This window comes from Colius striatus, chromosome 3 (genome assembly GCF_028858725.1).
Source record: "Colius striatus isolate bColStr4 chromosome 3, bColStr4.1.hap1, whole genome shotgun sequence".
NCBI lineage: Eukaryota > Metazoa > Chordata > Aves > Coliiformes > Coliidae > Colius > Colius striatus.
The window spans coordinates 72,912,163-72,981,312 of NC_084761.1; the positions used below are offsets into that span (position 1 = coordinate 72,912,163).

General features: G+C 38.0%; 2 protein-coding genes across 7 annotated transcripts; one reads left to right on the plus strand and one right to left on the minus strand.

The window, feature by feature from the left end:
* Window positions 1-16,783: 16,783 nt before the first annotated feature.
* On the plus strand, window positions 16,784-27,401 carry GNPDA2 (glucosamine-6-phosphate deaminase 2). 2 transcript variants are annotated; one of them, XM_061992325.1, is made up of 7 exons: window positions 16,784-16,882; window positions 18,422-18,589; window positions 18,883-18,980; window positions 19,437-19,619; window positions 19,936-20,120; window positions 20,216-20,390; window positions 23,744-27,400. In XM_061992325.1, the coding sequence occupies exons 2-7, from the start codon at window positions 18,462-18,464 to the stop codon at window positions 23,800-23,802; spliced, it is 828 nt and encodes a 275-aa protein (XP_061848309.1). In that variant the 5' UTR covers window positions 16,784-16,882; window positions 18,422-18,461; the 3' UTR covers window positions 23,803-27,400. The 2 variants fall into 2 exon arrangements, with proteins under 2 accessions (XP_061848309.1, XP_010206769.2); XM_010208467.2 differs by lacking the exons at window positions 16,784-16,882; window positions 18,422-18,589 and having other exon boundaries at window positions 18,718-18,980; window positions 23,744-27,401.
* Window positions 27,402-27,529: 128 nt separating this feature from the next.
* On the minus strand, window positions 27,530-49,390 carry GUF1 (GTP binding elongation factor GUF1). Of its 5 annotated transcripts, XM_061993034.1 has the most exons (17): window positions 49,059-49,390; window positions 47,968-48,079; window positions 45,425-45,573; window positions 45,149-45,229; window positions 43,158-43,235; window positions 40,318-40,401; window positions 39,760-39,824; window positions 38,613-38,816; window positions 36,964-37,103; window positions 35,760-35,883; window positions 35,266-35,398; window positions 33,637-33,780; window positions 32,541-32,674; window positions 31,781-31,882; window positions 29,756-29,875; window positions 28,832-28,868; window positions 27,530-27,874 (listed from the first exon to the last, which is right to left on the minus strand). In XM_061993034.1, the coding sequence occupies exons 1-17, from the start codon at window positions 49,215-49,217 to the stop codon at window positions 27,737-27,739; spliced, it is 2,004 nt and encodes a 667-aa protein (XP_061849018.1). In that variant the 5' UTR covers window positions 49,218-49,390; the 3' UTR covers window positions 27,530-27,736. The 5 variants fall into 5 exon arrangements, with proteins under 5 accessions (XP_061849018.1, XP_061849019.1, XP_061849021.1 ...); XM_061993035.1 differs by lacking the exon at window positions 31,781-31,882; XM_061993036.1 differs by lacking the exons at window positions 27,530-27,874; window positions 28,832-28,868 and having other exon boundaries at window positions 29,785-29,875; window positions 31,781-31,896.
* Between the last annotated feature and the right edge of the window lie 19,760 nt (window positions 49,391-69,150).

Sequence of the window (69,150 nt, forward strand, 5' to 3'; positions counted from 1 at the left end):
TCGGATTTACGCTGAGAAGAATGATGATAACATAAAAATGTTTCAGTTAATGTTGAGCAGTACTTATGTAGCATCAAGGCCTCTTCTGCTTCTTACACTGCCCTGCCAGTAAGTAAGCTGGGTGTGCAAAAGAAAGTGGGAGGGAACATGGCCAGGACAGCTGAAGAAGGAAGAAAACTAACTAGGAAGAAAATCAACTCTATCCCAGATGAAATCGACACACTTGATCACTTCATTATTTCTCTGAAGTTTTCCACGTTTTAACTTGCTACTACCTTTCAATCCTTCTAAAATGCTTCTTTTATGTAGGTTCTGCACTGCGCCCAGACTTTCAAAACTGTTTCCTGTACCACACTTCCAGTTGTTTTTTTGATCTATTCCCTGCTTTTGTCAAACCACCTTCAACATTATGTATTATTCCATTCTTTAGTTTTGCTGTCTCTCTAATGGGATATCTTCATGCTGCATATTTCAAATAATTAATACTTTGCTACACGCAGCACTTTGTAAGATATTTTTCATTCTTGCACCATTCCAGGAACTTCATTAGCATAATGGTAGATAGATGCACATTGAACTAGAAGTTGGTTTAGTGTAGTACTCTCAATTCCTATTGTAAAGTCACAACTGGATTTCATTAGAGACAAAGAGTAAAACTACTGGCATACACTATAGTTGTTTGGTTCTTATTAAAGCTTTTGAAAACAAAAATTACAAAGCCCCTGAGCATCAGTGATATCCACCTAGCAGGACTCAAGTTAGGTCACTCCTCAGCTATACTAGTTTACCCTGGATTACCTTGGTATCCACCTTAGTGATAGACCATGCAGTGGGATTCTTTCCAAACACAACTTTGTTGACACCAGCAGTCAACTGGTGTGCACTTTTGCACAACAATGATGCACTCAGATTGGATTCCCTCCAGCCGAAACCAAGGCTGGCACTGACTTACTACCACCAAGCGGCAGAATAATCCTAAAGCCATTCTTAAAGAAATCTCTGTTCAACACATCAATGTGACCCTCTATGTAGAGGTGATGCCACACCAGTTCTGAATCTTCCCCTGTCCTCAGCAGCTTTGGAATTGTTTGTTTCCTTTAGGGCACAGTTTTTGTCTGGTAGAAAAAGAGTGAGCAAACAAAGATTTCTCGTTGCTACTTCAGATTAGGCTTTAATGTTGTTCTATTACTTATTCCGTGGCTTTGACTTATGGCAAAGTGACTGACAAAATGTCTCAAAAGAGTCTAAGAGGATGGTGATGCTAGGTCATGATCAGGTAGTAAGTAGCTCATTGACCTTTTAAACCAAAAGAGGTATACAATTAATTTAAAGAAGTCCTCAACATGTTAGTGAGTCTGGCTTTAGTTTTAGAACAACCCTGTAGCAGTGGAAAGGTGGTACAAGAGTGAAGTTTTTCTCCTTCTGAGAAACATGTGTATCATGTCACATACTGCTGGACATAGCAACTGACTGCACGTACAGCCTTTGCAGAGGATGGCAATGCCCCACACTAGCTAAAACCTTTCACTGGCTTCTTTGAGGAGGACACAAGAGGCTCAAAATCCACTTTCAACAATGAAAGCTGAAAGGTTGACATGTGCATGCTCCACCTTGCAGCATCATGATGAAATGACACTGTCGAACTGTAGTCAACAGTCTGCCACTGTCTAGGTATAGCCTCGTTATCCACAATGGCAGTGGATATGCAGGTTCTACCATGATGCAGACTGTCATTGTGACAACATATACTATGTTCTCATTCTGTGTTCAGGAGCTGGTGCTCCCCACCACCTGGCCTAAATACCGCACAGACTGGCAGGTCTGGCACAGATTTTGCTGTTCAAATGAGATAAAGCAAGCTGTACAGCCATATATTTAAACCACGTGGAACCCTTGCTCTGAGATATGTTTGCATAATGCCATACGCTTATTCACAACATTTGATTGAAAACTCTTGCCAGTTTTCCCAAAACAGAATACTGAGTCTCAAGGATTAGGATCAATTACATCATTGATCTCTGTAACAACAGCAATGTCCTGAGCACGTGGTGGCAATTAAAGGTATGCATAGTTAGATCAAAGAGAAGTCAGCAAAGGTGAGTTTTCTGAGTTCTCTGGAGGCTGAACAGACTGCAGAACAGACACAAAGAAAAGAAAGCTTTGGCTAGAGAGACATGAGTCAGAGGCTGTCTGCCTCTGAGTGAGGCACACAGATGACTGCTTTGCACTGCCTGTTAGGTGGAAACACATGGTGTGCACCCAGAGCCAGTTGCTGCTATGCACTACACTGCTGAAAAACACATAGGGAGGATGTACAGTCCTCAGATCAAAACATTTTTCATGAAATTGAGCACAGGTCACCACCTTCACTGCCTGACAAACAGGCATCCTCTGAGACACACTGTCAATTGTTCAATCAGTATACTGCTATTACTTATTACTGCTTTTTGATTATTTTTTAAATAGAACAGACTACACTAGATGTACCGGATGAAGTACATACAGCAGAGGGAACTCAAGTTTCATCTGGTGCAGCCTGCCTGCATTCATCATCTCTAGGGCACAGAAAAGTTTATTCTTCAGTTTCTTTTTTCTTTAGATAAGCAAGCCAAGTGTAAACGGTTCGTAGATTTCTCGTAGGCTAAACTGGTATATCTTATGTACTTTTAGGCAGTTATCAGTGGTCTGCTAACTATAGAACATATCCCCAACTAGTTGTCCAGTACCTGTGGGTAATTCACCTTTTCAGGTTTTGATGATGATTTATTTCTATTGCTATACTAGAAATAATTTTCTTGTTTCTAAATAGGTCTTAAACTCATTTTGATGCAGTTTCTGTTAGTAAACGATTTAACTAAACAGCAAAGGCCTCCATCAGAAACCTCAGCTGTCTCCCCTTTAGTGCAGCAGTTGATGAAAAAGCATTCTTTCGTGTATTCCATGTAGAAATAAAACATTCATAACATTCATCCCATCTTTTCAGTACTCAATCATGAGTACTGCTGGTGAGGTGGAAAGACCTGAAAATGCATTCTCCTTCCTTTCTGATGGTGCAGAAGAGTGATTTCATCTTATCTGAGCATCACACATTACTTTCCCTAGCTTTGTAGCTATCCTGAATTATTTCCTTCTATTACGTACTTTCACCAAAATTAGAGAAATTAAAATGCTTTGAAAGCTCAAACATAGACACATGCACTGATGGTTAGAAAGGTTAGAAAACCAACTGTGCCATCTATTTGGCACTTGTGAAAAATTCTTTTTGACAAGAAACACTAAGGTTTCTTTCTCTTCATTCCCTTCTGTTCTGGCTTTGTTGTCTTTCTTACATATTTATTAATTCTTTTAAGAGTTTGAGAGGACGAAAAACCATTGTGGATTTTCATCACAAGGTCAAGGGCAGTATTTTTCTCTTATTCTTTATACAAGATTTGCAAGTAACTTCTTGTGGCTGTAACTTTCTGTACTTTAACCATAACTCTCTTGCAGAAATGTTGCAAGAACCACAATTGTTCTTAAAAACCCCCACAGAATATAGGAGAGTGATGGGAGGGAGAACCATTATAGCGCAGAGGCAGAAGTTACCTCCCTCTGAGATACCCCAAGCACTTCTTTTCACTTCACACAGAACTCCTTCATAGGCTATAAACTAAACCCTACATTCAAAGCTTGTACGTCCTATTTTACTATGATTTTGGAGCAGTTTCAGCCTTCTATCGTGTCTTTGTTAGATGAGTCTCGGGTACACTCATAAAATTATACCAAATGGTTATTGAACAGAAAAAGTGAAACATGATTAATATTCTCAACATGCAAACAGCCAGAGAAACAGGAAAAGAAAGCTGTTTTCTTCTCTTACATAGAAGCAAGGAGAAAAAAAAAATCTTATTGAGACTGAAAGACTGAGGGCTGTTTTGTCTAGGGATGGGAGAACTGAGAGGAACCATCACAGTGGTCTTCAAAAGGAAGAAAGGCTTCTGCAATGACAAAAAGAATTCTTGATGCCACGACCCTTGCATAAAGAGCAAATCCACTTGTATCAAATTACACAAAGTGGAAATTCGGGTTAGACATCAGAACAGACATTACAATAGCAAGGATAATTGAGCACTGAAGGAGACTATGAAATAACCATCAGAGGTTTTAACAAACAGGGTAGACAAGACAGAGTCTGGAAAGATATGGATGAGTAATGGACTAAATGGTCTCTTAAGATTCTCCTCAGTTCAATACTTTTTAATGACTTTGTGATTCTGCACAGACTTATAGCTTATTCGTGCCCTAGTTTGGATTGGGTTTTTTTTATCCTGAAAGTCAAACTAAACTTAATAATATGTATTCTGTAATAAAACAACACATACTGCAGTTTTTCCTGCTGATCAAAAACAAAAGTGGGAAACCATGATCCGTGCTTTGTACCTGGAGGTACCAGCAAGTATCCTTTCTCTTGTTGCTCACATGCAGTGTGCTACATAGTCCACTGCGTATTTTGGCATCAAGACCTACAGTCACGTCTTCCAGAATGTCTTATTCAGCCCTAAGTGGCCCAAATTTGTTCCTGGTATGGAACATGAGGTAAGTGAGAGAGAAAGCAGCAGAACGGTCATTATTTTAGACTTTATTAATAGAGTACATTAATGTTTTATCTCATATATTATGCAACTGTACTTTTGACTGCATAGTTTCAATGACACCAGAAGAGAAAGGACAGTACAATGAAATGGCAAAAGAAGAAAAACAAGTGCTTCCTTGAAACATACTCAAAAGATCTTGATTTCATGGTTGGATTGCTGTTGTCTGAAGGGATCCTTATCATACTGCAAGTTACATAAGCCAGCACTGGCAGTAGAAAAATAGTGGACTAAAAAAGCACTCTCAACAAGAGATGCATAGCTGTGATATGCTGAGTTTGCACATAAAAGTTCACCTAAAAGTCTGTAGGTAGAAAAAGTGTTTTAGGAGAACACAGATCACCATGTTCACAGGAACACCTCAGAAAATCTCTGACGTTCTTGTCTCATTCTTCAGAACTTCAGAGCACATGTTTCTAATGTCCTGGTGTTCATTTTCTGGTCGGAGTTGTTTGCAAGCCAGAAAATCAGCATTCAGAAACTAAATCTCCTTAGTTTCCAGTTTGCTGGGCACGCATCTGTCAGCACGCCTTGCACTGCATGTGGACTCGTGATTGGCATTAACACATAAAGTCCAACTGACCACTTTTGAGACCCACTGCACAGTGACTACCTGTGAAAAATGTGCAATAGTTTTACCCTGCTGTAGAAAGAAGCAGTGTACTACTAAGAGAGCATCCCAGACCATGTGTGTTACCGGGAGACAGAGGGCACAGGAGGTTATATTATGGCAAAAGCCCTGACCTGTCTTCTTAAACAGACCATTTACCACTTAAAAAGGAACTGCCCACAGCAGCCTCTAATTTACTTTACAGCAATTTTCCTAGACAAAAAAAATGACTCTATCAATTAAAGATCAGAGCTTATCTTGGAATTTCTCCTGCATCTCCAACACATGGCCAAAAAACAGCAACATCAATTTGCCTGTAACTTCAACAAGTCTCTGTAAGAAATAACCCTCTAGCAACATAGTATCTGGAATGCTTTTGCCCTCCTACCAGCAAAGCAGCAGATTCAGCTGGAGATTATGTGACTGTTTTCTCTGGACTGTGGTTTTCGCAGCTAAGAGCACATGTAAACACAGATAAAAGGCCAAATCTTTTGTCAAGATGCTGACAGTCTTGCATGATTGTCAGGTATCATGTGCATGGTATATAACTGAAGATGCTGACAGTCTTGCATGATTGTCAGGTATCATGTGCATGGTATATAACTGTCAAAAAGTGTTTTAGTTCTTCGTTGTCCAGTATGTGTTTTCCACAGAAGTGTTCAGGTTATGGCCATTTTTCTCTCCTACAATTGTGAATGCACAAAACCAAAAAACCCCACTCTTTTTTTTTTGACCTTTTTAAAAAAACTTTTTTCTTTTTTACTACAGAAATATCCTCTGAGGATGATGTGTGCATCCCACGTTTAGCCAATGTCTGTGCCATAATAATATCTCCATGACATAGCATTTATTGAAAATGACAGCCTGACAGATGGCAGGCCAAACCCTTTAATCCTAGTTCTTGACAGCATAGTACATTGCACATCTGATGCCAAAGAATGTTTTCCTCGTGTACGCAAAGCCATGCACTCCCTGAAGCCTTTTATCTCCTAAAGGTATGACAGAGGTGTCTCAGTTATTGTAAAAAATACCACGGACCCTCAGATGGTTAATAAAAACCTCTTTGGTATGATATATATTGCACAATATAGCACCTTGCTAGCTGAAAAGCTAGCCAGAAAGGAAGAGGGAATGGGTGTAAATGGAAGAGAAAGAAAATGACAGATTTTGAGGAGAAATAGTTAAGAAGTTCCTTCCATGAAACTGCCAGGAAACAGCAGCTGACCCCTGTAAGACACCACAGGAGACAAAATGGCCTGTCATGAAACATCTTTCGGGTCACCAACTGTCAGAATTAGGAAATTAGAAAAATGAGATACACCAGCAATTTCTATACATTATTCAGTACAAAGAGAAATGCATGTTTGTTCCAGATAAAAATAATTAGGCCCAAGGGGGAATAAAATAAAGCAAAACCCAGCAACAATTTCTCATGTTTTTTCTGTATATTTCCATATGGACAACATGGATAAATGTGAAATGCAGGCTATGAAAAGCATACTACAAGTGATTTGACAAGCCTTTCTCTGACTCTGAATTTTACTTTACAATTTCCCATCCAAATTAAACTTTCAGACTTAAATAGCACAGCATAAGATTCCTTTGTGAATCCTCTGCACTGGAGGATCATCCAAACAATAGGTTTGTGGTCTCTCACCTTAGGAGATACACAGGAAAGATGTACACTTCAAGCAAGTCTGTCTCGGAGAAGTTCACGAAATGAGGTGGAATAGTACAAGAAGCACAATGAAACTTGTACAGGTAAAAAAGCTTTGAAAAATAAATGCATGTGCATGACTGAAAACCTACAAGAGGCCATCATGCAACTGAAGTACTGACACAAACTCATTTTTGAACCATTGTGCACAGAGATGATACCCAACACATATATGATGGGTACTCCATTCTGGAGGCAGTAGGACCAGTCTTCTTCGTATAGCCTCCTCTTGCCAGTGGTTCTCTCCCACAAGCCTATCTTCACTTTTCCTTTCTATTTCCAGCTTGCACTGTTTTTCCACAGCATTGACCACCAACACATCCTTCTCACCTGGCTTCTGCTGCATCAGGAATGCCCCCTATCTGTAGATAAGTTTGCAAGTCAGAAAAATTTAATTTCTTTTTTATGAACACAAGAGCAGCTGTCCTGGGTCAAAGCACACATCCATCTAGCCCAGCAGAAGGTTTTATGATAGAAAAAGAAATTTAGAATTGTGGGTGCCATTTGGTTTTGTATTGGAAGCAGCTGAAAGGATGGAGGCAACTGTCATCTCTTAGAGCATTTGACATATGCCCAAGAATGAACAGAGAAGGTCTTCATTAAGCAAGTGGTCATCTGTATGCAAAAAAAGTCTGTGTGTGATTTGTTCTCAGTACACTCCTACCATACATCAGTGAATCAGTTAAGAACTGACTCCTTCCAACCATTTGTGGCTTCTTGTTTGTGGATTCATGCCTTGCCTAAATTGAAATCAGCAGGAGCATCTACTCCTAGACATAATCTGGCTGCGTCAGCTGCCAAGAGCAATTACAGAAACTCATGGGGAACATTGGCTGCAGGTTACTGAAACAGATGTCAGTTGTAGCAACATAGGCATGAGACTGAATTTCAGAGTGCACAAAGCCCAATGTGCCGTGTGTAAGTTCCAACAGCTCTGTCCACAAATCACACCAACTAAAAATCACAATTTGCAACCATCACTCACATTCAGAACACTCTCTATTTTCATCGGCCTTGTGGAATCACAAGCAGTATTAAAATGCTTTTTTATATCCCAGTAAGTTTTTATAACCTTACCAGAGGTATGAAAAGCAGAGAGAGAAATGTGTGATAATAAGCAATTAGAAAGGCAGGCTCATTTCTATTAGAGGAGGACGGTCATTCTAGGAATAAGGTGAATACAATTTAGAGACAAATTGTACTGGCAGATATATATTTTTTTTAGTCTACTGAATATTAAAGGAAATGGCAAGAAATATTTCTGCAAGTTGTTCTGTCTTCACTCACAACTATGCACCCTTTTTAACTCACATCTCTGCTTCTGCATGGGCGAAAAGAGGAAAACATTTTGAACATGCTAACTATGCTAATGCAATCAATCAGTAAGGGCAGGTCTACTCCATGTTAAGATCTGGCCTACCCTGCCCCACCTTGTTTTCTATTTACAAGCTTATTGCCACAAGCACAGTCTCCTGTCCCTCCAAGGTAAAATCCCTAAGGTGAGAGCAGAATCAGCACAGATCAGAATACAGCTTTGCATGCAGCACAAGATCTGCACATTCTTCAAACACTTTACAAACCAGCAGGTCATTGCAGCTCCCAGTGTATGTCCTGTCTTCTCTTAAAGTACCCCGTGCCCCTCAGAGAAAGCTACAGGAGATAATATGCAGCCTGTTTTCTGCATTATCTAGGCATCCTGAGGGAGTGCTAGAGCAGCCTGAAGAAAACAACTCCCCATGTAGTAGCTGCTGTCCCAGTAAACACAGGCAGTGACCAACCTGAAACTTCTGGAAAGAGTTCCACACAAAGCACAAGTTTTCCACCAATAAGCAAAAGATAACATAGAAATTAAATTAAATGGAGCACTGTCACAAACATTGCCTAACACGATGAAAATAATCTGATGCCAACAATCAGCGTGACAATTCCAGCAGCCTGGGACTAGTTTTACATGGAGCTAGATGAATTACTTGATGAAAACTGTCTTTAGTAGTTTTCTGCATAGTTCAAAGCAAGAGCAGGAGAGGCCATATACTTCCTGCCAGAGGAAGACATCAAGAATGGCAAAGCCTGAAGAAGACTATGAGAGGAACATGGAATGAGTGTGATCTTTAAGGACGGCACATTGATCATGGAGAGCCATGCTCACGTAGTCTTGTGTGCAAACTCCTAACCAAAGCTCAGTGACATACCGTAACTCCCTGCTAGGGTGAGTGTTTTGGCCATGCCTATGCACCCTTACATCCACGCCCGCAGGGAGAGGGTTTACTCCTTTTGTCAAACTGTTTGCAGGCACCACTCCAGAATGATGAGAACTCAGCAAATAGCATCCATTCTAAGCATTTGCCCAAGTTTTCCTGCCTTTCCTACTTTGTAACTGTGATTTGCCTCCCTGTGTTCCTAGAAGTTGCAGGAAATGCTTTCTGCCTGCTCTGCCTACCAAAACCAGTCCCTGACACAGTTTCAAACTTTGCCAAGTGCTTGCTAAAAACAACACTTAAAGCCAAGGGTAATGTCAAACACAAATTTATTTCCCTTCCCAAACTGCACTAACCTTGAGCTGAATTAAGACAGACACATTTTTTCATGTTCTGTCTTTCATGCCAGTATTATCCATCTGTAGAATATAAATAGATTTTATAAGTTTTGAAATAAATGGGTTGCACTCTATATATTTTTAGATCTTAAAAAAAAGAATATGTAGTTGGAAAGCCTGGCTCTACAGGGACTGTGATAAAGAAATAAACAATGCACTGTAAGAGCCAGGGACAATTCTGGCCTCAGGTCTTTCAACTCCTCTGCCACTGATCACCACTCACTTAGCTTGATAAGTGGCAACAGAAATCAGATGAGTCAAATAAAATAACGGGCTATTTCTTTGTGGTCCAATAGAAGATATTTTCTGGAGGCTTTGTCATTTCCAGATCATCTCTTTCATCCCATGTTTCATCACATGGCCACTCAGTCTAAAAAGACAGTAGATTTAGGATATAGAATTTTTTTTTTTCTAAAGAGAATATTTAATTTAGTATCTTTCAAAGTTCAAAATTATGCTAACAAGTTGATGGGAACAATAAGTGCTTTCCTGTGTCACAGTCTGAGGGAAGTTTTTGACTCATCTCAGGACAACAGTTGGATGAGTGCAAAACACCCCAGCCACACACCTGCATTCCCACTGGAGATTCCTTAATCCTCATATGAGAACAGAAATCAAGCCACAAAAGTCAGCTATGCATTAAGAGAGAAAAAGGGTTTGCAATGAGGGCTCACCTGGATCCGCTGCTTTGCCTCTGGAATTGCATGAAGCAGGTAAGTACACAACTGCAAATGGTACAATCAACAGAGAACAGCCTACCCTCTGGGGACACGCAGCCTCTCGTTTGTAGGGATTAAAACAGAATTCTCCTGGAAGAAGAACTTGTTCAAGTCTTTTTGGCTTTCTCAGTTCATCTGTAACATCCCCAGGACACACATGAACCATTACTTTCCTTTTCAGGAAGTAATGACCTACGTAGGATCCAAGCTTCAGCAACTGCACTGCTGGATAAACATTTTCGGAGCTCAGCTTGACTGAGCATTGTTACAGTTAAGCGAGAGTTAGACTCAGCCTCTGGTTAAAATGGTAGTACAATAAATTCCAAGACAATCCACAGAAACATCCATCAGTGGTTTGCTGCACATTCTGTATCAGATGGGTGTATATATAGTTCCGATCTGCTCAAGCCATGCCTCAGCCTAGCCTGACTGAATGACCAACATAGCATCAGTTTCAAAAAATAAGTCTTTATCTATTGAAAGAAATCGCCTAGGAAAAAAAAAAAGTGGTTTTTTTTTAAAGAAGTATAAATTTTATTATTGTTTCATGCCAACTGCTGAAGAAAAGAAACAGGGCATTAAGCAAGATTATAAAGAAAACTAAAGGGAGAGGCGGGTTTATAGTAGGAGTTGGAAGGGACTTCTAGCAATCAATTACTCCAACCGCACTGCTAAAGCAGGTCCACTTAGATCAGGTCACACAGTAAAGTGTCCAGGTGGGTTTTGAAAACCTCCAGAGAAGGAGACTCCACACCCTCCCTAGGCAGCCTGTGCCAGGGCTCCCTCACCCTTGTAGTAAAGATTTTCCTTCTGTTAAGTCAAGCCATTTGTGTTCCAGCTTATGTTTACTACCCCTAGTCATGTCACTGGACACCACAGGAAAAAGTATCACCCCATCTTCTTGACACCTGCTCTTTAGGTAAGTATAAGTGTTTAAGTAAGTAAGTATAAGTGTCTCCCCTTAGTCTTCACTTCTCCAGGCTGAACAGCTCCCGTTTCTGCAGCCTTTTGCCATAAGGAAGATGGTCCAGTCCCCTGATCATCTTGGTAGCCCTGCGCTGGACTCTCTCCAGAAGTTCCCCATCCCTCTTTTGCTGAGAAGCCCAGAACTGGACACAGGACTCCAGGTGAGGCCTCACCTGAGAACACTGGATATTTAACATCTAGTATTTAACAAACTAGTGATTTGCAACGCTGGGTTCAGAAAAGGCCACAAAAACCACAGCAGAAGCTGGAACGGTCCCTATGGGAAGGCAGTGAGCTGAAGACTGAGTCCCGCACCGACCGGCCCTGCCCGCTGCAGCCTCCTCCGGCTCGGGTCTGCTCCTGCGCGGGTCCCTGCTGCCACCTGGCGGCCGCCGCGCAGCAGCGCCCCGCGGCCCATGCAGAGGACGGTTCGTTTCACGGAAAGTCGCTCTGCTGGAATAATGACATTTTAAACAAAAATGGTAAAACTTATCTTTAAAAACATACTAAAGATGATATTTCAAAGGTTTTTTCAATACAGAGGGTGAGAATAAGTCCAAACTACATTTCTTGCAGCTGTTTTACAACTCTGGTCTTTCCAAGCTTTTCTAAAAAAAACCAAACCACAAGATGCAGCAAAGTCAGTTTCATAAAAAGGAGCAATAGTAAATGGGATGCAATAGTACTCTCCCTATAAATACTAATAAAAAACACTGAGTGTGACTTTTCTGGTTACCTCTCATCATCTCCAAAAGCCTAGCACAAAACTTTTAAGTCCTGGTTTAGTACTTCATAAATACTGTCAAAGGAGAGCATTTTCATGAGCACTAGGGACTCACAGATTTTCTCGATACCTTCAAATTACATACACTCAAAGACATGCCCAAGCATTGAGCTCGCTGTGACAGGATGGTCTGTGGATAAGCTAGTAAAAAGTTTGCTGGTTGCAAAACCATGGAACCTATTTCCCACATGCATAGCTGGAAAAGGATGGAGCATTAAACATATCTTGCATATCTTTCTGTCCAATCTCATTAATATCTTGACAGAAACAACTACAATTGCTTTGCATCCACTTCCAAAGTTTCAAACTTTGTATTTGCTTTGTAAGAGAACAAAAGACTCACAATTACAGTCATAAAGTTCAACGAGTCTGTCCTTTGGTTAACAAAACTAGGCCTTCTTGGGCTCTGTCATGGTTTAAGGCCAGTCAGCAACTTAAGCCTGCACAGCCACTCTCTTACTGGGGGAGAAAATCAAAAGAGTAAAAGTGAGAAAACTTGTGGCTTGAGATACAGTTTAGTAAGTAAAGAAAAGCCATGCACACAAGCAAATCAAAAGAAGGAATTCATTCCCTACCTACCATGGGCAGGCAGGCAGGTGTTCAACCCCAGGAAAGCACAACTCCCTCAGGTGTAATGGTTACTTGGGAAGATAAACAGCATCATTCTGAATGTCCCTCCCTTCCTTCCTCTTTCCCCAGCTTTATATGCTGAGCATGTTGTCATATGGTCTGGGATATCGCTTTGATCAACTGTCTCAGCTCTGTCTCCTTCCAGGTCCTTGTGCACCCCTAGCCTACTCTGGTGGGGTGGTATGTGGAGCAGAAAAGGCCTTGACTCTATGTATGCACTGATCAGCAGCAACTGAAATATCCCTGTGTTATCAACACTGTTTCAAGCTCAAACTCGAAGCACAGCACCACACAAGACAATATGAAGGAAATTAACTACCCCGGTCAAAACTAGCACAGCCGGAAAGGCTTCTTTGTTGAGCCCAAGGGAGGAGCAGATTAGGGAGAGAGTTATAAACATGTAAACTGATCTGGAGGGAATGTAGGAGGAGAACAAATGAATGCTTGCAGAGAAATATCCTGGCACACAATTATCAGCATCAGTTCCCTCTACATGGCAAAATTAAGTAGTACAGAGTACTCCAGCACTGAACCCCTACTTTGAAGAACCGAAGAGTTCACCTGAAATAAGGTAACAGGGTGATGGTACGATATTTAAGTCACATGCCTTTCTCCTCAACACCTTTACTGCTTACTCTGCAGTGATCGACTCATGTTCAGAACCAGCTGGTGCTGAGTAACTGTCTGTTTTGGTACAGTTTCTGCTGGAATCCATATAAGAAGCACCAACACATGTCAAGTAAGAACAGAAACGGAAAACAAAAGCATAGGGTGCTTATCTGTTACTGTGCATAGTTTCACAAACTGCCTCAAAGTCGTGCCTATAAAAATTAAGATGGTGCTAAATACTAGCTAGATGCCTCACTCATGTCTCTGTTATTATACTCCTGGCATCACAGAATCTGATGTTTCCTATTTTACTGGAAAATGGTTCCAATGGGATTTTTGCATAAAACATAAATCCAAAAGATGTCACATGTCATGTACTCCCCAGCTCATTAGAAATGTGGTGAGATCTAACCAAGGAAGCTTTGAAGGAAGCTGTTGACAAGCACAGGGAGGTGCAAATATGTGAAACTATCTTCAGTCTTTGCAAGTATTGAGCAAAGCTGCCAAACAGATTGAGTCCCCTCAGGCTTATGTCCAGAAGACAAAGTTACCAGAAATTCAGCATGCTTTAGTCATGGGAAAACAGAAGGCTATTGACCTTGTGGCATTAAACAGAGTACCAGGGGTAATTACGACTATCTCCACATTCTTTCAGAGCTCTGAAAAGCAAAAACAATCTTCTCTCCACTGCAGTTTTCTCCATACAGTCCTCACCCTCTAAAAGGTTATACTTGCTATGATATTTTGTATTCTTATTCTCCATTTGCACACCTGTTACACAGAAGAGCTTAATTCAGCAAGGTGATAAGAGACTTTTTTTTTTTTAAATCTTTTTGTCAATTACTTGTTTTTCAACCTCTATTGGCAAATATCTTCATTGCAACCGTTTATCAGAAGCATGTCAATGTCCATTTCAGTAATTTTCCTTCATAGGTCCCAACTTTGAGAGGATCCTTTGTTCTTCAAACTAAAAAGGAAGGAATCTGAAGGAATAGCCACCTTGTTAAAAGACTGGACTCAGCATAGGTTCAAGTAAAGTAAAACTCGATGCAGCTTGGTTACTACTGAAGTACATCCAGTTTAAATTCCTAGTCACTTAAAAACAGGTTTAAAAAGAGCAGCACAAAAACCACCTCATCATAGCAGATGTATAAAAACCACAACCAGAGTGAATTAATTAATGCTTAACAGAAGGAGAAAAATAAGAATAAAAGGAGGGATAAAAAATCACAGAAGCAACAGGAAGAGACTGGAATTTTAAACACCATGACCATAAATCTCTAGTTATGCTACTCAATGAAACCTAATAAGGAATTAAGATTTTTGCCTAATTGCTAGCAACGACATTCTGTGCATATAGAGCATTTTGCAGCTGCTACTAATTAGAAAGGAAAATCTGAAAAATGACTTGGGGAAAATCATACTCTAGGCATAAGCATGCTAACAAGGAGAGGCAGAACTGGATATGCTCACAAAAGACAGGGAATTTGAGAGCGTGTTTAATAGAAGCAGTTGGTAATATTGCCAAGTTTGCTAAAAGGCAACAGACACAGATCATTTGGAATTTAGAGGAAAAAGTGCAAAAAGTTCCATCGAGCATAGAACAGTATATCGCATATCCTCTGGCCTCCTGGAGAATATGCAACATGCAGAAGCCTATTAGCTGAATTTTAAGAGCCTTTCTTCAGTGATGAACATAGCGAATTTTCAAATTGTGGAAACAAACAGAACTTGTGTGAAAGATCTGAGTTTCCTCTAACAATTTGACATGCAGAGTGATGAACAAGGCTAGTGGACTACAGTAGGATAAGGAATATATGGTAGGGTCATACATACAGTGTAGACCTAGGAATGGGACAGGGGATGGGAAGTCTGAAAGTTGAATGACATTGTTCTGCTAAGAGAAAACAGGATAATGCAAATGGCTCTTCTTGCTGTACCATTGATTTGGGCATGTTCCACTCTCACCTGTCGAGGTAGTAGGTAGAAAGCCTATGCTAGAGTACAAAGCCTTGGAAACAATTGGCCAGCTTGAGATCAGGGTAGTAAAGATTGTAGGGAAGCAGAGAAGCCTGTTGTTGCTACAAGCTGGCAAAACTAAGGATGCAATGAACATGAATAGACAATCCTAACAGGACAACAGGGAGCTGATGAAGAGAGAAGCACTGATGGATACTTGACCATGAGAAATTAAGTAGCCTCTTACTTTGAGTGTACAGTTCAGAGAACAGGGCTCACCAGGGGAAAAGGGTCTCATCTACGACTCTGGGGATGCAATTTCAGGTCCACACGTGTGTAGTAATAAAGAAATGTGTTAACTAGTCTCCTGTATGCAGTAGGTTACCACCAAAATGTTACATGTAGTGCATATAGGTAGGAAAAAACCCACAGAATGTACATCTAGAAGGGAAAATGTAGGTTGTTACATGGGATCACAACCTCCACTGCAAGCATACTCTGAAACAATGAGAGCAGTGGAAGTTTGCAGCATGACTCAACAAATCATGCTACAGAATACAATATTCCTTAGCGTCTGGTAAAATCTCTGAGATAAAGATTGTATTGGAGGAAAGGGCATGGGCTAAATCAAAGCTCCTAGTATTGGAAAGTTACATTCAAATAACGGACCGATTTTGAAGCAAATTGTATTTTTATTGGTTGTCTGCAAAGTGCCAAACTCCACTAAGATATATCTCTTCTCAGAAAAATGCAAAGGCACATTTCTTGCCCTTGGGAAAACATTACTCAATCTTGCTAAACTACTCTGCAGTATTTTTAGTCAGGTCACCAGAAAACATATTATGATGTCCATGTATGACTTCAGATTATCTTTACACACTCTCTCCCTCCTTGATTAGCTTCCTTCCCTTTCAGTCATGGTATTTTTCCTCATCCAGTTGTGTTGCCACCCAGTAAATAGATTTATCCTTGTCTGCTCATACAGTAATGCCTCAGTGAAGCCTACAAAGTATACAGAATTATATAGAATGTGCCTTTAACCTCCAGTTTCCCTGCTGAAAGCACAAGGGCCACTTTTTAAGATTACCAACCCTTTGCCAACCAGCAAGGCCTTCTTCAGATCATAGTTTAGCAACACCTACAAAACTGTCTGGTTTTAAAGTAAGAGGGGAAGTTGATGCTTTTCTCTTTCTTTGGTAATAACTATGAACAACACTTTTTTGCAACATTTCAAGCAAATACTTAAAGGGGACCATCCCTCATTATGATCTGTGTGAAAAGGCCTCATGAGAAAGCCCTGCTCTCGTTTAGCCTATGAGGCAGGTATTTCCGCAGCAATTTCTGCACGCTGCCAGCCACCAGCAGCTCTGGAGGCCGTTCTCTGCGAGCAGGCACCTCCATGGCGCATGCCTTCCCGCTACGGCACGGGCCAGCAGAGGCATCAGGCGCCCGCATCGCCGCGCGGGACACTGTCCCGCACCTCCCACGGCCCGCCACGCCGAGCCCGCCCCGCGCATGCGCGGCGCTCCCGGCCTCCCCAGGCGCTTCCGGGTTACGCGCCGGCGGGCCGGCTGCTGCGGGGCGCTCCGGCCAGCCGTCTCCTTCCTCCTCCTCCTCCTCCTCCTCCTCTCCCGCCCGCGGCTGTGCGGGCTCTCCCGAGGGTGAGCGTAGCCGGGTGGGGTCGCGCTCGCTGGTGGGGCCAGGCTGGGCCAAGCTGGGCTGTGCTGCCGGCTGTGCGGGGCGGTGGGTAAGGGGACCCTGGGCGGTTCCGGGGGAGGGGACGGAGCGGCCCGGCAGTAGGTCTCTTCCCTTATTAGTGTAGATCCACCAGTTCACCGAAAAAATACTCTTAGGTGAAGGTCCGCGGTCGGTCATTCAGGCGCCTTTGGCGAGTCGCACCTCTTAGGGAGGAGCGCCGTGTTCCGGGGTAAAATCATTACAGCTTTATGTGGCTGCCCTAAAGCTTCCAGATCTCTGTCTGGCGGCCTGTTTTTTATGTCCTCTTTGAGGAAAGGTGAGTGTCAGCTGCCTGGGTACCTGTGGAATAGCATTTCTCTGCAAAGGTGAGTTTGGTTTGACATGGCTTTGCTGTCCAGGGAGAGGAAGCCTCGTACTCAGGACAAGGTGGTGGTCACTTCCTTCCTTCAATGGGGATGAATGGATGTCATCCTCTTAAGGACTACTGCAGTTTTAATACGTTTCATCTAAAACTAGCCTCGTGTTTCAGGTCAACGAAGTAGCATGTGTGAGTGAGTGGTGGTTTGGCACTTTTTCGGCCTTAGGCTTTGGACAGCCGTGTTCTTTTCTGGCTAATGCCAAGCACCCTCAGAAGTGGAAAGAGAACAGAATGCAAAGTGGTTAAAGAGCCTCGGCCTTTCAGATAATTGCCTCACTCCGTGAAGCAGAAACTCGTGGAAGCAGAAACTCATTTCACTTAAATGCAAGAGATGTTTAGCTTTAACAGCTAAGCTTGTTTTCTAGATATTCATGTTGATGTTGATATGGTTGTACTCAAAGTCAGAGCCTATGAAAAATGACTGACTTCTATTTAAAGTTGTGTTGAAAAAATGTGACCTCAGGTATTTTTTCCTGTGAATTTAAAAAAATTCAAAATGATGTAACTTTTTTTTCAGCTAAATAATCTTACTGAAGCATTGTTATGAAGCTAGAATGGGACTGAAAGGAGTTTTAGTTGTTTACTTCCAATTATATATTTTGAATATAGAAGTGTGGGGTTATTAATGAGCCTGGTTTTGAAATTTTAAGCATTCAAGTGGTCATAAGAAAGAAGTCAATCTCAGTGTTTGGTTTTATTGCAGCAGTTTCTACTCAACTTTTATTTCAAGCAGAGTTATTTCCTCTTTTCTTACAGTATCAGCTAATTAAAAGACTGTAGTTCAAAATGGCTTGTTCTCGTTTTCTTTTTAGTTTTTTTCTACAAGTTACTTTAAATTAGTGTGGGAATTTTATGGGATGTTTTGGCTGCAACCTATCACTTGGATTCTGTAGCATTTCTTTTGACTGTCCAACAGTCCAGCATGATCTAGGACTGCGAGAGTGCAATATGCTTATGCAAGTTAAATATCCTTTATTTCACACTATATGTCATCAGTATAAAAGGTCATTTTTTTGTATTTTGTATCTAAGAGTTTTACATATTCATATGGTGCTTATTTTTGCAACTTTGCTATTTTCTTCAGGTTTAAGATCATTTTATCATACAACTTCCTCACTGCCATAATGAGGCTAGTAATTCTTGAAGATTATGATCAGGCTAGTGAATGGGCAGCAAAATATATCTGTAACCGTATTATCCAGTTCAAGCCAAGTCAAGGAAGATATTTCACACTTGGTCTACCAACAGGCAAGTTTTATTCAAAGCTTATATTCTAGCTTATACTTAGAATTATGTTTGTATTATTGCCAGCATACAATATTTAAAAGAACACAAATATATTTTGGTAATACTTCAACATATTTCTTTTTAAATACAGATGTGATTTGTGTAAAAAGTTGTGATAAAGTTTGAGAAGCTGAGAAATGCTAAATGGGAAATAACAGATATCTTCCATGGCATTATAGCGAAATTTGACTGAGATACAAATATGCTGAAAATGTGCAGATACATAGAACAGTTGAAAAAACTTTATTTAACAGGGAGTACACCTTTGGGATGCTACAAAAAGCTGATAGAATATCACAAGAATGGAGATCTCTCATTCAAGTATGTAAAGACTTTCAACATGGATGAATATGTAGGTAAGATGGTGTTCTAATTATTTGAGAAGACACTTTATACCAATATTCTTTTTTTTTTCTATTATTAAAACTCTTAAATCATTTGTCAAAGCACAAGGTCAGGTTTGTGTCGTCTTAGGGATTTTTCTCTATTTCTTTATCTACAAAATGCAAATAATAAGCGGGTGCATTCTGGGCTAAATTTGGTGCTTCGCAATAGTTCTGTAGAAATTATGCTGCCATGTAATATTGTGACTGTGTTTCCTTTGAAGATCTTACACTCTTTGCGATAAAGTGTATGGGAGGCGAATGTAAATTACCTTGTGCATGCCAACAGGAAATCTAAGTACAATATCAACTACTGCTTTATCTGACTTAGATTTGCTTTGCATGTCACACATTGATTACACATAGACTAGAATTAAGGTTGTTTGGTTAAATCTTGTAATATGTTAATTTCACTCTAAATGATTTCAGGGCTTCCCAGAAATCATCCAGAGAGCTATCATTCCTATATGTGGAATAACTTCTTTAAACATATTGACATAGATCCAAATAATGCTCATATCCTTGATGGGAATGCTCCAGACTTACAGGCGGAGTGCGATGCATTTGAAAAGAAAATTGAAGAAGCAGGGGGGATTGATCTGTTCGTTGGAGGTATGAGGAAATGCTCTATGGTTTCTTACAATTCAGACAAGTACACTCTTTAATCACTGTTTTCGAAACTTAGCTAAACCCATGTTTTTCAGTTGTGGTATAAGAAAGTTCTGTGACAGAGAATCGGTATGAATACCAAAGCAGAATGATTGGTGTCCAAGTTTCTAATAACTTAATTTCAAGTAAGTTTTGAATGCTTTTTCTTGAAAATGGGGAAACAAAAGGAAAGAATGAGTCATTTTATTCGTTTACAATGTTTGAGGATATTTGTTGACTCGCAGGTTTGGAATGATTTACTTTTTTTAACTTTGAAAAGGCATTGGTCCAGATGGCCACATTGCATTCAATGAACCCGGATCAAGTTTGTCTTCAAGAACAAGATTAAAGACTTTAGCAATGGACACCATTTTGGCAAATGCTAAATACTTTGATGGAGACTTATCTAAAGTACCAACTATGGCGCTAACAGTTGGTGTGGGTACAGTGATGGATGCTAGAGAAGTAAGAACTCATTTAGTTCTAGTTGCATGTCTCTGTTTTCAAGACTAGTTGGTATTGATACTGGGATGGAAAGTAAAGAGACCTTTGTTTTGCAGGTGATGATTCTTATAACCGGTGCACATAAGGCTTTTGCGTTGTACAAAGCAATTGAAGAAGGAGTCAATCATATGTGGACAGTTTCTGCTTTCCAGCAACACCCTCGTACTATCTTCGTGTGTGATGAAGATGCTACTTTAGAACTAAGAGTTAAAACTGTGAAGTACTTTAAAGGTGAGCACTGAATCAGAGGTTACATGCATTTTTTTAAATACCTAGTTTTAAAATTATATTAAGTCCGAGGCTTCCAGCACATTTCAGTAGCTAATGTGTGACGTTGTATATTCCAAATTATAAATATTAACTTATTTCTGATCAGTAGAAAAGTGCTAGGAGGCCTAATTTGTGCTCCTTACATTCCTAACAAATCTAATTGGGATAAACATTTCCTTTGCTTCCAATTTGAAATGATAGTTCAGTAGTCTTCAGCTATATGTAAAACAACAGCAGTCTGGTGTTCAAGAATACTGTCCTAAATATACTGGAAAGTTTAACTGAAAATTTATATATTTATTAATCCTGATATATTTTCATGCTGCTTTTTGCTATCTGTTGTAATGTGCATCTAGTAAACTTGAAATGTGTGATACAGACTTTGAAGCTCAGTTAGGACATTTTTCATAGAGTGTAATTAGCGTTAATCTATATTGACTTGGAATACATAGCACCCCTTTCCTGTGCATTTCATATTTGTATTAGTATATTGAGGCAAACTTCAGTTAAGTTGGGGTTTTTCATAGTGAGACTTCAGCGATGCAAATTCTGTTTCAGTGAGACTGTTGAAGCTAAGAAAAGTAGTTTTCTCCTAACTATATTAGTATAGCAAATGTGATTGTGTGACTTGCAAATCTTTCTTACTAGCATGGATATCTGTAGTAGTTGAGGCATCTGAGATCAAGATTGTAATTTATCAAGTTATTGTTTACAGCATTAAATCACCAGTGTCCATATATGTATTAGACTGCAGATTGCAATTCTGGCATTAATGTTATTTTTTTTTTTTTCTTTTTTATCCTGATCTCATTTGTAGCCAACTTGTTAGTATTTGGATTTTTTCAGTATGCTCTTCTCTGCTATTGTATTAGGAGTGGAGTGTTTTAGTCTCTACCTGTATCACACTGATAGACAGTACTTACTGTTGTTTTCCAAGATAAACTCTTCAACTGCTTGGCTAAAACAGTATCTTGCATTTCACAGAAACAAAAGCTTTGCTTGGGAAAGATACAAACCTAACATGGAACTACTGAACATTGCTTTAAAAACATCAAGGGCTACAGTATATGAATGTGTGCTACTGTGTCACACTCTATTTAATTACCCTGTAATACAGAGCAATAGAATTCTTTAAAAGATTGTTTACTTTAAACTTGCTTAACTTTACCTACTCTCAAATCAGTGAGATTTTCCCCTTTTAAGATGGAAGAGAAATCCAGAGGGGTCAAATTTGGAATAATTTCTCCAGGTTAGACTTCTTTGGAAGCTAGGTGGTTCTTAATATTGCTAATTATGGCAGCTATTTACTACGCTTTTTTCACCATTTAAAAGATCTCAAGGTATGACGTGAAACTTCAAATCTTGTTTTATAATAAAGTACTACACGGCTGGTAACTAGAATACCTCTTACTCTCCTTCACTTTCTTTCTAATCTTACAAAAACCCATTAGAGGCTAAAATGATTGAGTGAATTTAGTTGTTCTTATTGGGAAAAGGCAAGGTAACTTCCTTGCAGAATAATGTAAAAAAATAGTTTTGAAGTTACTAATTGTTTGCAGATAAGACAAGGATGGTTTGTCTCTTTTCAAACTCTGTATGCTTTCTTAAAACGATATGCAGAAATCTGTTTATTCAAAGCATACTTGAATGTAATAGTGAGACTTTCCTTTAGCATCTATCAAGTAAAGAGGCTGCTATATACAATTTTTTTAAAGATTTATAACTGTTTTTTCCTGAAACATTTTCACTAACAGGATTTAAATGTCCTTCATTAAAATATGGCAGAGGCAATACTATGTAAGCATTTTTCATGCATCTAGGAAGTGGGTAATTACCTCCTTTTCATTTCCCTTTTTTTAGAAGAGAAAAAACGTTGGTAGGAAGTGAAATGCTCTAAAGCTCAAAACTTGGTTCTAGTTTGAGTAGCGTGTGCAGCTGTTACTCTTTCAGTACAATTAGCTTTTCTATCAAATGTATACTCAATACACTCAATGCCTGAAAAATCTTAGACTTCATCTTTCCCATGTATATCAACACATAAGCTATCCATCATGAAATATAAGAAATTGTTTTCTTACTTTGCTTTCTGAGGTTTGGGTTTTTGGCAGAAATATCTGAAGCTATGTTACTACCCCTAGAGACAAAATGAGATGAGTTCTCGAGTCAGTTACTAGTGTGTTTGCTGTATACTGGGGAAGGATATAGTAACATCTCTGTCTTGTAATAGTCATACTGATCAGAAACAGATGCTGCACAAAATGCCTTTTGTTGTGGTCACCTACAGTAGTGACCCCAGATTGTACAGTTATTCAAATTCCATGTTGCTGCAGTGACACTAAATTTTTCACCAGATGTCATGTAGCAAAAGTATTGAATATTCTTGGCCATAGATAATCACTAAAATGTGCACTACTGTCAGACTTCTTTCTTGGCTAAAAAAAAAAATATCTCTGCTTCTAATGTTGCATATTCAATTTGTAATTTTATAAGATCATCTTTGGTGCTAATTACTTTGCAGATTGTGAACACTGATCAGTCAATGTTATTAGTCCTTAAGGTGAAATGAAGCTAAAAACATACCATTGAGCAAATGTCCCACATACCTAGTTGTAGGTAATGTTTTATTAAGTGGTAACAAAGTAAATAAAGAAGCACTCTTTTTTAATTCTCTTCAGCACTTTCCAAAATTGAAGTATCTGAATAGTAAAAAACAATACTTCTCATATCACAGCTATGGATCACTTGTATATGACCAAAAAAAGCCCAGCTAGAGTAGAAATGAGTTGCACTACTGAAGTTCTGAATTCGCATTAACTAGCAGCCTGGATGCTTTTAGTTTGTGATCTGAGGCAGCCAAAACCAAGTAGTGTTATTTATGAAGACAGTAATACCACAGCACTAGAGCTTTGCAATTCAAGCTGTCAAAGTGTCAGTATATGTACTTGTGATTTTTATGATAAACTGTGGTAAGAAGGAATTTTATGTTGCTGTTACACAGTTTTTAATGCAAAAGAAAGATGGGTAAATTGAATGTATTCAATTAACTGTGAAGTATTCCAGGTGTACTTTATGGTAGGTCTGTTGTCAGAGAACTGATTCATCCCTGCTAACTTTATACTGAAGATGTGATTAATACTCAAGTCCCACAGTAATATAGATGCTGTATTTAACTTCTATTGTAGCCATTACTATTCTCTCCAATGAACTATTGAAAATGTATACTTTGAAATAAACTCAAAATAAAAATGTGGGTAGAAAGACATGTTGAAAAAGTATAATTAATGTAAAGCTGGCCTTATTGCTTTCCTCCTAAGGTTTAATGCATGTGCACAATAAGCTTGTGGACCCACTGTACAGTATGAAAGAAAACTGAAAGAAGAATTGAAGAGGAACTCCGTGTGGGTCAACAGCAAGTTTTAGGTAGCAGATGAGTTCACTGCTATGCAATATGCTGAAAACTGTTTAAAATGAGGAATCCTAGGTACTGTATTTTTTTTAAAGGTCCAATATCTGTACATTCACATTCCACCTGTTTGCTGTGTTGTGCATTTTGCTTTAACATTGGGAGCTCTGTTGTTGGCTGGCACATAGCTACATGAACAGAACAAAGCTGTGGGAGAGTGCATGCTATGTGTTGGGGGGGAGCAGAGCACTTACTCTAGCACAGCAATGTAATGCATCTGCCTTGTGTTAAGAGAAAATGATCCTTTATTTCCAGGATTTTTTAATTTGGGGCTTTATTAGTGTAACTACATTTTGCATTTTTGTCTCTAGGCAGAATGGTTTTGGCCTCTGTCAATAGTACCAACTTGTAATAGTTGTACAATTTCTACTATGAAATGTTCTGTTTACACATATCTAATGTACACTGAGCTTTTGCACTTGGTTGCCTTAAATTTATCTTGAACAGTTTTGGGGCATCTCAAGTCCTGCTGTACAATCCAGGCAAATAAAAATATAAAAAAACAGTGCCTAAAATGCACCAAATTCTTGAACGGTATAACTTACTCCACATATATTAAACTTCTACGCTAGCACTTTTCCTCACATCTATTTCAAATTACTGTAGGAATTTTATATTTTTGGTAACTGAGCTTTATACAGAAGGAAAAATCTAAATCTTCTTTTCTAGAGGTACCTGTTTAATTGTACCATTGATATTACTATTAAATGCCTGAAAAGAGGTTAACTTACAAGAACATTATGTCTGCAAGTTTAGCACATAATCATTTTAAGTCAACTGTTAATCACTTTGCAATAGTTACCTCTCATTGTATCACTATAAACATTGAGCTGTTACAAGGAATGTTATTTCCTACTTTGAATCTAAGTAAAACCTAAATATAAATCTGTAGCTTCAAAATTGTTTTGTTTCCAGTATAACTTGACATGAACAAAATATTTCAAAGTTTCAGGTTAGGAATCTTGTGCCTTCTTCCGCCTCAGGAGCAAGTTGAGAGTTTATTGATACCTGGTTGGACCAGATGGTCTTTCAAGGTCCCTTCAACCCTGGACTCTGTTCTATGATTGTATGAAATTACAAAAGTCTGTCTAAAGCACCAGGCCTAGTGTTTCAGTTATTCATGGTAGATTCAAGAAGCACAGATTTAAAAGAAGGTTTCTCAACTTTTGCACTTGCACTTTTGAAGCATAATGCAACATTGGGGGGAAGTTGAAAAAGACCACTTCAGGAAAATGCTGTTACATGGAGTGCATAGGCCCACAAAATGCATTTTTAGGCTTGCTTTTAGTCATGCCACGTAAGTAGAGATTTGACTTTACAAAATACTCACTTTTTGTAAAACCAGTGTTTACCTTATAAAGCTGTCAACTATGCAAACAACTATGTTGTTTTGCCTCTTAGCCTGCAGTCCATCATCAAAATCTAAATGTCAAAACAAGCATTTTCAAGTTCAAGAAGTCTTAAGTTACTGGTTCTGGGGTAAAGGAGTGCCTCATCTATTTTAGCATTTTATTCTCCTTTCTCAGGAAAAAAAACCCAGGTATTGGGGAGGGAGGGGTGAAATATGTGACTAGATACAATTAGGTCATTTTGTGCCAAAAACTAACTGCTTAGTAGGGTTACAGTAAATTAAGTATTAAAGTCCTTTATCTGAAAACTGACATATACAAGTCCTCTCAGAATTAGACCATAAATTTGGGAGTTTTCTGCTTCAGATGACTATATAAAGCTAAAAGACTGAGTTCTTCTAGTCTCATTCTCAAAGCAACTTTATCCCTGCATGTAATGTTCATTAAATAATATATATTTGATGTGTCATACTCAGCACCTTCCATCTGGGCAGCCCATTCCAGTGCTCCATCACCCTCACAGTGAAGAAATTCTTCCTTATATTTCTTTGAAACCTCATGTGTTCCAGCTTGTACCCGCTGCCCCTTGTCCTATCATTGGACATCATTGAGAAGAGCCTGGCTCCATCCTCCTGACATGCAGCCTTTATGTATTTTTAAATATTAATGAGGTCACCCCTTAGTCTCCTCCAAGTGATGCTCCACTCCATCATTCTTGTGGCCCTGCACTGAATTCTTTCCAGCAGCTCCCTGTCATTCTTGAATTGAGGGGCCGAGAACTGGACACAATATCCCAGCTGTGGTCCCCTTCTACAAGGCAGAGTAGAAGGGGAGGAGAACCTCTTGACCTACTGCCCACAGCCCTTTTAAGACACCCCAGGATGCCACTGGCCTTCTTGGCCATGAGGGCACAGTGCTGGCTCATGCTCATACTGCTGTCCACCAAAACCCCCAGGTGCCTTTCCCCTACACTACTCTGAGAGTTCATTCCTCAACCTGTACTGGTACATGGCATACATCCATCAGGGCCCATGGATTTATGTACATCCAGATTCCCCAACCAATCCTTAACCCAGTCCTCATCAACCAAACAAAACTCCTTTAACCTGACTTTCTCTGGAGTCTGGGGCTCCTGAGGACAGCCTCCAGCAGTATAGACTGAGGCAAAGGCAGCATTCAGTAACTCTGCCTTCTCTGTAGCCTGTGTTACCAGGGCACCTGCCTCATTCAACAATGGGCCTACACTGCCTCTAGCATTAGTTTTATCTGCAGTGTATTTGAATAAGCTCTTCTTATTGTCATTGACTTCCCCTGCAAGGTACAACTCCAATGAGGTTTTAGTTCTCCTAGTTGCCTCCCTATATCCTCTAACGAGTCTTATATTTTCTCTAGACTCAGAGTAATACAGGCTGAAAGGGATCTCCAAAGGTATTCAGTTCAATTTCATGTCTCCAAGGATTTTCCCTGTTCATCTTTGTACTTGAAATAAAAGAACTAGTTTATAATTAATCAATCTCTCATTATAGGTAAATGAGTAAATTTAAGAGCAGCCTTTTCTGGTGATTGAGTACTTCACTAAGTATTACTGGTCTTTTCTTCCCTAAAACATATTTAGTAACAAGAAATGAAGATATGTGAAGATCCAAATTAGGCCCTGAAGATCTAAACAATAAAAGCAGCTTAAAAACTGTTTGAGGTAGGCCTGTACTTGTAAACGCATGGTCATTAAGTTGTGTTAATGATTGCTTTGTTTACACTTGCAAAAGCAACATTAAGCACACTTAACCAGAGCTTTCAACTGAGAACAGTAAATGAACACAAGTAAAGCTCCAAAAAGTACACAAACCACTCCAAAGAGTTCTTTAAAGCCAGAATTGGTTCTGTCAGTGGAGCAGTTACATCTTACGTGTTCAGGTTTTTTTTGAGATGTACAGAGCTAGGCTGGATTAATGGTAAAGTGACACACTAACAAGTTTAAAATAAATAGTGTGGTGCATTAAAAAGAGTCATGACAAGGTTTTTTCCTGATGCGGTTTCCCATCCTGGTGCTTTCCTGACCACAGCAACTTTAGAAAGCAGAAGAGGAAATAGCCTGATACTTTTGTGGCAAGAGTTCAAACTTTTTTTTTTTTTTTTAAACAGCACTGTTGTCTATACAACTTGCAATGCAAAAGTAAAATTGTTAACTTTTTAAGTGTTAAAAGTATAAAAACAATGAAACCCAATAAAAACCAACACAAAGAAAACTTTTAGATTCAGTCAAGTCTAATTAAATAACTTCAATTCCATAATAATCTACAAGCATCTGTATGTTTTAAGTTAATTAAATAACTTCAATTCCATAATAATCTACAAGCATCTGTATGTTTTAAGTACATAGTCCTTTCTGTTTATGTTCCCACATTATTTAATTTACACCATTTAAAGTCAAGTATGTTCCCTCTCACAGAGATGTTATACATGAGCTTATGCTACTGTGTGCATGTCACTCAGCTCTATTTGTCAGTTTGTCTCTTTAAAACACGCATAAAGGCATCTCTCGGTACTTCCACATTGCCAATTTTTCTCATCAGCTTCTTCCCTTCGGCCTGCCTCTTCAAAAGCTTCATTCTTCTTGTAATGTCTCCACCATACTATGAAAGGGAAAAATATTTTAGTAAGCTCAAACACAACTACAGTACATTTCTGCAACACTAAACTCAAGGGCTATACTCTGAAAGGCTAGGTATGATAATTATTTTATACTCCAAATACTTATTCCATAAGGTCACTAGTTAAAAAGATAAAGAGAGCAAGTAAGTGTGTTCATTTAGACAACTGAGAGTTGAATTCAGTTCTTTAAAATGTGTACATTCATATAAGCCTGGCTGATATTAGGGACAACCTATAGGATATCCAGACCCTATTGGCAGAGCGGCCTGATGCCAGCTCAGATACACTCAGCCATCTTGACTAGCACTAGGAGCTTTCATCTAGATAAATTAACTGAACTTTTACACAATGTTGAACAAACACCATCCCACATATGTGCCCAACAAAAAAAATCTGTAATAATTGTGAGAAAGGGACACTTATTTAATTTTTCAAACACCTTCACTTCAGAGCTAAATACAAGGTAAGAGAAAGGCAGCACATCTTTCCTATAGCTTTGTTGAGTCTTACTGATACATATTTAGGATGACTTATCATGGCGCCTTACTGACAACTCTAGTACAAGTCTAGTAACAATGAAGTCTCTGAAGAAATATTTTTACAGTTCCTTAAATCACCTGAAAAAACACAATTTAGGAAATGTGTGAAGTTACACATGTGTGTGAACACCCACATAACCAGGAGTGAACACTGCCAAACTGTTGAGTTCATTCTTAAGCATCTGATTTCAAAAAAGCCAATACTCTTTGTGATCCACTCTTACTGCATGCTGCAACTAGAGGTTACATGAGTTAAATTTACTTAAAAATATCTGTTAATATTCCACTGACACTTAGCAGAACCTGTCTTTGGCAAGTTTCTAGGAAAAGACAGGCCTATCGTTAACAGAACTGAGGTTTGCATGCATCAGGAACATTAAAAAAAAAAGAAATACCTACACATTTTGCCACAACATTTTTCCTGTAAGCTTTCAGCCTGTAAAATAAAATAACATTTACATTAACACATTCAAACATCTCCTATATGTGAAGCTAAATACTGACTTGTCAAAATGTGGTTTGTGTTTCTACCAGTTTTATAAGACGCACTGCAATCACGTGTTCACATTTCGTATACAGAAGACACAGTTCTAACTAGCATGTTCTCTCAATTCCAGAAATATATCTTAGAGTGTATAATATGTACAAAAAATGTAACAATCTTGCCTTTTATCTATGATTTCTGCTACAATGCACTGTACTACATATGTGTGTATATATATACGTACACACAAATTCTTGCTTGGATCCGTACCTTTAACTTTTCTACCACAATTTACATCCTATTTAAACAGAAAAAAATGTAAGAAACACATCAAGGAAATAGTTTGCTCTAGAAATAAATGAATAATGCTAAGAAGTAGCTATGTATTCGTTCAGCTTGCAACATATTTCCTTTGGAATAGCTCATGGTTCACTTTTGCTGACTCTCCCAGAGATTAAACTACACCACAACTACCTACTTTTCTTCAGTACTATGAAACTTTTTCCACTTCCAAAGAGGAAGTGCACACAAGGGTGTTGTGATACTCTACTCACTAAATGCAATGCTGACCACAAGAAATTTGCAACAGAAAAGCTTTTTTTTTCCTATTAAAATTTATACAAAGCCTTTAGTTATAGTCACAGCTCAAATGTAGTTTGTGTTTCTGTGGGTTTTTTTTTTTTTTAAGAGGTCTGACAGCGTATACAAGAAAAATATGACTTTAGAGTAAAAATCAAAGTACTGTACAAAACTAGGTAAGAAATTAAAAGGCTGCATTTTAAGTAGATTAAAATAAGAAGGAAAAAAATAAAGGGGGAAAAGAGAAGGGCTTCGCTTACGTTTCTCTCGCAATGATTTTCTTGCCAATAGCAGCCTGGATGGCTATTTCAAACAGCTGTCTGGGTATAGTATCTTTTAAACGTTCACACAGCAATTTACCAGTAGCATATGCCTTGTCACTGAAAAAGAAAGTTGTCTGTTTTCAGAAAGAGTAACACATCCATAAAAAATATCCATAGTTCAATAAAAAGTTTTTAGTAGAGATTTTCTTTTAATCTCAAAAGATAAGCTCATCAGACAATGATTTTACATCTACTGAATGCTCTCGGTATGTCACTTAGTTTCATAAAAACAGGTGATAAGATTGTACTAACAGAAAACCTTCAAATAAATATTCAAATATTTGTAATACACATCCAAATTATCACACTGAAGCCACTTTGAATGCTATTACAGCTTCAAATGCAATTTTAAACTAGAAGGTCATGGACGATTTTCATTGCTTGTGGGCCCAAAAGTCAAAACATCTACGTATTACAGAAATAGTTTTAAATCATCTGGGTTTATAAAATAAAAAAAGCATTTTAATGTACTCTTCTTGCCTATTAATAATAATTATCAATTATATTCAGTATCTGCATATGCTTCAGATTTTAGAAAGAAAAAATGACAAAAGATCTAGAGATGCTGCTGAACAGGTATTTCATAAGCCACTGAAAAGAAATTGACCTCTCCAAAATCATCTGCATCTAGCAATCATTTTTTTTAGCCACATATAGCTGAAAATAGTTTTACATGTTTTCATGTAGCAAAAATATGAATCCTCACTACCTGACTACAGCAAACAGTGTAGGCATGAAGTACTAAAACTGTAACGCTTAACCAACATTACTTAAGAAGATACAGATATTTATTTGTATAGCTAAGATAAATAATAATGGCTGGCTTAGTACTGAGCTTACAGGACTCTCAGTAGTTCTTTCTCTAGAAATGTAATGCAGCATAATTCTTTTTATATAAGACAGATGCAGTCTATTTACAGTGAGAGGACTGTGAGAATAACTGAATCAGGAGCAGAATGAATGCAGTCTAGAAGTGAAAAAAAGGTAATTTGTAATCTAAAGCTAGAAGAAAGGCTATTGTTAGTTTTAGTGAAGGAAACAGTTCAGGGGTGCAAGCCTAACTGATTAAGAAACACATGTTAAAGCAGTAATGAACCTTTGCTATGTTGGCTGCTCCATTTTGCATCTTTTCAGAGTAAGAGATGCAGGTACACTAATAAACACTGAATATTTATGAAAAACACATTAAGTAGGAAAGGCATATGAGAGACTAACTCTCCTGCAGCCCCCTGACCTTTATGGACTACGTAAAACTTTCATTTTCCTGTGTCAACCTTCTGAAGTTCAGGAATTCCAAGCATTTAAAGATTGCAGGCATGTAAAAACATGAAAATATTCAATTTAAAACAAACAAGCAAACAAAACTAACCACACAAAAACAAAGCCCCCAAAAAGTTAACCTCAGGATTACTGGAAAGAGATGCTGAAGTTACTAATAAAGACTTTGTGAGGAGGAAGGTTAAAACATGAAAACAGTTTTACTACCAGACCAGTAATTCCTGAGAAACTTAGGGAAACCAAATAATAATGTTATCACAAAATGTCTGAAGTAATTACATCCACTAAGTATTGACTTTTTCCTGATACTCTGGCTGGAGACAAGGTAACAAACTTCTATAGAACTGGAATTATTGTAAGCATAAAATCAGTATTTTCTTCAGTAGTAAATAGTGTCATAAATGATTCATCTGTCATCTCCTAGATTTGTCTGTATTTGAATTTTTCAGCTCCTTAAGAGACCAGCATTTTGCATTTCCTTCTCCCCCTTGCCCTACGTTACCACAAAACTACACCTAGTACTCAAATAGCTGTTTTTCTGATCGTGTCCAAAAGCAGTGATGTGGTAAAATCCTCACTGCTCTTTTCATGCCTATTTGTCATATATTAGTGATACACATATATGTTTTCATTGTGTATTAATAGGAAGTGTTCTCTTTGGAACAGAGAATCCAGACAACTTACTTGTGTATGACTGTTGACAGTTCTTCAACTGGATTTCCATTTATAAGTATATCCATTTTGACAAGGTCTGCTGCCTGGTATCCTGTATCCTCATAATCAAAACTAAACACAAAGGGCTTAAAAGTTAGTGATGGTTTATTAAATCTTATTTCCAAGGCAGCAGAAGACATCACCCTGTCTTCCAGATACTGAGCAAGTTAAAACAATCAAAACTCTACATTCTTACTGCAATCTCTTAAGGAGTTTCCTCAAACACTTCTTTCTTTCATATCAGCTGATAGTTCCTTAAAGCCCCAGGCAACAGAACCCTACAACACAGCTTCTGAACAGTAAACATTCTTGATGTCACACAAATCAAACACTACCACTGGATTGTTTTCTTTTCATCCTCACATTTGACAGATGTTTTTTATGACCTCTGTTATCATTCCATCTGACAAACAAGTTTTCCTTTCTGAACCATATTTCTCCTAACATGGGTGGAGGTGAATGGGGGACAGTGAGTGAGAGACTCTCGTGGTGCTTCTGTGCTAGCTGGGCCAAACCACAACAGGTAGGTATGGGTCATGCTGTCAAGTTGGCAAAAATTCTTAAAATGGAAGAGATGCAATTTTTATATTTATATAGCTATATATTTATCTATAGATAGATATAAATACATATATAGAGATACTTATATATAGGTATAAATCTGGAGAATGCCCAGACCACCAATCTCATCAGATCTGAAATATCAAGGGCATAGAAAGGAAGTAGTTACCTTGCATAACCAGAAGAGAGAGACTTAAGAGCATCATAAAAATCCACCACAATTTCATTCAGTGGAAAGAGGTATTTTAGCATAACCCTGTGTTCATCGATGTACAACATATCCTTCTGGACTGCCCTATGATCCTAGACAAATAAAAATTGTTTCAGTTCCCCTTGACCTAAATTTTCTACAAAAATCAGCTATCCAGTACACAAGAGAACCTCCATACTTCAAATCTCAAAGTAACCTTCTTATTGGTGGTTTGCTAAAGCCCCAAAACAAACTGCAGCACCATCATATACGAAGTGGTTGGAACTTAACTGGACAAATGGTTCAAGTCTGTCCTCTGTAAAAGCTAAATTTCTGAAATCTTTAAACACCTTCTGCTTACTGTTGCCTCTTAAATGTGTAATTATTTGTCGGTAATATCTACTGAAATGACATTTTCACAGACATTACAGTCTTACACAGTAGGACTTGCAGGCTCATCTTCTTTCCTGCCAGGAGAGTATCCTTAAAGTTATTTTAGGAATTCTTTTTAACAGATCACTCTACTGACATACAAGTCCTGTACTGTTTTGCATTATGTGCTCTGAAATGTTAAAAGCTAAAAATAAATATTGTGAAGAAATTATATAAAGCCAATGGGCATGGCAGTTAAAACATTTTTAGTTAAATGCATTCCAAATACACCTCAGGAAATGTGATTAGCCATTACTATCATAAATGTACTTCATATAAGTTTTCAGTACTTCACTGAAGACTCACTAAAGGACTGACAGAATTTGCATTTCTATGGCTATACTTCTGAAATGCAATAGCTCTTATTCCTCTGCTGTAGATTCCATTCTTTCAGGAAAATAGAGGTAGCTATGAATTTGTCTAGTGCATGATGCTTGACCAAGTACTTCATTGTCACTGAACATCATCACTAACTTTTGTAATTCAGAAGCAATTTTACACATAAAAAGTTTAAATACTCTTGAAAGGAAAAGAATTACTGTCAAAGATACTACAAGTACTACCTAGTATCTTAGTATCTAGCATATTCCTTTCAGTTATGATATAAAGAGCTTATAAATGTGACAAAACTAAAACTATATACCTGACATAAAGCAATTATTTTCCCAATATATTCATGAGGTGTTACAATAGTACCAAGAACAGTTGGCTCCAAATATTCAGATACTAAATGTTTATCAGGAAACTGAGCAGGGTTGATAACAGTAATCTCTGATTTACCATACTCCTGAAAAAGAAATAAATCGACACTGTAATTTTACAAATAAACTGGAGACAAAAATAGCATTGAAAAATTACTAAAAAACATTTAAATTGCTTGGAAACACTTGTGAATGACACAACTCAAATTTATATCAAACACTACTTTAAAAGAGATTTCTATTTTACATACAAAAGTCCCTGGTCAGCATATCATAAGATATTGTTATATAGGAAGATTACAGCAATTACTTTCATTAGGAAAACATTTTTTTTTCATCCAGTGAATATTAAACAGAAAAGTGCTTAGAACTAGGACTGCAACCTAGAGACATCCATAAATATAACAAAGCCTTTCTGTCCATATTTCCACCTCTCTTGCTTGTACAGCACGGATCTTCCTCCTTATTCTATCCTGATCCTACAAGGTGTAAGGCACAGCTTCAATAAAAGACCTGTTTCAAGTATTCTGTAGTTTGCTGATGACATTCTTCTCTAAATAGAACTTTGGGTTCAGGCTCTCTTACAGGCTGAAGTGAGCTTAGAAATTATGTTTCTGATTCCTGTGCAAGTGCTTTCATTACTCATTTCTTATAGTCCAATATCCTGATAGGGGCTGAAATTATCCTTCTGCAGTAAGAATAAAACAAAGGTCACGCTTCTTTATTATGCACATACAGTCCCCTATGTAACAAAGCTAGTGATACTGTCACTACCACCACCAAGGCATTGTTGTTCAACAATGACCCAACTTTCTGCAATGTTTGAAAAGTGTCTCACATCAGCAATCCAGAATCACTTATGCACCAAAGGTGTCAGCTACTTCATTCACAGCTCTAAGCTGCCCAAGGAAGAAACCAAAATAACTGAAGAGAAAATGGGTCTATGCCTTACCCCGTGAAAGTACAACAACCTTTCTTATACATGTCATTTGTAATTCACAAACTTCCTGTAGTACTTATAGGTACACGTTGGATTCTAATGAGCCAGGCTAATTGCAGCTTCCTTTCAGCACATCCCCCTAAGTCTACCTCTCTCAAACCCAAGAACAGTCATTTTTTTGCACATAATTCAATGAAGAAGTTTGCACATGCCTATTTCACTGTGATCAAAACTCACTTGTCTTCACCGGCCCCTGTCACCCTACAGCAGAATTAGAAGCTTTTCCTAAAAATGTTGATGCTTTCTGAATGATAAATCCTGGAATATTATTATTCTAGCTTCTTTAAACTCAGTCTAGTCAGTATGCACTTCAAAGAATACAGCAAGAAATGTCTTTTATTTCCATTTTTAAGGACAGGTATAAAATGTAGAGACAGAGTGCTTGAAATGGAATGGGGAAGGAAACTCAACATTCTTAAAAACATTCCATTTTAAAAGTTTTAAAGTTAAATACTAGTGTTTCTAATGTTTACTGTAGATTACTAATCTACACTAAAATAAAAGTGTAGATGTTTATTATAGGAGGCTTTTAAGTGGCCACTTACAAAACACTGTAATAAATTTAACATACCTTTATCAACTTTGCTGAGGAAAGAATAGCTTTATATGGAACTGTAGGTGTAGTCAAAATAACTGACATGTTATACTCTTGCTCCAAACGTTGATTAAAAACTTCCATATGTAAAAGACCAAGGAAACCCAACCTGGGAAAAAAACCAAATCCTGTCAGTGAAAGTATATGTACATCCCCTGGAATTTGACAGTGGGGATTTTTTCCCCCCTCCAGTATGTTTACACTGCTGGTCTCTCAGTATCAGGCACAGCAAACAATCCTACACTTGAGCAGTATGAATCTTTGAGAAGAGAAACTACAAAGAACAGCAAAGTGCATACTCTTCACAAATACAGAATGTTAAGAAAATACATGCTCTTGATCTTTACCTATCATTAATTTGAAATGAAGCCCCTAATATTGAATTCATTTTAATCCTACCTTCGGTTAACTTAAACTCAAATTCTCAATTTGCAAACAATTCCAAAATGAAAGCACTACAAAAGTCTCACCTCCACCCAGCTCCTAAGGCAAGGCTGCTGTCCCGGTGAACAGTTACACTGGAGTCATTCAATGTCAGCCTTTCCAAAGCACTTTTGAGATTATTATATTCTGTTTGGTCTACAGGATACATTCCTATAAAAGCGTATTAGATAGAACTCATGTTATAGAGAGCTTTATCTAGTGTGTACAAAGCTTTCAAACATGCCTCTTACAGTGAGAACAGTAACGAAATCAGAAATAGCTTACTTTCTTTTCCAACTTCAAAATGTAAAAAATGACACAGAGATTTTTTTCCTTCCCCCCTCCCCTCAAATTAGTTAACATTCAGATTACCTCATAAAAACAAAAATTAACATTCAAACCATACTGGTAGGGATACTGTACTCATCCTTCACAATTGTGGAAGATGCACCATTAAGTATAACCACTGTTTTGGAGAACTGCCGAGTAAACGTACAGGTAAAGCACAATTGAATAAGCAAACAAATTTGATTGAGATGTTCCTTCAAAGGCAAAAATAAGTGACGTAACAAAGCTGCAATGTTTCTATATATTTTGAAATATAATCACTTTTCACATGACAACGTGTTCAGAAAATATTGCTTGCTCTACACCAAGAAGAAACATATGTGCATGCGAAAACTATTATTTACAGGATTACACTCTTCTGTGTTCACTGACAGATTACCTAATCTCCATGAGACAGTTAAAGTGAGTTTTGCACATTCCCTCACATGTCTAGAAAGTGATTCCCAGAATTCACTTCTTTCTAAAACCGTCTTCAATAGGATTTGTAGTAGTTACTGAAGCTGGTGGAAAGAGCTCAACTGAACTGTATAAGCTTAATAAGCCAAATATTTTCCAGAATCATTCTTAATATTGTCTTTGGCATATTTAATGAAAAAAGATTTGCTTTAAAAAAAACCCAAACAAATCACAATAATGACAAACATGTGATTATCTAGATGAAGAACTGCCAAATTTGACTGACTTTTTTAAAGCCTCAACCCTTCTTTTCCAGCTGTCAAGAGTTTACTGGCATCAGAAGCAATAATCATGGATAAAAATACACATTAGTCTTGTATTCATATAAATCCAGTCTGCAACTATTATTAATCCTGTCTTTTAAGTCACAGGTTAAAAGCTCTGACAGTTTTCTTACTCTTGTTACTGGAAAGAAGTAATTCCACTTTACATCAGTTTACTCCTCACCTGCAAAAACCATTGGCTTCGCTGACTTAAAGCCAGGTAAAGGCTCCACTGGCTGTTTATACAAAAACAGTGTGTCTCCTATTTGGGCTTCTGTTACTTCTTTCATTCCAGCAATCAGGTAGCCCACCTGTCCAGCATATCTAAATAAAATTGGTATTATATGGACACGCTTCTTGGCATTATCAGCATTTGCACTATTTTTCCCACTTGACTTAGGTCAGTCAGAAATTCAAAGAAATCATCCCTTGTAAAAGCCCAGAGCCAAAAGCCAGATTCAGATTGTTTGTCCCAGTTGTGAACTTTGCCTCAAGTTGTTCTACTTCTGTTGAGTCAAGTAGCTCTGTTACAGTTAAAAAGTACCTTTATAGTTTTGGATTTTTAACTCCATTCTATTCCTAGTTTGAAAGCCAGAGCAAGAGGGAAGTTCTCAGGGTATAAGAGAACCAGAAAGGCAAGTTTCATATACCAACTTGCAGAAACGAACAAAAGACAAATGCCTTCTGTCAGCACATAATTCACTTAGGAGAGGAACTCATGTAGACATAAACCACAGCATACTGGTTTTGGTCTAAACAGAGTTAACTTTCTTCTTAGCAGCTCCATGTGGTGCTGCATTTTCCACTCGTGACTAAAATGGTGTTGATGACATACTAATATTTTAGCTACTGCTCAACAGTGCTTGCACAGCCTGAGTGTTTTTTGTTTCTCACTCTGCTCCCTCAGCAAACAGGCTAGGGGTGGGCAAGAGACTGGGAGGTGACACAGCCAGGACAGCAGACCCGAACCAACCAAAAGGATATTCCACGCCACAAAACATGCTTGGCAATAAAAACCAACAAGTGTTAGTACTTCCAAGGCAGCCATTACTTGTAGACTAGCAGAGCACCAGTCTGCTTGTAAGAAGAGGTAAGTAATTGCCTTTGCCTCACCTTTTTCTTTCATTTATTAAACTGTTTTTTTATCTCAACCTACGAGTCTTTCATCAATTTTGCTCTTCCAGTTCCCTCCCTCATCCCACTGGGGTTGAGGGAGTGAGCAAGTGGCTGGTTGGGTGCTTAGTTGCTGTCTGGGTACAACCCACCACACAGAGTAACACAGTCTTACTGAGAATCATCTTGAATGCAAACTGATAATGCTTCTCCACTAATTCTAAGTACCTGATTTTCTTCCCACTGCTGCCATGAGTAGCCACTTTCTGGAAGCTGTAGCATTCATGGATTTTAAGTCTTCCACCCTCAAAAAATGCTGCAGCAATAACTAAGATGAAACCCCATTCCCTTCCACTCTCAAACAAGGTAGTTCCTAGAAATAAATCGGACAGCTGAATATTAAATGCTACTCTTAATAAAAGTAACTGTCCAGATGTTCCACATACTACAGATGACAGAATGTCTTCCTCCCCCAGCAGTGCCCAAAAAGCAGTCCCCAAAAGCTTCTGTCTCAGCATGCCCAAAATGAAAAAGACTGACATTAAGCATTATATTACAAGTCATCATCATTAAAAAAAACCCTCACCCCCCAAAAAAAAGAACAAAAAAGAGAGACATCTCTCAGCCTTAACCACTCAAAGCAAAAATCAGACAGAAATGCAGGATTTTGTATCTTCCACCAATTTATGTTTTGTTCCACTGTAAGAAATTGTTACGTACAGCTTATGCACTGGCTGTTCATTTGGAGTCAGAATTCCCACTTCATTAACTTCATATCTTTTCTTTGTGTGCGCAGACACAATTTTCTGCCCTTTCTGAACCTCCCCACCAAAGAGTGCAACGCTGGCTACAACGCCCCGGTAGTGGTCAAAGGTGGAGTCAAACACTAAGGCTTTCAATGGATCAACAGTACTACACTGGGGTCTGTCACAAAAAAAAGCAAAACAATATATTAACCATTGTGGTTTTCATTTAATACTGAATGTGCAAGCACCCCCACCCCAAGAAGTTTCATATTAAGAAGTGATTTTCAGTTAACACATATCAGACATAATTTCAGTGTTTCACTATATATTATGTAGCAAATCTTTCCATTTTATTTCCCCCATGTGCAACAGCAGCACAAATAGAGCAAAAATAAATGCATATCCATTATACCCATTACACAACAAGTGAAGCTGATGCTTTAAATATCATATTATGGGAGACCCCAAAAATTTAGGAGTTACATTCCAATATCCCAGATTTTTTTTTAAAAGTCCATTGATATTTTGGATTTGCCATCTATCGTAGAAACCTAATTTCTGATTTTCACTGTTTTGGTTTTTTTTCTCTGTAATTATTAATTAATATGAGGACTATCACTATTAACTAATAGTAGGAAAAAGGAATGAAAAGCAATATGCTGACTAAACTAGTTTAGCAGCTTTGTCATCATATTTGTAGATAAAGGTCTATTTCGAAGGTTGGGTTCAGGATATGAAACTCTAAATGAAGTAGATTTCAATTACCTTTATCATTCTAACAATGCAATGTTCAAAAATTTCATGTCATAAAAGTATCAGTTTTAGTTGTTAACCTCTCATCTTTCATTTCAGTCTGAATTAATCTTCCCATCCCACTTCTAAAGAATAAAGAAGTCTGCTGATATTGGCACATTTTTTAAAAGGCACCTCAAATCTAGTGTCCTGGTTTCAGATTTGCAATTTGAAACTGACCAGCTCTGACATTAGGATTCTCTCACATCTCTTTTTAAAGTATTGCCTTTAAAAATGAATAAAGTGCAAAACTACTGCCAATATTGTATGCGTGCAACTCATGGTTTCCTAATTAACTTACAAGGTTTCATAATTCAGTACAGACTTACGGTGGAATCTTCTCAATGACTCTGTGAAGAACTTTTTTGACATTTGTTCCTTGTTTAGCAGAAACCTAAAACAAGTATAACATCAGTTTTGTGAGACATGTCTTACACTTACTCAGTACCTACTGTCACATTGACTTATCCAGTCTTGGTGGCTACAGATAATGCTACCCATAAAAGCACTATGAAGCACACTTTAGAGTGCTATTACTATGAAGCGCTTAATTGAGTATAAATTCTCCTGTAACTTTTTTTTTTTTAATCTCTTTAATGGTGATTATTCTTGTATAAAAATAAAAACAGTTTATAGGCTAACAGCAAGAAATAATTTCAAATCTATCTGATCCCATTCATCCTGACATACTAGAACTTAAAACCAAGAAGTATGTTCTCTATTATTGTTTGCCAGGAGTCAAACTTTAAACAAATTCATGCATGGCAGACAAAGACAGGCAGACAAACGATCCCATGATGATTTACTATGTGTACATGTCATTCATTCCATACAAAGCAGATACAGCTACACAATCTGCCATGTTATAAGACTTTAAGAGACCTTACCCTGACACATTCATCTATAGGGATATCAAACAGCTTCTCAATTTGTTTTTCAACTCTTTCAGGGTCTGCATTTTTCAAGTCAATCTGAAAAACAAAAACATGCTAAACATACAGGCAACCACATCTTTCATACAACCCAGCACTGTAGCTTCCAAATACACAAGTCAAGGAACCTTTATCTATTTATGAGTAAATACTGGATATTTTCAGGAAAGTTCTCTATCAAGATCCATTTTAGAAAAACCCTTCCTTGCTTGACTTCAGGACAAATCCCTTCTCTAATTAGACTATTTTTTGTTTGTTTCATTAAAGAAAACACCTTTGTCCAAAAGCTGGTAAAAATCTTTATTTTACAAAGTAAGTTGAAAGTGTGTTACTTACACTGTTCAAATATTACATCGATATACATCTACAAAAAGCAATTAATTTGAGCTGAGCATTAACTAATCTTGTGATTCTAATCATCCAGCCCACAAAAATGGAATAAACCACAATATTTGGATTTTATTTAAAACTAAGACAACATTTCTAAAATATTGAGCTGCTACTCACATAATCTCCTCTGTGTATCATCATTAACAAATAGAAATAAAAGCATTAAAACACAGGGAGGAATATATGGATTATCATAGCATGAAACTTTAAAAGTTATTTCTGTATAAAGCCACTTGAAGATTCAATAGAAAAACGTATTTTAAATGGAAGGAATGGCAATGTTCATAAACCAGTGCATTTAAATTACAATGGGCTACAGGATTGTTACACATATCTCAAATTATTTAAGGACATCCTATCCACAGGTAGAAGTCTTCTTTTCAGGTCGAACAGTCAACTGATCATCAAGTCCAGCCACTAACCTCACACCACCAAGCCCACTAAACCATGTCCCTCAGCATCTCAGCTACATAGCTTTTAAATATTTCCAGGGATGGTGACTCCACCACCTCCCTGGGCAGCTCGTTCCAATGCCTAACAACCTTCTCGGTGAAAAAGTTCTTCCTAATGCTCCATCAACAGAATTTGAAGCTGTCTCCTCTTGTCCTGTTGTACTGACATCCACCTCACTACAACTTTTTTTAAGGTAGTTGGAGGGAGTGATGATGTCTCCCTTCAGACTCCTCTTCTCCAGACTAAAGAATTCCAGTTCCCTCAACCACTCCTCATCGGATTTGTTCTCCAGACCCTTCACCAGCTTCATTGCCCATCTCTGGACATGGTCCAGCACCTCAGTGTCCCTCTTGTAGTGAGGGGCCCGAAACTGGACACAGTATTCAAGGTGTGACCTCACCAGCGCCAAGTACAGGGGCACAATCACTTCCCTAGTCCTGTGGGTCACACTATTTCTGATGTAAGCCAGGATGCTATTGGCCTTCTTAGCCACCTGGGCATGCTGCTGGCTGTTGATTAACACCCCCAGGTCCTTTTCTGCAGGACAGCTTTCCAGCCACACATCCCCAAGCCTGTATCATTGCATGGGGTTGTTGTGGCCCAAGTGCAGGACCTAGCACTTGGCCTTGTTGAATCTCATCCAATTGGCCTTGGCTCATCGATCTGGCCTGCCCAAGTCCCTCTTGAAGAGCCTTCCTGTCATCACACAGATCCACACTTTCACCCAACTTGGTGTCACCAGCAAAATGACTGAAGGTGCACTCATTCCACTCATCCAGATCATCGATAAAGATGTTAAACAAAACAGGCCCCAACACTGAGCCCTGGCAACATCACTGGTGACCAGCCACCAATTGGCTTTAACTCCATTCACTGCCACTCTCTGGGCCTGTCTATTCTTACAATTTTCCACCCAGCAAAGAGTACACCTGTCCAAGCCATAGGCAGACAGTTTCTCCAAGAGGATGCTATGGGAGACTATGTTGAAGGCTTTGCTAAAGTTCAGGCAAACCACAGCCTTTCCCTCATCCACTAAGCAGGTCACCTTGTTACAGAAAGAGATCAGGTTAGTCAAGTGAGATCTGCCTTTCATAAGATCGTGTTGACTGGGCTAGATCACCTGTTTGTCCCATACATGCTGTGTGATGGCACACAACATGATCAGCTCCATAATCTTTCCTGGCACTGAGGTCACGCTGAAAGTGAACCTGTCGTTCTCCATATCCTCCTTTCTGGCCCTTCTTTGTGGATGGGTGCCATATTTTCTACCTGCCAATCAACTGTGATGTCTCTGGTGAGCCAGGACTGCTGATGGGTGACAGAAAGTGGCTCCTTGAGCACTTCCACCAGCTCCCTCAGCACCCCTGGGTGGATACCATCCAGCCCCATAGACTTGTGTGTGTTTAAGTGGTGTAGCAGGTCACCAACCATTTCCCTTTGGATTAAGTGGACTGTCCAAAAGTCATACCACAACCAGCCTGCTTGGAGCATGGGAGAGCACATACAGGGGAATCTGTAGCTTTCTGGCCCATTCAAGCCCAAATGTCTGTACCAGCTAAACATTTTCACCTACATTTAACACTGAGTCAACTCAAAGCCCTGCCATGCCCCAGTTTCAGCTTGTTCTCATAAGGATGTGGTCAGTTGTTTTTCATACCATAGCCTACGTTTGCCTCAAGCTTATTTGTTTGCAAACCATACCTGATACAATTTAGTATACTTGGCTTACTATACAGACTCTGATAATTTTTCAGTGCTGCCAGTAAAATGGTTCTATATGTATCTTATGAGATAAAAATTGAAGTTCCCAGCAATTACTGTAAAATACTAACCCAACAGGAAATACACTGACGTTCTTATCACATTTTAGTTCTTTTTTTCATTATATACTCCTAGTTAAGGATACATTTAAACAACCCAACTATTTAATATGAAACTAAAAGCATTATTACCTTATTTATGACAGGAATTATTTCAAGCTGTGCTTCAAAAGCAAGATAGAAGTTTGCCACTGTCTGAGCCTGAATACCCTAGAAAATAATAATTTTAACAGTTTAACATGGAATCTTCCTGAGTTTTGATGTTTTGAGGATTTTTTATAGGCATGCTACACAATATAAGATTACTTCACTATTCTACCTACTGCTTCATTTCGAGGACGGAAAATAGGTAAAGGTTATTGACTATACACATTGCTGAGAAAGAAAACAACATTCCTAATTATTTCTTACAATCTGCATAGAAGTAGACAAACTAATAATGCTGTAGATGTGATTACTTACATGGAATTATTCATAGATAACAGTGTTACTCACACATTATGCACTACATACATATTTTTGTGTATTTATTTACGAATAGCTAAGATCATGACAGGTACCTAAAAAACCCCAGATTCTTTGTTTACTGCAAACTATTCACAAATGGACTGAAACAAAAGGATGATTACCATGGTAATAAGACTGTAGTTACAAGAGAGGGTAGTAACATACCTTCAACTTAGTTTTCTTTTTTTGAAAATAATTGTAACTGTAAGGTCTGTACCTTATATTTCTTCCAGAAGGATGGCAAACCAACAAAAAAAATCTGGTTCAAGATGGTTTATCTTCCAGATCCAGGGGAAGATAAAAAAGATAGAGATGCTAATGAATGACAGCATAAAGTCTAATATCACAATTGAACTCGAGAAGGTAGAAGGGGGTATGAGGGGAAGAAGAAGAAAAAAAAAGCTACTTGTTGTCTTTCCCTTTGTTTACAATAGATGAAATAGAAAATTACTTATACGAGGATATTCAGTATGAACGTATGGCCCTAACTTTTTAGGCAATGTAAAGCAGCAAAGAGCATTTATTAAAAAAAAAATACAAAAATCCAAAAATGCAAGAAAACCCTCACATATTAAAAGCAATGCAAGAAAATCTTGAAAATTAACTCCAGAATTCAGGCTGGCCAGAGAAACATTAGCAATTATAACGCAAAAAGTTGAGTTTGTAAGCATTCTGACTGAAAAACAAATCCAGAACACCAAATCATAGCATCATAGAATGGTAGGGGTTGGAAGAGACTTTTAGAGATCATGTAGTCCAACTCCCCCGATAAAGCAGGTCAACCTAGATCAGGTCACACAGGAACACATCCAGATGGGTCTTGGAAGACCTACAAGGAAGGAGACTCCACACCCTCCCTGGGCAGCCTGTGCCAGAGCTCCTTCACCCTCACGGTAAATCAAATAATCACATAATATTTAAATGTGGTATCAATTAATTTCTCACAAAGTAGTTTGATAACATGTCCATATTTAAAAATCATGATCCCATAACTCTGTACAAATAAAAGTACAACTAAGATCTGTAATTTCATCTCCCCCCTAGTAAAGAATTTGCCTGTAAATTTATGAGAGTATCCCTTTTGAAATATTCTACTTCGTTTCCTGCTTATCCTGATAGATCAGTCAAGAACCCATTAATCTGGTGGACATAAATCATCAAATTTCCATAATAAGTTAATCCACATTTGCCTTATAGAGTTCTTTAGCTTTAATGTGGCCAGTATGCATTTGTATTATAGATATCAAAAACATAACAGCTATCAGTTATAACTAACAGGATGGCTGGTTGAATGAATTGTCAAGCTTTCCAACAACAAACTGAAGGTACTCAAATAGATATTAGTACAATAGCTAAAAGTTCTCCACACTGTAATTTGCAAAGTTCATATACTGTCAAGAAGGATCTGATTCTTCACTAATCCTGTGCTTTTATTGTTATGTCACGGAACTGTGGCATTTATCAACACACATGTACTCAGGTAAAGTTTTTTTTAAAAGTCCCATTACTCTTTTTCTACAAGACAATGCTTTTATGGAGATAGACTGTGACAGATAAGAGGAAAAAAAAAATCTTCTCTGAAATTCTAAGTAGAAAACAAGAATTAAGAACTCTACCTCATTTGCATCCACGACAAGTATGACACCTTGACAGGCAGAAAGTGACCGTGACACTTCATAGCTGAAATCTACGTGGCCCTGCAGAGAAAATAAATGTTTACAATTTCAAGTACTTTCTTACAGTCTTTGCATGTTTTCATTTGCAATACAGGTTCACAATTCTCACAAAAAAGGAAAAAAAAAAGGAACTGAATCAACACAAGATGTCAGAAAACATCTACTTTAAAAACACTTAGCTTTCTGTGATTTAAACACTATGTATACTTAACTTACTGGCGTGTCAATAAGATTTAAGAGGTAGTTTACTCCTTCATGATTGTAGAAGAGAGATGCAGATTGTGCTTTAACCGTAATTCCTCTTTCGCGTTCCACTTGCAGTTTATCCAGCACTTGCTTATTACGGTCTGTTTTAGCAATTGCTCCTAAGATTAAGAAAAAGCCAAACAGTTTTATTGCCTCATTTAGTACATTAGCTCTCAATATAAATAATTCTTGAAATTGCCATTAACTAAGAGAACACGGGGCTTGGAGCTGCAAATGAAGCTTTTCCATATGATTAAGCTAAACTTACCCATTTTCGTTTTTAAAAAACTGTTAACATTTGTTAAATGGATGTTTATACATAAAGGTATATAAAATATTTTCCTGAATAAGCAGGATACAAAATATCATGTAAGTTTAAATCACAGATTAAGAAACAGCAAAAATCCCATTCAGTACTGAATCACTTTAATGCTTAAAAACAACTTCATCCCCTATCACTGGAGAGCAACTTCATGGCCCACAGCTCCAACAAGTGCCAATCTAAGAGCATTATCATAGAGCTCGATGGATCTGAATTCCAAACTCCATTCTATCACAGGCAACAGGACTTATTGCCCATAATGACACATAGAAGGTAAGCATAAAGATGATTAAAAGCTTCTCTCCAAGGTTCTGTTTTGCTCATTAAATGAGAAAAGCTACACAATTCTGAAGGGTGTTTCTGAGTAGCTAATTTAAGCTCTACCCTGAAATTAGTCTCCTCCTGGGAGATGTAGCAATTGCTTAACAGTTTACCTTAGAGAACCCTCCAAGACAATGTCTATTTCTCAAGGAAAGCCTAGTTTCAGAGTCACTTATAGTTATGAAGATCCCTTAGCATTTCCGATTCTCACTTTCACTTTAAATGGGGATAGTTTTCCGTATCCTCAACCATAACGCTCAAATAAAAACAGACACCCAAAAAGCACTCCAACGAGAAGAAAATTAATACCACTGAAGAGGAAGGTAACGCAACTTCAACAATACTTAGAATGAAGGAAAAGGCAAGTCTACATAGCAACTGAGAATCCATGGAATTTACAGTTAATTACTAGCAGTTATTCTGCACACTGTATATAAATGAACATAAGGCTGTACATTTCTAAAGCTTACTATGCAGCATCACATCAGCTTCAGTACTAGCGAGCTTTACCACCATGAAAGGCAGTTGCCTATAGTGTCCTCACAAGGAGAAATCATTCCTCTCATTTCAGTATAAGCAGCTGAACTTCCTCTCTGTTCCAATAACAAACATCATGACAGTTTTCTTCTGTCCAACCCAAACAATTGCAGAAGTAGCATCTTGAACAAGGAAGTACACTCCTTTTCAGTCTCTTTCCAGAACATATACTTCCTGAATAAATTACACGTTTCCTCACCCCTATGTGTCATGGGTTTGTGGCGAGTTGCTTTCTGCTTACTAATGGGAAGGGAGCTGCAGTGTTGTACCAGTAAGCAGTTCTTGAAATTAGGTTTCTAGTTACAAGAGTTTTGGACCCACCTCCAGGCTGGCCAGGCCAATCTGGCACCTCTGCCATCACTATTTAAGAAGGGAAATCTGCAGCAGCAGAAGTGACTATGTGGACCTCACAGTCAAAGGAGGAAGTGAGGAGTGCTGGACCAGAGACCCCTCTGCAGCCCTTGGCAAGAACACAGGCTGTGCCCCTGCAACCCATGCCACGCAATGGCAGAACTGAGAGCCACCAGCAGCAATGGGTGAGTGTGTCGGGATGGTCAGGAGACTGTGTAAAGTGGCAGCCATGGCACAGGCCGTGCTGGAAAGCTTACAGGCCATAGAGACCCACACAGGAGGTGGAGAGGAGCTGCAGCCTTTGGGATTAACGCAAGTCAGAGTGGCCCGTGCAGGGTTACTCAGCACGTGAGGGACCCCACACTGGAGTGGGGAGGACTGGACAGGAGTCCACCTGCCTTCAGACAGAACAAGTAGCAAGACCCATTGGGAAAAGACTGACTGAAACCTCCATTCCCTGCCCTGCTGTGCCACACAGGGGAGGAGGAAGTAAAGACGCTGAGATCAGGGCTCTGAGTCTGGGAAGAGGGGAAGAGTGAACGGGATGGTGCTCTGAAAGGACTGGTTGTGCTCTTCATTATTGTACCACTCTCTGTTGTTTTCTGTTTGTTACGGTTTCGGTTGGTAGTGGATTAAGTTAACTTTTGTTTTCTTTCCCAAGTCAAGCACTCTTGCCTGTTTTGCCTGGGACCATAAGTGCTGAGTGAGCCACTGCTGTCCTTAGGGGGGTTCCAAAGGCCTTTGGTACTTATGGCTGATTGTGGTCCCTTGTGCCTAGATGGGTCTATACCATGACAGAGGCAGATTTCAACCAGAAACTATATTTACATCTGTAACACTATACAAATTGCATCCTAAAAGTACAAGCAACCTGGCACCAAGAGAGCAAAGACAGTAAAAATTTTCCTAATAATCCAAGCTAAAGAAAGCTACAAGTCATCTTACATGTCAAGAAAAGGCAGTATAAAGAGAGAACACTTACCGGTAATTTCCAACAATCTGTCTGCTAGGGTACTTTTGCCATGATCTACGTGAGCTATAATACTGAAGTTCCTAATGCTTTCAACAGGATATGCTGACATATCTACTTTTTCCTGAAAAACAGACATTTATTTTCATAAACCATGGTTACAGGCTCTATGTACAATAGGACTTAGCTTTAATGAAGCAATTAACCCTCTTTTCTCCAAGAGGCTTAAGTTGAACAGATACAAAAGTTTAAATTGTCATCAATGTTTAAAATGCTAGCATTTCATTTTAGTAACACATATTTATCCATCACTACTCTGAAAATTGAGTAAGTATGCCCAAAAGTGTTGGTAAAGATTCTGTGCATACATATTGGGACTTAGAAAACTCAGAACAGTTTCAAGTTTGTTAAAACACTTAAGGATTAAGAAAATTTAATTCAGTAAGGACATCATTCTTCACAAGTAAGAGAAGAACACAGTAACGCTACCTAGCAGCCCTGGTAGCAGTGACCTTACAAGGATCGAGCAGACTTTCTGGAATAGTAAGCTACAAGTAACAAACAGGTAACCACCCCGACCTCCTTGGTTCACACACTGATAGGTCCACCACTAACATCTTTTCTTTGTATTATTCTCGCGCATTCCAAGTAACACAACGTTTAGAAGCTGCTTCGTTCCTTTTCAAAGTTTTCAACGTCAGGAACCAAAAGAACGCAAGCAGCAATCAGTATGCCATTTCTGAAAAGCTCTTGTCGCTCATTTTAGCAATACATGAAGCTCATCACTCTTGCACAGGCTATGCGTGCACTTCTGGGAGAGGAAGCAAACAAAACGAGCCCAGAGTTTTCTGTTCGTATCAACACACGTTAAGCTGCACTATCTGCCGTAAGTCTGGGCTGGAGACGGCAAGTCCTTCTACGGTCACGGGGCCGCAAATGGCCCTGCGGCGATAAAGACCTACGCCGCGACGACATCGCCTGTAGGGACAGGCCACACGCAGACACCACCGGCCCCGAGGCCTCGCTGCAGCCCGAGTTCCGGCAGGCGGAACGGTTCCCTGGCCCCATCCCTCCGGGCAGCGCTTACGGCGGGGCGGACTCACCGTTCCGCGGGAGCTGTACGGCCGCTCGCACGCCACGGGCCCCGCGGGCAGCCAAGAAGGGACACGGCGCGGGACGGCAGCGTGGCAGCGGCTCCGCAGCTGGGCCCACCGCATGACCGTCCTGCCGGACAGAGCCATGGTCCTCGGCGGTGTGCTCATCCCCTCACAGCCCGGAGGCGTCCGGCAGCCCCAGCGCGCACAGCTACCCGGCGGCAGCGCCGCGCCGCCGCGCTTCCCTTCCCACGGCGCCGCGCGAGCCCGCTCTGGCGCCCCCCGGCGCCCCACGCCACAGCTGGGCGAGTGCCGCGGCGTGACGGGAACACGAGCGGCCGTCCCGCGCGCCGGAAGCGCTTCCCTCCGCCGCGGGCGGAAGTCGTCATCGTTCCGCCCCTCCCGCCGCTGGCGCCGGCGCCTCGGGGTTCCTGGGTAGCTAACGTCAGCCTCGCCACAGTAAGCTGCTATGGGTGTTCGGGGCCTGTGGAGGTGTGGTGACTGCCCGCCGAGGGTTCATGTCCGGGTCCGAGCCATGCGTGCTGAGTCCAGTCCGTCGGCCCCGTGGTGCTGCTTGGGAAGTGCAGAACTCCCGGAGGAGAGCCGCTGCGAGGCTTTCCCCTCGGCTGCTCATGAATAACACCCCAAAAACATCACAGCAGTTTGGCCCACGTACGATGCCCTGGCGACAACAGTTTCTGGGTCATCTTGCCGATATGTTTTTTCCTAGGCGACGACGATTACCTACAAATCTCAGGCAGCACTGTTAGCAGACAATAGACTAGTATGCTTTACAGAATGTCCTCAAATACCAACGCCACTAAGCAATGTATATAGATATTTTTGAACAATTCCAAAAAAGCAATGTCAGAAGTAGGTAAATCAAAACACACGTGGTTCATAATGTATAATGACCTGCACAAACACCATATTGTCATAAAAATCCTGGCAAAAGCAAAAATGACTACAGATCAAATTATCAGGAGTGAAAGTTGCAGTTACACTACATATCTTCTTCTTGGAGAACCAAGGCTTGCATTTGCACTACCTGCACACCAAACTGACTGTACAGCCAGGATTCAAGGAGGTGCGCTGAAGTAATTACTGAATGAGCTGATGTGCTGTGTCTTCACACTGGCACTCATCCTGCTGCCATGGAATGAGCTCTTGTGGAGTGAGTGCTGCTCTGTGCAGGTAGACAGCAGTTCTTAAGGTATTGGCAAGTCCATATATTTCAGAATTCTGAAATACGAAGAAAAGCAGGAATGTTACTGCATTTCAAGTATGACTCCTACTCATGTGAACACCATATACTAACTGTAATTTCAGATTGGTGATCCATCATTAAGCCAGGATAGAGCACAGTAAAAGCAAGAGACAAAGTCATCTGTTTTTACCTCCCCTTTTCAGCTGGGATAAATATATGAAGCAAATACTAAGTTTTTTTATCAAATTGCGTTGAGTGCCATATGCAAGGGAACATAGTCACTAGAACATTATGGAAAGATGTCTGGTTCAGCAGAATAAGAAGTAAAAAAGTATTTACGGGACAGCAAGTCAATGGCATAAACATGAATTTTGAAGTGATGCGTTTATGTGTCAAAATGTGATGGGTATATGTACAAAATTAACGTCTCCTGTCCTTCAAAAGCCAGTACTTACAATGAGGATCAATTAAATGTACCTATCATTAGCTGTATTGAGTCACATTGAAGCAAACCATATAAAATGAGAGATTCAAATATTTACAGATTTATGACTGAAAGCCTGAGAACAAAATATATGCATGAGGTTTTTTTTATCTGATTCCCAACTGCCCTATTAGAGCTACATATTGACACAGCATTGAATGTCCTATCTATAATTATTTAATCTGAAGACTTAATGGAATTCTGTTATAATTGCAAATCAGTCAGTGTTATTTCCTGGCAGTTGTGTTCAATAAAAACAAATATGTTCCCTAATTGACATGGTGTCATAGCCTGAGTTTTAACAGGAGTGGTTTGCTATCCCATCAACTGACAAAATTGCAGAAGTAAACATTTACAGTCGTCTTCTAAACTTCTGTAAGTTTGGCAGTCCCACAGAATGGAATAATGTATCATAATGCAGTGAATAACATAAAAGGTAGAGAAGCATTTTCCCAAGAGTAAATTGTGAGCTGAAAAAAAATGCAGCGAAGGTTTCTTGGTGTAATAGATAGATACATGCATGCACAAAGCCAAGCAGATTGGTAATCAATGGTATCCATGAAAGACAGCAGAGACTGTACCACTTGCTGTTCAAACAGGAACACACATCATTTGGAAGCAATCTTTGGTAGCACTATGAGGCTGTGAAAATGCAGAAAGAAAAGCAGAACAAGATTCCATGGTGGTAGTGATAAAAAAATATCAAAACTAACAGAAAACAAGAGGGGGAGAGTTTCTTTATTTCATCTGTGATGATTTCTGTTAACAGATGCCAGGTAAATGAAATCACATTTCTCCACAAGTGCAAATGGAACAGCCGTGACAAAAACCTTTCGTGTCACTGGAAGTGCTGCTGCCAGCAGGTGCTAAAAGGGAGTCACTTCCTTAAAGATAACATTAGCAAAAATTTCCTCTTTCTTCAAAATATATTCTTCTCTGCCAAATTCACAAGCTTTACATTGCACACTAATGACCAAGGTTAATGAATTTCAGACTCAGATCTTCTAAATTAAACATGTTACAGGACATGTCACTAACACTTATCTTTTAAATATAGCTGTGTGGCAGTGAGGTTTTTGAACAGACACCTGGATTAACTAATCTGATCTAAGCAGAAATCGAGTCACCCAGTTTTCCCCGGGTTATCTGTTTGAGTTTGACAAGCCCTTATTGGTCTCGGGAGGAGAAAAACTGGCAAAGCCTTTTCCTTTTTCTCTTTGTTTCTTCCTTTCTTGCTTTTTCAATCAAAAAAGTCAAGTGCAATGTCCACACTTACCATCGGATCTGTTCTACACCTTTTTTTGTTTGGTTTTTTTTTTTTACAGAAGTTATGATGGACAACAGTGCAAAGAGGCAGCAGTGACTGGAGTTAGTATTCTGTCTCTTCAGGCTGATAATGAATTTCGGTTTTGAAGCCTTTCCTTGACATTGACTTGTCACGTTGCTGCAATATGTCAAATTCTTCTGCCGTTGTGCTTGAAAATCCAGTTAAAACTTTTTTTTTTGGCACTTTGTGGTGCTGATAGCCAAACACTTCTGTTAGAACCAAGCTGACAAAAGTAGAAGATACATAGTTGTTTCTTGCCTTAAAAATAAAGCAGAAAAAGTAGTTAGCACCTTCCTGTCCAATCTTCAAAAGTCACAGCATAAACTGAACAAAACAGCGGTGATTTAGTCTGTGAAAGAAAACACCTGAGTTTATTATAGAGAATGTTTCTTTTTTTTCTGTAAGTGGTACCAATTTACATGCTTCTAGGACACAGCCTACAGAGGAAAAAGAGTGTATATGTAACAAAATTTGTTTCTACATTTCTATATTCTACAAACTAGAAAGACAATATTTTAGAGTTATATTCTGTTTACTTCTCTGGGTTCCAATGTGTTTTAGTGACCAGTGATCCAGAGTATTTCTTTCTCTTCCTCTCTCCCTTATTAAGTTCTTGGTTTGTACACTGTGATTAGTAGTTTTGAATGATTTTGCCAGTGTAATCAAAAATTGCCTATTTTAAGATTTTCTCGAGAAGGTTTGATGCATATTAGATGGATTCCTGTAAGCTTGATTTACAAAATAGATCAAACATGTTTAATAGGTTCTGTCATTTTAGCAAACTGCGTATTGAGAAAAATGTTTGAACAGCAAAGATTACTAACTAGAGGAGGTTTTTCTCCTGATGAAATATCTTCTTCTAAGAAACATGGCATTTTAAATGTGTTTTCACCCTTGTATTATCCAGTTAGTTTTACAGGAATGTTCTATGTCTTAGAGAATACTTTGTAAGCAATATTTTATAACATGCTGAATAGATGGAGCGTATATTTATTAAGTAAATGCAACTAAACTAAAGTTCAGTCTAGAAATTTTGAGATACTGAAAAAGTGACATATGGATCTGGATAATACAGTTGGAGAAAAGGAAGATGTCCTTTGTATTTCACCTGTACATAATAAAGTTTCTGTGACTTTCTGGAATTAATTCTTTGGACTAGAGTATGATCTTTAATAATAAGCAAGGAGTCTTAGATTTAGAAGGCTGTCAGTGATACAGAATCGTTTGCTGCATGGGATGATTACTCCATCAGCTGCCTAGTTTTAAATCTTTAAAAACGTGGATTTTTTTTTTTTTTTTTTTTTTTCCATTCTGAGTCACTCTATTATCTGCTGCCTGTTGCCAGGAATGAAAAGACCATCATGAAAATTTCTCTCCCAGATATTCTTACCTGATCAGTAGGTCTTCCTTAGCTCTTCCTTGTAAGCCAGACTAAGTTCTCTGAGTTTTTGTTTGAAAGATTTACATTTCTTTTTATTGGTTTGGATTTTTTTTTTTTATTTCCCAGTTAATTGATTTTCCTAGCTTATTTACATTATTCTCTAATAATGATTTTTTAATGAGAAAAGGCTAGTAGCCTTCCCTTTCTCATTATTGACCTGTTTATGTGTTCAAGGGTAATTGTTTTGCCACAAAGGTTTTGAAGCTGATGCTACCACCATGTAAGCAGAGACTGCTTTTGTTGTTCCTAGATGGGTAACTTTACCTTTGGCCACATGAGAAATACCAGATTTGATTATCTCCATCTTACAACAACAGTTTTGCTTGCTTTGCATCAGTGACTTGTCCTTCTTATTATCTAAATAATCATCAGGTTTTTTGGGTTTTTTGAATCTATCAGAAATTCTTTGTTTCCCAAAGATAATAAAGAGAATTTTTTAAATGTATACAAGCAAGGACAAACTAGGCTTCTGTTAGAAACAAAAGCATGTGATGATCGTTTCCTCTCACCATACACTTGAGACCTAACAAGTCTTTTGATATGCAGTGTAAAAGTTTTTTTGTTGCAATTTTGTAATCAAATATTGCTTGTCATCAAAGTCACATACCATATAGAAATCTATGTATTTTATATTGAGAGTGTTATCTATCATTTCTGTCAACCTATCAACTTTTTTTTCAATAAGAAATCGAGTTACTTTGATAGGATATATTTTTCACAAAGCCAGGGTGATTGACGTTAATTATGTTATCCTACTTTAATTCTTAATTGTAGTCCTGTAGCATTCATTCCATTATTTTGCATATGATTGACATTCAGTGACAGGTCTATAATTGCCCTCTTTAAAAGCTGAAACACGTTTGCTCTCTATTGCTGTTCTGGAACTGACAGACTGAAAAGCCATGTTAATGGTGCACAGAGCTTGTCAGGCAGCACTCTAAAAAGTTCTGTATGCAAATTATCTGAAAGCTGATTTTAAAATTCAAGTCTACAACATTTTCTGGTATGGCTGTTAGAACATAAAGAAGTCAACCCTGGTTATCATGTGACATACATACAGAAATATTTCTGGTTTGTATTTCAACATAATTAACTGTTCTATATTATAAATATTGTTCATGTAATCACATTGGAGGTTTTTTTATCTTGAGGAATGGATTTCATTCCCTGAAAACATTTTAAGAGTCATCACTTAGCATCTTTGGCTTTGCTAAACAACTCTCTTAAGAAGCACCTATACTTCTTATCTCCATATTATAGTAATTATTATCTTTTTTTTTTTCATTTAAGGCTTATTTTTTTCTTACACCTCCTCTTCCCTTCTAAGACTAATGATTGGTAGAATTGGCATGGCCTCTGTCTTCATGGGCTACCCCGGTGACTCTTTGGGCAGCTGGCAAATTGTTGGTATTCTCCATTGCAGTTGGATCTCTGTATCCTAGACCCTTTTTTTTTTTTCTGGGTTTTTTTTCCTGTTATTGTTTCTATATTATTAAGGTTATAGTTCCCTACAAGTTACTTAGTTTTAAAATGTTTAGAGTAACCTTCTCCTCTCAAAAAAAAAAATGTATGAAATTTCCATATCAAAGCTGCTCATTCTTACCGATTCTCCCAAGAATCATGGCTTTAGGATGCCACCCTGCATTTTTCCCTTCCCCATCCGTTCAAGAAAGTTATAAAATGATTGCTAATTTCCCAAAATGCCATTTTCTTCTCTTTCAGGTTAAAGTAAGTGGCAGTGACAGAATTTGAGAGCCCAGAGTCACCATGTGGGCCACTAGTAATCTGGATATGTTGAAGAAGATATAGTCTGATTAGTTTTGTAATTCTGGCTTCTTTTAAAGAGACAAAAGACAGCAAAATACATGTCAAGAACCTCTTAAAATGCCTCACAAAAACAATGTCTCTACACTTTGTTTTGTTTTTTTTAAAAAAAAATAGAGTTACATTGCCTACAGCTATGGTGAAAGAAAAATAGTTTAAAAGCCTAGCAGACTGATGAGTAATTGTAGAATTGTTATGTTTTAGGGAGCTTTGACTAGGTAAGTGACAAATCAATAAATGGAATATTATTTACCTTGTATTTTCTTCAATTTGTATGAAATAGGCAAAAATATTGTACCTTGTTTTGTACAAAAAACATTTTTGCACTTTTCCTTTGTTAAAGCTCTTCTGTTTCAGCTGATGTTGTGCTCTTAGTTATCTGAGTTAATATTTAATAGGAATACTACAAGAAACATTTTGTAATTAGGTATGAGTAAACAGAGTTAGGAAAGCCAACAGATCAGCTTGTTACTATAGAAGATTGATTTTCTATGCTGTTTTTACCTAGCTTATAGAATATATAAGTGAGCCTTGGTCTATCAAAACAGTTTATTTTTACCATGTAATAAATATGTGGCTTAAACTCTTTAAAAATAATAACTCTTTGAAGGATAGGGCCTCACAAACTTTAAAAAAATAATGTTCCTCCCAATTTTTTTCACACTGCAAATATATTCCTTATCCTCCACCAAGGTTAAGAAAGTATATGGCTTTTTTAGACTACTTACAATTTGACTTGATTTTTTTCCACATGAATGTCTCTGATTCTGCCTTTCATAGGAGTGTTCAATCAACATAAGTCAGCATGAACTGACTTCAAGAACAAAATTCGGTTCTTTGTATGAAACCACCAAGTATAACATGTTATTTTACATCTGCTTCATTCCAGTTGTCTGGAAAACAAATGATTCAATGATTGCTAGAAAGTAACCAAAAAAAAGAGATAGTTATTTTTAAAAAAAACAATCAAACGAAATAATGTTCTGTGTATGAAAAATGAAATTGATAAATAATTTTCATTAAGTATATTACCCTAGTCAGATGAAGAGTGGGTAAGTCACTGACGCAGCAATCCATTTACTAGCAGCACTATGAGAGAATGAGTACCTACTAGTTAGTTTTGAATAGAATTTGCAATGTCAAAGTGGTAGTTAATTCCACATTTTTTTTCTTATTTTGTACTAAACCTGCTTGTTTTTCACAGGTTTTCCTTTATAATAGAACTATGTATCTGTACGTGTGGTGGTTTTAAATGCCTCTGCTTTACCAAGAATAAATATTGCTGCTAGATTGTATTAGGCTATATGCCATGTCTGTAATACGCGTGGCTTGGAGAAGCATTTTCAGAATGCCAGAGGTTTATGCAATGATGCATTGATCAATATGTTTTACCTATTCCTGAATCATCTTTTCCATGGCACTAAAAGTATAAAGTTATGAAGGGTAAGAGTATACAAAGAAAGTAGTACATTTGTGTTATTGTTTGTCTTTGAGATGTCATGGAAGACACCAGATCTCATTAGAGGGCAGACAGGAAAAAGAGGAAAACCTGATAATCACTCACTATGATACCCAGAAAAACATTAACACTAACTATTTGATTTATAATGTTTGTAAAAAATTAAGAAAAAACAGATGGTATGGGTTCATGGAGAACATTATATCAAGTCAGACAGGTATCTTTTCACAGGTTGCTTGGCCTGATGAGTAAAGGGGGAAAAAAAATCAATGGATGCAGCTCACTTTCAACTTTAGCAGGATTTTTGACAATCCCAGCTTCTTATAAGCAGCTACAGCTACATTGTCAAAATCAGCAATTCCAAAGCTCAAGTTTGAAGGCATGTGGGAAGCTTAATATTGACAGCCATCCTGTGAAGTGCTCCTGGTCCATCTCCATCTTCAAAAGACTATTTCTGAGCTACTCCAGCCTGTCAAATATTTGGTATCTTTTCATTTTCTCTGAGGCATCAGCCTTTTGGCCCAATTTGCATTTGAAGTCCGAGCAAATCTTGTGTTATGGCGCTCCCCAGGGAAATAATGTGTTTCCTTTGGTGTCACTATAAATAAGTCGGTCAGTGTCTGCTGCAGCTGCTAGTTCATTAGACTTCCTTCCCAAGATACATGTCTTTATCTGTCCCCATTTCAGGGATCCCTTGACTGTGTGCTGTAAGAACAAAATCTCTGTGCTACATGAAGTGTGGCATGCTGTGCCATATTGTCAGGTCCCAGTTTTTCTCCACCCTAGGGTCTTTCATCTGTGATTGGATCCATTCCATTCTTCTGCACAATTGCTACCTGAGATTAACGCTTCCTTTGTGTTTGGTAGTTATAAGTTGAAGTCACAGTTGCATTAACTGGCAATATTTGTGGGAATGCGATACTGTAGTTCTGTTTCCCTCAGTATGGATGTCTCAAGGACTCAGTACTTTCCCATGATAGGCCTAGCAAAGGAATAACATTTTCTCAAAATTTATGTTTGGTCTGGAGCAGCACAGCTTCAAAAAGTTTCAGACTGAATGTAGGAACTCCAGACAATAGGAACAATACTAAAAGGTTTAGAAAACAACTTTGGCAGAATGTTAAAATTATGAGTTTAGATTTTTGTGGAAAAAATGAAAGCTAGCCAGCCTGTGATTGCATGGCTTGTGCACTTAGCAATGCAGTGGCCCATGCAGGACCCATATCTAAGTTTCATCATTGTGTTCATGCCATGTCGGGCACCCTCGCAACCATATGATACCTTTCAACACTTCAGTGAACTGGGAGCTTCTAGGTTTTTCTCACAAAAAAAAAGCATCAGTCACTTTTTGCAGCCCAATGCATTCTTCCCTAGCAGGAAGCTGGAGATTTATGAAAGCACTGGCATTACTTAAAGTTGAGAAAATCAAACAGGATATATATACAGCTTAATATGGCTAATTGCATTATCCACAAAAAATGGGCTTACTTTGATTTCCACATGTCTAAGAGAACAAAACCTTATATTACTTGATAGATGTAACTCACTCCTATATTTCCATTGATTAAATGTATACTTTAGGATAAATTACAACTGTTGCTGAAAATACTAAAAACATAGGCATCATCTCGTCCAATGAGATGAATGGTTTGCCCAGATTGGTATATTTTCTTTAGCAGCAGATTCAGGAGGTGCTACTTACTGGGAGCATGCAGGCTTGGCCAAAGACTCCAGTACATTCCCCTTGCCCTCAATCATGCCCTGTTCACCTTCCTTCCAGAGTGAAGAATCTCAGCTTCCATCCCTTTCGTTGTTTTTCTTGCTGTTTGTTATATCCTCTTCAACTCTATTGGCTCACAATATCTTCTTTATGTCTTATTTTCTGGAAGCAGAAAAGGCAATTTAGCACTTTCTTGTTTAAACTTGAGGTCTCCATATATGGGAAAGTCCTGAGGATGACAACAGTGTTGATCGGAGCATATAAGCCGTATCTGGAGGAACACAACCCACGTTCCTTACTATTTCAATTCAGTTCCCTCCAGACATAGATCAGGCCAAGGTCATTAATCCCAATTTTAATTGCCTTTCTCTCTCATTAAATTGTCCGTGTTAGATAGCTAGATCCATCCAGCTGTGGAGAAGGGACAATTAAAATCTTTTTTACTGTTATTGCCTAAAAAGAGTTGAAAGTACAGAAAATGTTTCTGAGCAAAAACAAAAGTGTGTTCATATTGGACTTAAGTGTTAAAAGTATTTCAGAAAGAAAGCTTTGAGAATTTGATTTTTAAAACATGATATCTTATGAAAGACAGTTGTATCCCTGCTTTTTGTTTTCAATGACAGTAAAAGAGTACATGCCTTCTATACCATTGCACTTAATTTTTTGGTCTATATAAGTTTCCTGTGAGCTAGCAATATATGTGTTGTGACACTTGTCCAGAAAAATAAATGACTCTGTCTGGATATTACATGGTATATATTTGGGTACTTCTTCAATCTATAGCAATAAATGAGAATTGCTTAATGGTACAATTAATGACATACTTTTCATTTTTATCTTTCAGAAAGGAATTTTAAAAGGAGTAAACTGACATACAGCAAGCACTATAGTAAACCTTGCCAGAAAACTTCTGCATTTTTTCCTTTCTTAGTTACCCTAGCAAAACTGTTTTATTTTTTTCCCCTCTTTATTTAGATTGATGCTAAAACAAGGCTAATAGTGAACAGTGATCATTTTAACAAACACTTCTAAAAGCAATTCATCCATTAGAATTTTGGCTCTGATATTTGTACACCTATAGTTGTAGTATTTAGTTTTTACTTTTTTATTCTGCTGTTGATCTTTTCTATGTTGAGAGGAAAAATATATCTTGGCTAATTGTTTGTTGAACTTCTGCTGTTGGCTTTTAGCCTACAAATTTTATTTTGTTTTTGTATCCATCTCTTATGAAGGCTACTGTGACATAGAGTAAGAACACATGAAACCTGGGCTAATGAAGTGTAAACTATGAAGTCTGAAAAGTTTGAGAGCATCACAAGTGAGATTGTCTTTACAGATACAGTTTGAATTAATACCGTTGATTAATTTTCATACTTGATCAAATATGTTTTCTTTCATAAACAATTTTTTTCTTTCATGAACAATTAATTACAGCATAGGCTGCAGCACTAATCTGTCGCTTGGACTACGACTGAGTGTACATTCTGTGTCATGACAAGCCTGCACCCTGGATGACCTTGGCTGGGATGAATCAATCCTGAATTCACAAATCCCTGTCACTCCATTTTGGCATCCAGCATTCTAACAGTGTGTGGAATTTGCTTCTAGACAATGTGGTTTGTGTATCTTTTCCATATTCAAATTTGTCTTGGCCCAGGGAGGGCTCATCTGTGACCAGCAGATTTTGCTGCTCAAGAGAATAGACCCTGTGCTGCTATCCCCTTTCTTTCTATTAGTAACTTGCAGGATACATGTGGCATCTGTCTGACTTCTGGCAAGGTCAGGATATATTCAGCTAAATAGAAATTCATTAGGAAGTGCAGATTAATTGTCAGCAAAGGATTTCTCTAGTGATTTAGGTTTGTTTCCAAGATTTGGATTTGTTTTCTCTTCCCTTTCTGCCTCTTCTGTGGGAGCAAAATAGTGACAGCCAACATAGGCTTTTACCATATGCTTTTGTCTTAAATATTTCTGTCCTATGCAACCCCTTATGTAAAATAATACAAGCAAAGCAGCAAATATCTCCAGAGGTCTATTGTGTATTTTACAGAACACCAACACCTTTTTTCTCCTCTTGATCTAGGTACAAGCCTGGCTATACTCCTCAGTACATAATTACTCTAGGCACAGAAATGAGGTTGAAATTTTGCCTGAGAAGCCCTTTAAGGATGCCAAGTTCATCAACATGTTTCTCCAAAAAGTAAAAGTAAAACTAAGTTTTTGGCAGTTAACATTCCCTTTAGGCAAGTCGTGCTCCATAGATTATTGACACAAACTGCTGTAGTTGCTCTTTAGAAACCGTCATAGTTTACAGAGCCCGTGAGTGCTTATTCTAAAGAAACAATTACATTTTGTCCTTAGGAGCTTTGTGACCTCCACACAGAAGAAACATTTTTCCTGGAATGTTACCACCTCTCCCATTCCTAGTCTGATTTCAGATGAATCATTTTTATTACGCAGGATGCAGTGTTGCAGTTTTGTTACTCTGCTAACAGCCCTAGGAGAAGCAGATATTATGCTATACACTTCTCAAATGTTTAATAGCTTTATTGTGTTTGTTATATAATGTTGCATTTTATATTAAAGCTTGTCCATAGTCTTGTATAAGGCTTGCTGAGGAAATGATATTTCTATGAATAGTAGAAAAAATTCTGTCCTAGGTCTCAGAAGTTTAAAATTTCAGTCCCAGATGTATTGCCAACTTAATGAGTTTCATGAGATTGCCTAAACTCTCCTTTCCATTGTATAACAGCAACAATACCTACTACTTTGATAAACCACTTCACAAGGTATTGATCAAAAGCCCTACAAAACAGTAAAAACTGACTATATTTTCAATATGTTAACTATTGTTTTAGTATTTCTGGAAATTATGTTATCTTAATTTAATGTGCACTTAAACTGAGCACTTCAAACAAGTATTGCTTAAGTAATAAGTTTTCTTTTATTGATCCTTACTCATGATTTCTTTCAAATTGATCTCTCCTGGAATGTAAATACTTATTGTACTTTATATGTATCTATATTTTGATCTCTCCACAAGAAGATAAAGTTTTGAAAGAAACTATACGCGACTAACACAACAGAAAAGATACAAATTAAGATGTACTGTCTTCTCTGTTACAGAGAAATCTTGGTTTCCTATAGATAAAAGACTACTGTACCATCCTACTTATCTACCTGTTCTGACATTATCCACAACTTTTGAATCTGTTGGCTAATTTTTAATATGTTGAACAGAGAGGCAGAACTCTTAATGCTAATTAAGTTTCTATGAATTTCATAAGAACCTGCAACTACCGGGAGATAAAAAATCTTGTTACTACCTCCATTAGGGAAAAAAATTAAAACAAAACTCGAGTTTATTTATCACCAAAAATTCGACCTGAGAAAAAGCTATTTTGTGAGATTCAGCTACAAAAATCCCCCCAGACCTTCAGCTGGAGTTTCTGTCTTGGTGGGTATTAGATAGTAAAGAATCTATCACCAATCAGGCTCTGTTAGTTCTGATATCACAGAACTAAAGTTTTGCATATCCATGTACAGACAGTGCCTCCAAGGAACAGAAACTGAAATCTTCAAAATATTTTATACCTAAAGTAGCACAGAAGTTTTGGTTTTGTTTAGTTGTTTTTTTTTTTTCCCCCAGCAATCCTGGAAATTATACAGCAATTATACAGAACAGAGATTGTTTAAATTGAGAAACTCTGGAAAAGTCAAGAAAAGTTTCTCTCACTTTTTTTGCAAGATATTAATCTGAGCTGGGCAGTTATCCAAACTACTAGTTTTTTTTTCCTACGACTTCCAGCAAGGAAGAGGATGATATGTAATATGAGTCAGAATCTTAAAAGAAGCTAACTCAGAACAGAGTCATGAGAACAAGAACACCAATCTGTCATGAAAATGTGTGTGGAGGGAAAGGTGTAGTTGAAACCATATAAAGCAGTAGTTTTAGCAACTGTTTTAAGTCAACAAATCCATTCCACATAGAAATAAGGATGTTCCTAATAATTTCTCACAGCAGAATCGTGGGTTTGACAGCTAGTGGGTATTGATAAGTACAATCATTCATGCAGGAATCCATAATGTCGCATTTGTTTGTTCAAGTCTAACGAAGTTGTTCAGCATAAAAAACACTAATAGCTTTGGATTTCGCACTTTTGTTTTGCCTCTTACCCACCCCCTGAAGACCTGTCATAGGAATGAATTAGGGTGTTAGAGTAGATGTATCTGAGGCCTGTATGCATAAAATTTATTTAGTAGACATTTATATAATGTAAGTAATTAATTTGGTAAAAAAGTGTTTTGTGGAAGCAGTAAATGGTATATTTCTTTGCAATTAAATTTTCCTCTTTTCTATAGTAACATATTTTAATAAAGTTCCACTTACAAAATTATTAACAGGGCCTGTAAATTTGAGTAATTAAGCTTAAGGCTTACTGAATTAATCCTTAATGTGATTAATTTTTACAGTTGAAAGAGGTATAGGATAATTGACTAATTATTATAATGGATTTGCCATACTCATCGGTTTACTTTCAGTTATAAATACAGGGTTACATATCTGATTCTAGAGCCAGAGTTCTGTAGTCTTTTCTATCTTATGCCATACAATCTTGTGCTTCTTTAAAAGAAAAAAGTTTATCACAAATTTATAAAACATTTTCATTATTGTCCCATTTTGTCAAAAAAGATGAAAATTAAAATGGAGGCTTATGAAGACATGATATTTCACTTTTCCCCACATCTTTCCCTGCATTTTTCTTTTCAAGAAAGATGGAAGACGTAGATGACCAAATCCCTACCAGTTTAGTTTTTTTAAAAACTTATCTTTTTTTTGAAGGAATTCTTAACATTTTTCATCAGCTCTGCTAATCCATTTTATACTCATCAGCTTCAATTTTCATTTTAACTTTTTATGATTAGGTTTCACCCAAACTATTTTTACCCTGGATTATTAACATCCTATGTATCTGTCAGTCAGAGAAAGTGAGGTTATATTCACATTCTGCTCTAAAGCCTTGAGGTGCAACAATTTCTTTTTTCCTTGTGTTAACGCATTCATGAAAGCCTTCTTTAATGCAATATGTCAGTGATGGACTGAACATTTAGGTACACGAAGAAATGCTCAGCTCAGGCATCCCGTTATGCATTCTGCTAACCCATACCAGTTACTATCAACTGGTTGATCCTTTTGCACCAAACTTCAACATTTAATACCTATTGTGATCATGGACACATCACCTCCTCAGTGGGATGGAACAGGGGAAGAAAATAAGATGGGAAAAACTTGTGGGTCCAGATAAAGGCAGTTTAATAAAATAAAAACAAAAACAAAGGCTGTGCATGATAGAAAAGGAAATAAAAAAAATTATTCTCTATTTCCCATCAGCAGATGATGTCCAGACACTTCCTGGGAAGGAAAGCTTTAACACACATAGTTTATTCCAGTTTCTCTGGAAAACGAACAACGTAATAATGAATTCCCCCTTCCTCTGCCTTTCTCTTAGCTTTTGTTGCTGAGCAGATGCCCTATGGCACGTAATATCCCTTTGGTCAACTCAGGTCAGCTATCCTGGCCATGTCCCCTCCCAAGATCTTGCCCACCCTCAGCCTACTGGTGAGGGAGGATATTGAAGAGGTTAGCCTTGATGCAAGCCCTGCTCACCAGTATCTGAAACACTGGTGTTATCAACACCTTTGTAACAATCAATACACAGTACAACACTATGAAGGCTGATATAGGGAAAACTAACTCCATCTCAGTGAGATCCAATACAGCTATCTAGTTTGCAGTCCTGGATAAACAAAGGTCATGGAGCCTTACCTGAACTCAAGTATAATATGTAATTGCATCATCATATATCCTCTTTCTTACAGGAAACTTGCTAGCACTATTGGGAAACTGCTCATGTGGTCAACTGCTGCTGCCATTGTGAAAATTTTCAAGCTTCTTCTGATCTGGCTTTTTTTTTACCTTTGACTAATAGCTTCAGGGATCTCTTTATTAATTGCTGTCTATATATTTGTCCTAACAGATTCTGGTCAAACCACCCTATGACTTGCTCTGTTTGGTAGATTTTGCTTCAAAGTGTCTCCTAGATGAGGTTTGTAAAGCTTCTGTCCTGTAAGGAAGGACAGAAATCTTCCTCTCTTTTGCAATTACATTTAAGACATATCAGATAGCTCTTATTTAATCAGTATAATGGTTGTCCCATTAAGCAGTGATGATTCTTTATTGAAGCAAAATCAAGCAAAATGGCTTGTATAAGTATAGGTCATCAGTGGTTACCTTTCCCAACTACAAATCTTGTTAGGAAATAAATTAGTTTGAATTGAGCTAGTTTCGAAAAGCCCATGTTGATTAGATTCATTGATTCAGTTATTTATTATTTGAGCCTATAATTTGCTAGGATTAATCTCATGGTGATGGACCAATAATTACTCAGGGCATTTCATTTAGCCTTTTACAAAATGGCATATTTACTTGTTATCTTCTCAAACCTTCCTGTTGTTTTGCAACTCAATGATGAAGAAAAGTTTTGACTTGTTCTTCAAAAACTTTTAGATGCAGAACTCTAAAATGCTGATGTGAGCATTTCTAATTAAATTTTGTGTTAATGATCCCTTTACTTTTTCATCTGATAGGAGTATGGCAGTACTGGTATGATTCTGTCTGCTTCTAACATACTTGGACATTCCATGTTTCTATCAGCCACTTTCCTATGAACTACTTAATCTTAAGCTGCTTAAACCTTCTTTTTATTTTTTAATCAGTTATCTGCTTCATCATTTCTAACAAATATAATTTTCCATTTTTACATTTTAGATGCCCATTTACAAGCTTATGTACACAGGGATATTAATGTAGTATACGTGTATAATTCATGTATAATATGATATATTAGATTTTACTTATATATATGGAGGGAAATAGATATGTTTCCATTTTAATTTCATTTTTTTTCTCTCAGTTTTCAGGTGGCTTTCTTTTCTGACTGTGACATGTTAAACAACTATTAAAATATTCTTTAACCATTCTTCCCCACCAATCATTGTACTTTTTTTTTCTATTTAAATTCCTTCTCTGAAGTGTCTTGTCTGATAGTTGTTCCCACTTCTTATCTGGCACCAAGTAGGCAGATATGTGTTACACACATAGATATCAGTACCTTTTTCTGTCAGAAAGTAGTGAAAGAAACCAAGTCATTATTGTAATTAAAATAAACATGCATAACCCTAGCAAATTAGGATTTTCCTATCCCTAAAAAGGTTTTTTTCTAATTGCCTTCCTAAAGGTAATCCTTTGTCCTTCCTCCAAATGATTTAGAAGAAACAAAATCAAACCATATTATCTAAACTGAGATAATTAGACATTATGGACGTTAGCTGTTTGCTAAGAACTGGAACTTAAAATTCACTTTGGTAGCAGCATAAACTGTTACTCTAGAAACAGCAGGAGAAAAGTTTAAGATCATGAAGGAAGCTTAACAACACCTGTAATAAATACCATAGTTAGATTACCCTTAATTATCAGAAACAAATATTATATTTTTCTACTTCTCACTGTCCTTCAGTTCTGGGGTCTTTCTTCTTGACTTATGTACTATGTGACTACTTGGTGTACTGTATTTTTTTTCTTATTTTAAAATTATAATTCTTTTACACCATTGAAGGTGATGTCCTAACAGGCCATGATTACTCTCCTAATGAAATGGAAGTCATCTGGCTTTCAACCTCAGAGACTTTCATATGCACCTGAGGCATAAACTAATGGCATGATAATGCATTTCATTTAATGTCCCATTCCTTAAGTTGAGTAGCCCAAGCACTCATTGGGAAGCTAGCTAATAAATAAGTGAAAAAGGCAGCATCTGTTATGACTGATTAAGTACCTGATACTAAAGCATGTGTAAATAGAACAGCTGTCTTTGAAGTTTAAATACTTTTCAAAATCCATACTTTACTAGCAGTTTTCTAGTAGCTAGGACTATAGAGGAGAGGTTCTTGATGTTTTATTCATAACGGGTCAGGTAACAAAAGGGATATCACTCTGAGCATTGCATAAAAAAATAACCCTGAATCTTAATTCTTCACATTCAAAAAGGCCTTCAAAGAGCAGAGCAGGGTTCACTGTCTTTTGCCTAGAGAGTTGCCCTGATCCTCATGTGGTGAGTGCCACATTGCAAGAGTAGGGGCTGCTTTGCAGATGGGCAAGAGCTCCTGGAGAAGTGATGGGGCAGGGGGATGTGCCTGTAGAATGGGGCCCTCGCCTTGAACCAGTGGCTGAACCTGGCCTTACAGTGCTTTCATCTTCCCTCCCTATAGGACCTCTATAGGTACCTATTGAAGAAAGAAACTCTAGATTATTGCACTGAAATATAAAGAACAGCATTTGTTCTTTTTTTTTCCCCCCGCTTTCTATGAAGATTTGTATCCTTCTCTGCTTATTGTTGTTAGCGCTTGTTAAATGCTGGCTGTGATACTGACAGGTTGTGGGGTTTTTTTATTTATATGCATCTGTTCAGAGATCGAATTTAGAATCTTATAAATAGCACTAAGCTCATGCCTGTTGAAGCAAGAGGATATTTTAGATGTTCTCCAACATGTAAATCATACAGACTGGAGTTTTCATCAAATATCTTAAAAAGTAAGTAACCTTAACTCCAAATTCTTTTGAAAAATACATTTATCTTTTCTAAACTCCACTATACAGGCTGTAGTGTACCTGGTTAAGTAATCATTTAATTCCTTATAGCGACAGCAAAGAACATGAAAGACTTACTGGATTTGAACAATCGAGCTAGAGGTAACAAATAAACTTTTTAAAAACATATTCCATGTAAAATCTTATTGGACAAATGCATAGCTAGTGTGTAATTCTTAATAAAATAACAGTAAACAGCTTAAAATAGTACAATTAATTTATATTAATTAATATTTATAATGCAAAAATTCTTTCTCTTCTAAATTTGGAAATCATGTGATATTGGTCAGCAGTTTAAAGAAATATTATAAGAACAATTTCTACTTTGAATGCTGTAGATAAATGAAGGACTTGGGTGCCCACAGAGTAGTCTGATCATGGGGTACAATTCAGAAACTACTATGCAGCATTTCAAGGTCCCTGATGAAATAAATAGTAATCTTTATAACTTTCGTCTCACAAGAGTTTTGAAAAGATCTTTCCCAAAATCAGCATGTGCTTGATAAATATGGTGATAACTAGGAGAGTAACCGTGAGGTGAAAAACTTATTTTGCTAAAGGCATTTGGAAAGTTGGAAAGGAGGACAGAAGTGAAGAAACCAGTAAATGTTAGGAGAGATTAACATCTTGCAAGAAAATCTAAGTAATTTGGATATGGTTACATAACTTCTCTGTGTATTTTAAGAGTTTAACTACATAAATGCTGGCCAAGGGGTGAAACATATGCATACATCTATGCCTTTACAGGCAAATCCTGCTCAGACCATTCCCTAAATCACAGGAGAATATTAGCTGAGGGGAGAGAGGGATAGGGGGATCTCGTCATTAAACAGAACTACCTGTTTTGGGCAGGGAATTGGAACAGGTGCTCCAGAGGGTGCCTTCCAGCTTGAACCCCTCAGTGGCTCACCAACTCCCTGAACTGATGCAGTGCTTGAAGTGCTTGAAGCTGCTGTAACATCTTTACCACCTGTGGCTCAGCATAAAGGTAACACTGTGGTGCAAGAGGGCCAGTCTTTAAACTTGTGAATTCTCCTACTCAAGGTATGAAAGGCAGCCTTGCCAATTTTGAAGCTGTTTTGTAGATTTATAGTCAGGCATGCTAATAACATAAGAAATACCTAAACCAAATATAAGAATTAATAACATATCTTTGCAATCTAAGACACTTTCTAAGGCCAAAAGGTACATGAGGTGATACAGAACAAATGTTCTTAATCTCTTATGTAGCTTATATATGATCCAGATAAACAGCCCTGCCTGTACACAGAGTATGTGAAGTGGGCCCATTGTGTGCAAAATTCAAACAGTTCTAAAAATAGTCACAATTTAGATGGAAAAATAGGCAATATTGTTCCTTTCTCAGCCTAATCAGTCCATAGCTACAGATCTGAACTGTATGGGTCAGTAGGAATGAAAGACATGTTTTAACATGTTTACTATTCAAGCATTCAGTATACTGTCCTTTTCAAAGGCATGTAGCTAGTAAGTCAGAATATTCCTCTGGTACTCCTAAAATGCCAGCTGCAGCGTCTTTAAACAGAAATCACAAATTTTGTGACTATATTTGTATTTTTCTATTGCTTTATGATAGTCATATATAATATTGCAAAACATAAATAGCTGAAAATAGTAATCATTTTTGAAATCCAAAATACTTCTTAAAAACATTAATTTCTAAGTGTTCAAGTATGGTCTTTGTTTTCTAAAGTACAATAATTAACTGTTTAAACAAATAATTTGCTTGGAGTTTTGACTGACAGCTGGCTGAACATGAGCCAGCAGTGTGTCCAGGTGGCCAAGAAGGCCAAGGGCATCCTGAGATCCTGTATCTGGAACAGTGTTGTCAGCAGGAGGAGGGAGGTGATCATTCCCCTGTACTTGGCTTTGATGAGGCTGCACCTCGAATACTGTGTCCAGTTTTGGGCCTCT

What these genes read in the sequence shown, in the direction of transcription:
- GNPDA2 (XM_061992325.1), top strand. Translation starts at nt 18,462, where the DNA reads ATGAGGCTAGTAATTCTTGAAGATTATGATCAGGCTAGTGAATGGGCA. An exon ending in CTTGGTCTACCAACAGGCAA is followed by an intron (nt 18,590 to 18,882) that starts GTTTTATTCAAA and finishes TTTAACAGGGAG; the next exon opens with TACACCTTTGGGATGCTACA. An exon ending in CAGTGATGGATGCTAGAGAA is followed by an intron (nt 20,121 to 20,215) that starts GTAAGAACTCAT and finishes TTTGTTTTGCAG; the next exon opens with GTGATGATTCTTATAACCGG.
- GUF1 (XM_061993034.1), bottom strand. Translation starts at nt 49,217, where the DNA reads ATGAGCACACCGCCGAGGACCATGGCTCTGTCCGGCAGGACGGTCATG. An exon ending in TTGTCGTGGATGCAAATGAG is followed by an intron (nt 43,236 to 45,148) that starts GTAGAGTTCTTA and finishes ATTATTTTCTAG; the next exon opens with GGTATTCAGGCTCAGACAGT. An exon ending in GAACAGCCAGTGCATAAGCT is followed by an intron (nt 37,104 to 38,612) that starts GTACGTAACAAT and finishes AATTTTATTTAG; the next exon opens with ATATGCTGGACAGGTGGGCT.